The sequence below is a fragment of the Pinus tabuliformis genome, chromosome J, assembly GCF_031772625.1.
Source record: "Pinus tabuliformis cultivar Carrire ecotype Pingquan chromosome J, CPIR1, whole genome shotgun sequence".
Taxonomy (NCBI): domain Eukaryota; kingdom Viridiplantae; phylum Streptophyta; class Pinopsida; order Pinales; family Pinaceae; genus Pinus; species Pinus tabuliformis.
The window spans coordinates 1,218,319,259-1,218,391,347 of record NC_142295.1 but is presented as its reverse complement, the minus strand read 5'-3'; the positions used below and the strand labels follow the sequence as shown (position 1 = coordinate 1,218,391,347).

Sequence of the window (72,089 nt, the reverse complement as noted above, 5' to 3'; positions counted from 1 at the left end):
CTAGAAGGTTTATGGAGTGGTTTGATGTTGTGGAAGGGTCCTAGGAGGCTTTTTTTGAATTCCTAGAGGTTCCCCATCAATTCGGCCTCAAAACAGGCCGTTTCAGGAAAACCTACTAGATGTACTAGAAACCCATAGGATGATCCTATAGGAATTACAGGAAACCTACAAGATGCAACCGAGAGCTAATTTTAAGGTGTTGGAGGTGTTGGGAAGCTTGGAAAAGGTGTGTGATGAGTGGGATAGTGTGTTATAAGGTCTAGGAACACTCATGAGTCAATATCCAAGAGAAGAGATGTCTAGATTCGCTCAATGTGTTTAGGGGTATTTCAATGAAAAGGGAAAAAAAAAATAGTGAGGGTGATGGTGGAACAAGACATGGTTGAAGTGGATCAGGTGGAATATGGATGCTAGTTATGAAGTCTAGACATCCTCCTGAAGTACCTGTAGTTCTTAAAACATGTGTGTCTTCCAAGAACTATGCAACAAGATATATTTTCATCAACTAGACAAGCATGAATCAATTTCCCATGTTATGCATGAAGAAAGTGCTAAAGTAAATGAGAACATGAGTGAGATCTTATTGCAAAAATAGAGTAATGGAAAAAGATGACAATGAAATGGACCAAGTACTGAATCAAGATAACAAACTCCAAAGCGCATGTAGGAACTAGAAATCTGTGTTTTTGGGGATGCTAAAGGGTCTCTTCCTCAAGTCATGGTCCCATAGGGAGGAGGTGAGGCCGAGACACCTGTATAAAACCTTATAGTGATCCTTTTCTCCTTGCTAACCTGCGAATTGAAAGAAGGTACAAATGGAAGAAAACTAAAATACAACCAATCTACGCTACACTGTTGTAATGGAAATGTAGCTACTTAAGCAAATGAACAATTAAACCATGAACCTATGCTAGCATACATGTACAATAAAGATGAGCCTTGGCTGCTATGGTTGGGCCCTAACCCAAGAGTTTCAGCCCTCTGAGTTAACTTAGTGCTAACTCAAAACAAAACTCATTCTTATTATCAAAATAATGGATTACATCAAAAACTGTCACAAGCGTTGCAGCTCGAAAATTAAGAGTAGAGTTTTACAACAAACAATCTGAATCCTACTAAGGTCCTAGGCATATCCACTTATACATCTGAAGTCTCCAATGACTTCCTTAAAATTAGGGAGGCTCGGCTCCCAAACTCGAGATAAAATGGTGCTTTGTCTTTCACTTGCTTGGCTGCCTTCTAGTCTTCATGATTTGGTTGTTTGCACTCCGAACTAATGGAGGAATATTTGAATGGAGGGGTGTTAAATGAGGAGGATTTACCTCCTATAATTCCTCTCCCTTGTCCCGTTCGGGTTTTTCCCAAGGTATTTGCCAAAATTCCTTGCTTTTATCCTTTAATCCTGCATTAAATGCACATTAGGCGACAAAGCAAAATATCCAACTCTAACTCATCTCATAAACGAAAGATAATCAAAAGTATGCACTGAGTTGTGAGAATAGTTGGTTTGACTAAGCTAGGAGGTGAATTAAGGCCTATATAATTACCCAATGATGAGGCTTATCATTACCCCCCCACTGAAATTTTTGCTCATCCTCTGAGCAACTTAATCAATTTCCATGTCCTTCATGGCTTTGGTAGCCTCTCTGACATCCCATGCCTTTGTTGCGGTCTCTTCTTCTTGTTCATAGAAGCTTGCTTTCTTTTCTACTTCATCCAATTGCCTCTTTTCCTCTTCTTCTTTTCTCCCTTCTAGCATCCCTAGGAGTAGTGGTGGATTGAGTTTTAGGCCTATCCAATTGACCTTCAACCTTTGCATTGATTTCTTATACATATGTGTCCTGTTGAGTGCCTCTCTCAACCTTTGAGGAGAGTGATATTCTCTAATCTTCAAGCTGTGTGGCAGTGTGTTCTGTCTCCTTAGGCAGGCACATATACTATCATCTCTTAGCAACCTAAACATATCCTCAAAATGTGAAATTTCTTTCTCTTGGGTAGCAAGATATCTAGGTGCCAACTGAGGATCAATTGCAATCAAATTGTGGATGCTAATTAGGGCCATGGGATTTGATTGTTCAGCTCTAATGATAATAGGTTCATTTTTATCTATGGCCAATATTCTTTTCATCTCTGCAACCCTTGACTCCTCATGGTTCATCCACGATGCCATGCCATTAATTGTAGGTCTCCTAGCTTGGCATTAGGATCCCAAACATTCATGTCTGCGAGGGCCATGTTGTGCAAGTAAAACTTAGCCATTTTGGACCTATCCTCTAATGTACTTTGATCACAAAGATCAATAAACTGTGTGTAGTCCTGAAATGGCATGGTGTCCGTTTGTGCTAGTGTTTTAATCTAAAACTACAGCCATTGTTCTTTGAGGTAAAGAGCATGTTAGCCTCTCTCATAAAAACAATAATAAATCCAAAAATAAATAATTAATTAAATATTCCAAGTTAGGAATTTGTGCCTAACTCTTGGGTTGTTCCTCTAAGATAGGAGTTAGTTTAGGTAACTCCTATATTGGTGTGTGTCTGGTGAGAAATTATCTCAACCAAAGGAGAAATTATCTCAACCAAAAGTATCTAAGATAGCACGCACTATCTTGAGAAAACTATCTCTCATCTATTTATTTGTAACACTATATTCAATTATTTTAATGAATGAATGAGAGATAATACATCACGAAGCATGAGGCTTCAGCCTTTTTCCGCCGATATTTTGTCTGATTTTTATGTTTGTTTTTCTGTAATCCGTTTGAGTTAATTTCATTTTTCAATATGTGGTATCAGAGCCTAGGCTTAGAGAAATTGTGAATCTGTTTCCTGTGCGAGGTTAATGAGAGTTGCATGTTGTTCTCCTTGTTGTACTCTGTCCAACCTTTTAATTGAGCACCGCGCTATCTTTGGTCCAGTTTTCTTTCTTGACTCCATCGATGTTCATATTGACAACACCCGTCACAATCAGATATTTTTAAAGCCTATCTACTGAAGCGAGTTTTCAAGGCCGAGAATGGAACAAATATTCACTTCCAGAAAAGGGATGATTATAGTGATGACGAGAGAGTTGCAGATGCGTTGAGCTGCTTAAGTGAGTACCACCTGCAAGGATTCCTTTGGAATTCTTTCTGTGGCTCCGCTTGGTGGGCCAATGGGAAAGAGGAACTGAGGCTCATCAAAGTTGCCTAAAGCACATACGACCAATTCAACTACATCCATCTATTGTTGCAACATGGGTTGGTAATAGCTATGTGCAGATCTGGGATTTTAATACACATCAATACCATAAACTTAACGGGGAGTAAAGTGGGCTTCAACGTAGTGGCAAACCCGTTAATACTCTCTGCCGCTACGTCAAGGCCATGAGGCTGGAGCCGAGGTTCAAGATTAGCTTGATCGATGTGAAGCTCAAGGAGGTTACGAAGTTGTTACAATTCAGGTTGGATCTCTCTCTTCGGATCTCTCTTTGGGCTTCTAGGAAGACAAAAATTGAAGTGGAGACATCTGTGTGTGAAGTTATTGAACGAGCTGCATAAAATAGAGTTTCACAATGCAATGACTGTGAACTTCTGAGTTATCGACCAATGAAATTTCCAGCATCATGTTACAAGGAGTAACAAAGCAAAAAACCCTTCTTCCAGAAACTTGATTAAAAGGAGCGTCATCAGCTTTAGTATCGGATTGGTCTCTAGCATAAGGGGTAGCTGATTTTCTTTAACACTATATTGTTGAAGAATTCTTCTCTGCCAGCGTGAGAATTTGATATTCAATATATTTTGCACAACATTTATTGCTCGTTGCGCATCAAAAATACACATAGTTTTTTATAAAGTAACTAGTGCATAAATGAGAATTGCAACTTTGATTGTAATCTATTGATTCAGCTTCGGAGATGTGTTTTCGATGTAAAATTTTTGAAGTAGGAAGACGGCCTTCGTATGAATCCGAACTGCAACTGCAGTTGAATTGCATGGAAGGAGAGTGGAATTACACGATATGGTCTTTCCATATTTCTCAGAAATCCAGAAAATGACTACAAACCAATAGCCGTAGGCTATCTTTTAGATTTTTTGAGAGTCATTGGAATTTTTCTCATTAAAAGTTCTCCAAACATATAGCTGTGCTCCGTGTATTTTTTAATGTAATTTTTTTGGGAGTAATAAGGGTGATGTTTTGAAATCTTTGGAGTGATAAATTTTTCAAAGGAGAGTTCATTGATGTAGGAGGTTGAGTCAGGTTTTTGAAAGCATTTGCTTCCAAAATTTGCGAGTCTCAGAATCCCATTGTTTGAGAAAGCATTAATTGCAATGTTGTAAAAGATGAAAGGTTGATGATCTCAATACTCAATAAAGACATATTATCTGTGGTGATTGTGTCCTAGATCTGCCCAAAATTGAATAAGGGGATCTTAGGTACACCATGTGTATTTGTGATGGCGAGTGTTTTTATGGCTTCATGTTGTTACTTATGATTTGTGTCTAGTTGTGACACATAAATGATCGCATTTACCACACACATAAAGTTCAATGCAAGCAAGCACAATACCTGTAATGAAATAGCTGCAAGGAAGGATAATTAAGCTCCACACAGACAACAACTCATCAAAGTTTTCAACATCGACATTCTACCTCAACAAACAAATTCACTCAATACAATCAAGTTCATGAATCTGCAAACTCCAGTATTTCAAAGCAAAGTCTACATCACTACATTCAAGTTAATGAATCTGTAAAGTTCAACGTTTCAGCGCACAGTCTGCATCAACATTGTTGAAATTGTAATCAAACTCAAATCACATTGAATTGTAAGGGTGCATTCTCGATTGAAACCGACACCCAAGCCTTGAATTGAGTCAAATTGCATTCATTGTTGTGAATCATTGAAATCATTGTAAGCTTTTTTGGGTGAATTTTCGACAGTGTTCGACACCCTTCCTTTAAAGCACAATCAAGTGAGTCCATGAGTTTTAACTCCAAATGAAACAAACAACAAGTTCACATCTCCTGCAAGTGAGCATGAGTATTCATTCAAGCAATTTGCATCAAAATAGTACAAAGTTCAGACTTTCAAGCGAGCCAGAGTGAAGATCATTGCAACAACCATCAAAGCCACCAAACAACTTCAACTCTAACACCAATCAAGCAAGTTGAGATCGACATCAAGCGAGCGTGGCTATTCCTTCAAGTGAGCGTGAAGTCATTAAGTAACGCAAGTGAGCATTCATGCAAATACGATCATCATCAAGCGAGCATGAATTCCAGAGTTTAAGCAAGAAAGTTCTACAACTCTAGCAAGTGTTCCCAGCAAGTGCAATAAGCAACAAATAAAGCGAGCATGCCATTCAAGTCCCATATCAAGCGAGCCTGTCATTCAAGTAACAAAATCAAGTGAAACAATTCAAAGCATGACATCTATGACAAGAGAGCCTGATTTCAAGTGAGCAAGTTCAGATGGCGCAACATAGTCAATTGTTACACATTCTTCACAGTTTGATCATCTCCAGTGATAAAGACGTGGTGCACATCAGCAAAGAAACTCTTGCTGATATTTCACGGCATTTACAACAAACACATGAAACCATTGAGTTTCTTCAACTAGAGTTGCAACTACAAAGAGATGAGCTGCAACAAAAGAGTGCTTCTTCCAAGTCATTCAACCATACAGATGAAGATAAAGATGTTGATTCCAAATCACTCATCCAAACAACTTCAAGTGTCGAAGTTGTTCATGATCAAATTCAAATTTCTTCCAACCCCATCATCAAGCCCTAGGAAGAGATTCAAAATAACAAGAATCAACGAGGCTTAGGTGTCGTGGAGGAAAAAGTCATTTGGGCTGACACAACTGACCTCCCTAGGAGTTTACACTCTCTAGCGACAAACAAAACAAAATGGAATGATCTTTCTCTAAATATACCTTTTATGACATGAAAAGTACAAGTGTTTAGGCTTACCTTATTCCAAAACGCTGTTGTTGTAGTTCGTCCTTGCCAATCCGGATGAGCTCCTCCTTCAAGTCAATTCCTGCAACCACAAACAATCAAACAATTACCGAGCACCTGTATTTCATATAATAAAACATACATTCAACATGCAGACCAAGGAACACATGAAATAACTCATTAACACAAGCTATTGAGAAAAATAAACCAGTTTGTATTAATAACGAAACAAAGAAACTCTTACAACTTGGCCTTGGTGTTGTGCAAGTTCCTCCCAGGGTCCATCAAGTGTCTTCCTCTACCTTGACAAAGCTCACCCACTTCCAAGTAGAATCATGTAAAGACAATCTCTCCTCACAAAGGTTCTAATGGAAGTCCTAAATCCTGCAGCATTTACCCAAAGAAAATGTATAGCTCCAACCTCTCCTCCTCTTGGCTCAATGCCTTTATTTATAGTGCTGTAAAGAGGTTATTCAGGTCCACTATCAATGGGATCATTCCCCTCTATGGGTGGGATAGCTCCCTTATTGATGGGATAAGTCCCCTCTTAATAGAGATACATGAACCAACTGGAGGCGTATCCATTCCATCAAACCGACCTCTAGAATGTTCTAGAAGTAACCACAAGTAACTTTCTCAAGATAAAACTTGCGCATTTTGCCTTTTACAGGAGGATGCACCTGTCCTTTAACATACAGAGCGTCCGTGGACGCAGTTTTTGTGAACAAGGCCTGCGTCCCCGCAGGTAAGGCCAGAGAGAACCTGCGACCCCAGAGATAAACATAGTTTTTACAAGACTTTCTCTCTTCTTTGAGTTTGAGATGGATAACAGAGGCATAAGACTTGCCTAAGAGGGTAGCATGACTGTTGATTTTGAGCCATACTAACTGTAAGTAGTCAAGGTGACATTTTTTAGTGTAACAGATTGCCCCCTAAAGTGCGAAGCCTGGAATAGATTGGTGTTTTATAATTCTAGGAAGGGTGAAGCGCTTTATCATTTCAAGGATTGACTTGTGGATGCCCTGGTTGTAACCTGCAATTTTCAACACAAAATACATGTATAAGATTATATCATCACTGAGGTAGGCATTCCCATACTCAGATTCAAAACTTTAACTAATGGACTAACTATTCTGATACAGGAATGATCTTGCAGTACATCATTTTTATAGACTTTTGTAGACACAGTATGGACGCAGCCATCTGTTTATGATTAATCTACATAAATAATGAATACAAAACTCCTCGCAGCCTGGATGGTAGAGACTAGATCCGGGGTCTTCACTTCTACTTCCCGAATTGGTACGATTCTAAACATGTGATTAAATGATTCGATGTCGAACATGCTAGAAACCACTTGATTACCAGTCGATGATGTGAACTATTAACAAGCGTGAGAGAGACCACCAGTAATGTCAATGGTTCTCAAAGTACCAAGCACAACCCGTGAAATGTGAATAGATGTTTTGATGTCGAACACTTCATGGAATCCTTTGATCGAAAGTCAATGATGTAAACTAACGTCAAAGGCGAGAAACCTGCCATTGATGCATGCAGACTTCAAGGTACTGTCGATTCCTAAGCCATCTTTCTAGATAATGTGTCGATGTCGATAGAAAGCGACTCGTCGCAGGCAAACCCGCAACACGAAATCATTGTTCAAGTTGAAGAAATGTTGCTGTAAGGACTGACTCAGGGATGGTCAAATGGATGATAAGTATTTTGCAGATGAAAGTTTTGCTCGCAGACCTCTTGAACACATAACGACACAACAGATGGTTTGGTGACGAATAACTCAAAGTTAATCCCTGAACCCGGTTAAAGATTTTCAAAGTCAACTGTGAGGTAGAAGATTTCCCAACCCAGGTGAAATGCAAAAGTGTCGTGTTCAAGAGTGGTAATAAAGTTTCGTTTGAGACAAAAGGTGACAAATAGGTTCATTCTTCTCTCTTTTCCCCCACCATTTCTGGCAAGTACCTCTTTATTTTTAACAAGCTTGAGGAGGATAACATATGCTTGGTTATAAGCTCATCCTTCGGACGAGTCCAACCTAGTTTAAATGCGAACCCTAGGAAGGAGTGGTTCGTCCCTGTTTGTAATTGAACAGGCCCTTTACTGTAAAAGTTTAACGAGCCCAGTATAGGAGAAACTCGGTGTTTTTCAATTTTAGAGAGTCTGAAAAACTTAAGAAAACTCCACGTTGAACTTTTTCGTAAGTTTGTGTCCCTCAAGCCCGAAAAAGTATAAAATAATACCTGGGGGAACCGCTTGATCTTGCGACCAAGGAGTACTTTCATAATAGTGTCGTTGACCTGAAAAGTAAAAAGCGATCAAAGACACGTCGTTTTAGTTCCTTATCGAGTTTGAAACGACAAAAACCCGGCAATCTTTTCCTGATTTTACGGTCAGAAAAGAGCTAAAAGGGGACCGTCTTTTAATTCCATTTTAACGAGTGAAAAAGAAACACTCGGCGATCTTTTCATGTTTTACGGAGTCAGAAAAGGGCTTAAAAGATGACTCTGATAGTTTAATTTGTGAAAATTACAACTTCCCTTGAAATCCCTTTGTCCTGCACAAAAGCGACACATTACTCATACCTGCTTAAAATAGGCAAAAATTCATCGAAAAACATCTTTTCATGGTAAAAAATGAACTAATTCACCCAAAAAACCTATAAAAAGACCTTTTACCATGTCATTTTTACCGTTTGACTTTGGAGTTTGAAAAAGGAGCTTTTGGCAAGAAAACTTCCCGTGGTTGCTGCGGAAAATCTGACCGTCGGAATCGAACGCCGCTTCACCGAGGTATTTTACACATCCCCCTCTTCATTTCTATCCGTTTAGTTTTTTGTTTTTTGTCCCTGTTTCATTTTTTGGGAGGTTTTTAGGTTAAAAATGCGCCCTTCGGCGGACGCAGGTGCCCTTCGGGTGACCTGCGTCCCCCGACTTTTTCTCACACGGGAAAAAGGTCGGGGGACGCAGCCCGCCTTCAGGCAAGCTGCGTCCGGACGCCCTGTGCTGTAAAGCCGGGGTGCGTCCTCCGCCGAGGGCGGATTTCAAAACCCAAAACCTATCAAAAAACCACCAAAATGAGTCAAATTAATTTCTAATTGTTTCTATTGGTGTGCAGGGCTTCAAACATGCTAGACTGGAGAGAGAGAGAGCACGTAGACGACGATGAGGCTGCGATTAACCACCAGCCCTCATTGGATGCTTTACGAACATGTGGATTGTATAAGTATTGGACCATACCGGGCATGAGGGGCCAGGTAAGATTTTTGGAATGGCTGGTTCAGCGATGGAACGTTCAGGATCAATGTTTCTACATTGGAGGGCACCAGCTCGAGATAGAGCCCGCCGATGTATACTTTCTCACTGGCTTGCCAAACAGAGGTGAGCAACTCAACCTTGCGGGGACCAGGCCGGGTGGCCAATCCCTTGATGATCTCCGCGAGGAGTGGTGCAGACCAGGGACTCGCCATAAAAAAGGCGTGGAGATAAAACACATCGCTCTGGCGGAACTTAGAGTTATTGCATTTACGGTCACCAGGATTTGTGGCGCGGCCGCCTTGCACATTGCCTCCGGATCCCAAATGCGGATGGCAGTTGACTGTTACCAAGGCACCATCTTCAACTGGTGTGAAGCTGTGTCGGCTCATATGAAGAGCCAACTGACCAAGGCAAAGAACGGGCGACTTAAGACTTTTGGATATGGGCCTATAGTCGTGAGTTTTGCCTTGGAGAGAGTTCCTATGCTGATCCCTCAGCAACTCACTGTTGATGACTTGGGTCCTCGGGAGCCAAAGCTTGTTCGATGGGTTGCGGTGATGGCCCGGCATCCTGACGAGGGTGCTGCAGTGGTTCAATTCTCGGACAGTTACTTTGACTGGCTAGAGGGCCAGTTGTTTGTGATACAAGACTTTCCATATGCCGGAATGGATTTCAGAGGTGATCCGGACATGGTTCTTCCACAGGGAGAACAATGGGACGACAGAGGTACTTTCATTTTCACGAGTTTTCTAGTTTATGTATTTTTTATTTTTCATATATATCGTCTCAAACTAATAGTAAAATTTTAAAAATGCAGATGTTGGTCCACAGCGTCCAGCCAACCTCCGGCCTTACGAGAGACGACACCCAGCTGCACCGGCACCGGCTCCACAGGACGCGTCTGCAGAGATACTGGCTGAGTTGGAGCATGACCTAGATCGTCTCACGGTAGACATACCTGAGACTCCTATGGACGACATTCCTATCAGGCTTCAGCGTTTTGTAGTTGCGGTCCCTGGACCGTTTAGGAGGTTTCTGCGCAAGGTAGCCCGCGCAGTGGTGTCATATAGGGAGCATCACCAGTGATTTGACTAGTCACTTTTTGTAGTCACATGTGACATTTTTGACTTTTTGTACTATCATTTTGCCGATCATAAGGTGTGTTAAACCTATGATCGAAGACGATGTATATATTTTTGGACACACTTCTATCTATATCTATATATATCACTATTACCGGCTTATCTTGTTTAACATGTATGATGAAATGTCTTTAAATTTACTTGCATGATTATTATAAATGTCTGTCCAACACTCGAGAAGCAATTGCATCTGCTAATGTATTCAGGGACCTTGGAATATGTTGATATTCAATGTAATCAAATTCACGTTCCAAGAGACGCACTCTCAAAAACAACCTTAACAACACAGGATTTCTAATGGCGTAAATTCTATTAAGCTGTAATACAACAAGTTCAGAATCTAACCTCACGATCAAACGTCGAATTCCAAATGAAATAGATTCGGATAATAATTCAACCACTGCACTGTATTCTGCAATGTTATTCGTCGTTTGACCGAGGCTTACCCCATGCATAGAAACTAACTCGTCAGAGGGTGAATAGATAACCCAAGCTGCGGAAGAGATATTCCGTGTACTACGACAAGCACCATCAGCAAATCCAATGTATGTTTGGAGAGGCGTCGACATCTACAACATCAAGAGTAAAACCAAAATAAGCCAGAATAATGATGAAAACGACACTCGCTATACTAAGCACACTGACTATACTAACACACTTGCTAGCTAGAAAGGAAACCTAACCTATCTAAAAATTTCTCCATCCATCATTTTAAGCATAATACCTCTTTAGGTAAAGTCCATTTCTGGGTTTGCCCAAAGAGTCCCCATCAAAATCAACTAACTCATAAGCCCCTTTTGCTAGCTTTCGCTTTACAATGTAGGGCCCATGCCACATGGGAACGAATTTTCCAGCACCTAGCTTATCGTTTGCTTGATCATATAATAGTACTAGGTCTCCTTCTGAAAAACTTCGAGGAGTTACATTTTTATCGTACTGGGCTTTCATTCGTTTTGCGTGAGTCTCGATAGCTAAAGTAGCGTCACGCCGAGTCTCATCTAATTTAGCCAAGTATAACAACCGTTTCTCCTCTTCGGAAGTAGCTGGAAGTAATTCGACATCCATTTGAAGTGATGGGATTTCGCATTCAATAGGTAACACAGCTTCTAAGCCATAAACTAGCTGAAAAGGGGTGAAACCTATTGAATTTTTCACTGAAGTTCGATATGCCCATAGCGCCGAAAATAACATGTTATGCCAATTCGTTCGATGGATACCAATGATCCGTCGAATCATGACGACTAGAACTTTGTTGATTGACTCAACCAAACCGTTGGCTTGCGGATAATAAGGTGTAGAGCTATCGTGGCGCAAACCAAGCTGGCTTGTAAGCTCAGCCATCATGACGTTCCGAAAATGGCTCCCATGGTCAGTAATGATTGCTTGTGGGATACCAAACCTAGTTATGATATGATTGAATACGAAAAGTGCAGCTGTCTTGCCGCTTGCGTCGAATGTAGGCATCGCCTCGGCCCACTTAGTAAAATAATCAACCGCGAGGATGATATACGCATGCCCCCCGGCCGAGTGAGGGTTACAAGTAATAAAGTCAATGCCCCATTTGGCGAATGGACCAGCGGCAATTATAGGGTGGAGAGGAGCAGGTGGAGCGCGCATCTTGCGATCAAACACTTGACGGCATTTTCTGACGGCAAGGATACAATCTTTGAACATAGACGGCCAAAAATAGCCAGCGCGCAACACCTTCTGAGATGTGGCATACCCAGACATATGACCGCCACATGCTCCAGAGTGACAATCATTCAAAATTCTCTCAGCCTCATCGTGAGTTAAACAACGTCGAAAAACTAAGTCTGCCCCCAGGCGATAAAGTGTATCTCCAATAATTCTGTACTGCTGGGATTGAAACCGAATTTTTCGACGGTCTTCCTTGGAAGCTTCGGGCCGAAAGGTTTGGGTTTGGAGATAGATGATTATATCCCCATACCACGGATCTACAGTGCTAATAAGAAACAAAGATTCATCCGCAATGGACTCCTCTGCCACAGTCTCTGTGTCAACACTTGGGAAATCACACATCAATTCCGCGAAGACTAAAGATTTCTTAGACTTGGATTTTTCAAATTCCAAATCGAACTCTTGCAGGATGACGATCCATTTAGAGTACTTGCCCCCTAACAGTTGTTTTGTCAAGATATAGATCATAGGGTTGCAATCCGAAATAACCGTAGTTTTGCGGAGAAGAATGTAGTGACGAAAACGCTGGACAGCTTGAACGGCTGCCAGGGCCAATTTCTCCACATGTGAATATTTTAACTCAGTTGCATTTAAGGTTCTGCTAAGATAATATATCACATGCTCTGCCTTGAATTCATCTTCTTGAACTAACACCATTCCAATGGTGGAATGCGAAGCGGCGAGGTATAAGAAGTAGTCCTGGTTGTAGTTGGGAGGATGCAATAACGGTGCATGGGTTAACGCGTGTTTCAGTGCATCAAAAGATTGTTGGGCAATCTCGTCCCAAAAGAATTGTACGTTCTGTTTCAACAACCGTGTAAAACCTTTAGTGACCTCGGCGTAGTTAGGGATGAATCGACGTAAAAAGTTCGCTTTCCCTTGCAAACTTTGGAGTTGGCGCAAACTCGAAGGAGGAGGCAATTGGATGATAGCCTCGACTTTCGAGGGATCGACGCGAATGCCGGTTTTGGAAACAACAAATCCCAACAATCGACCTGTTTCAATACAGAAAACACACTTGTGGGGATTCAACCGAATTCGATAATGCCTACACCTCATAAAGATTGCTCGTAAATGGACAAGGTGATCAGCTCGACGTAAAGAATGAGCAGGAAAATCATCGAGATAGGGTTGCACAATGTGCTTGATGTCATGAAACGCATAAGACATGGCCCGTTGAAAAGTAGCGCCAGCATTCTTAAGGCCAAAAGGTAATTTGCAATAAGCAAATGTCCCCCATGGACAAATGAATGCCGTTTTTGGTTGATCGGCAGGTAGAATATTGATTTGATTATAACCGGAGAAACCATCCATGAAGGAAAACATCTCACTTCCGGCACAATCATCAATTATTTGATCGATATAGGGCGTAGGGTAGTTGTCTTTGGGACAAGCTCGATTTATATCCCTATAATCGATACAGATTCTTATTGTTCCTTGTTTTTTATTGACGGGAACAATATTTGATACCCAATCCGTTAACGGGATCGGATAAATGAAACCTGCTTTCAACAGCTTTTCGACTTCTGCTTTGATTGCAGCTGCTTTTCTAGGGTGGATCTGACGCAACCGTTGCCGAATGGGTTTAGCATCCGTGTAGGTTTTGATTTCATGAACAACAATGGCAGGATCGATTCCTGGCATTTCTTCGTAGGACCAGGCAAACACGTCGCGGAATTCTTGGAATAGGGCCTTGTAAATTTGGATTTCTTCTTCAGTACAAGCGGCACTTATATGAATGTTCTCCTCAATTCCGGGTTTCACGGATATATCAAGGGGAACAGTACGAGAAATATTCCCTAAATTCAGCTCTGAATCAGAATGTTTCGTTGGATCCTGAGCGTCTTTGACATAATCAGCGGTAAAGATAGATGAAAAATCATTCTCAAATGCATCGCCCTTAGGTAAAAACGAAGATCTATGATGGAGATCTTCCCATGGTAGATCATCTACACTGAGGATTTCGTGAAGTCGTTCGTCAGATGACACTTCTTCGGGAAACGTTATCCGTTCTAAAGGTGAGGTGAAAAGTGACTCTTCACTGACCACATTCATTTGGTCGGGTTGGGTTGAATGAAAATCAGTAAAAGACATAAGAGCTTCATAAGCAATTTCATACGGACTCAACGGCATAACATCACCGAGTGAATCTAGCTCAGAGTCAGAGGGAACATACCAAGGATCATCGTGAATAATGTTTTCTGACGTGATCATATGAATCGTTGCAAATGAAGGATCTACATTGAGCGGAGGGAGAGGAAAAGTTCCCAGTAAACCAGAATCTTTGACTAAACCTACACCAATGTCCTTGTAAGGGATTGTCATTTTACCAACATGTTGGATAGTTTCTGAAGAGGATGGGTCGGATGAAAAGTATGTCAGCTGGTCAATAGTCACGATCTTATCGTTATGTGGAAACTTAATGATTCTGAAGACCGATGAAACGACCGCTGTCATAGCATATGACCAACTTCGACCCAAAAGAAGGTTGTAATCTAGGGGGGCATCAACCACTTCCACATCCAGATTAACAGTTTTACCTTCGACCCCTATAGGCAATTCTTGCAAAATACCAAACGGACGGAACCCACGGCCATCAAAGGCCTTAAGGATGGTGGGGGATTGATTTAATGAAGGAGAACCAAGTGATCTCCAACATTGAATTGACATAATACACGTAGAAGCTCCCTCATCAATCACAGTCCGATGAATAGGCCTGTTTTTGACTATCACTGGGATTTGGAAAGCCATTTGATGGGGGAGACGGGGTGTACTATTTTCTAGATCAAAGATCATTAGGTTCGGGTCCTGAACATCGACAGCTCCAATAGCCGACAAAAGCAATTTTCGTTGTGTTGGACATGATTGCAGCACTTCGAGTGCCGACATTGCTGAAGGTGAAACAGCTAAGTCTTCAACAATGTTGTAATTCTGGGCCGCTCTCGCATGTGGATTGAAAGCAGACCTTCGAAGTACACCCTTGGCGGGAGGCTTAATCACTAAGTCTGGGTTAGGTTTCTCGATCTGTAGTGGATCGGAACCAGGAGTTGAAGTTGATGGGTTAGAGTGAGAAGATTCTGCTTCTTTACCATCAACAGGAGCCTTACTACCATAATCTTGCGATCGAGTCGCAATCCTGACATGAGACATCATCAAAATGGGTTCTTCACTGGCATTTGAAGAAGAACCTATCATCTTATTCTCCTGCTCGGGAAATGGATTCTTTAACACAGCAGGAGTGGAAGAACCTTTGACAATTTTCACTACCTCGGCCCGATGAGGGCAGTCTCTCGTAAAATGATCTTCTTCACAAATGAGACAAGGATAACGAGGTTTGCGTTTTTCGTCATTGGTTTCCGATTTTTCTACTTTCTCCTTTGGAGCCTTATCTGCTTTGGTCTTCTTCTTTCCTTTCTTCTTTCCACCGTTTTTTGGTTTGGCCGTGGATGACTCTACGGCGTGAATGTCGGCGGTGAGTTCAGGAGAAGACTCTCCTGTCGGAGAATCAGGCAAAGTGATAATTGGAGTAGTTGAAGCCTTGGAAGACTTCTTCTTGCTCTTCGTAGTCACGATACCAATCATACCATCAGCGGCATGAGATCCCGAAGGAGTAGCAGCGATTTGGTTTGATTTGGGAAGATCCGGTATTTTCTCGTGTAACGTACCCGACTGAGTATAAACTAAGTCAAGGTACTGTGCTTGAGCAATGACTTGCTCCTCAGTAACTACTCCGGCCTTAGCTACATCTTCAGTAATTCGTGGTAATAATGATTTTACAAACCATTCAGCTAAGATTTGGTCTGGGATAAAAACTTTCACTAATCTTCTTCGACGTCTCCACTCATGGATGTGATCAGAAATGTACGTGGATGTCGATTGTTTTAGCGAAGTCAATAATTCTGTACCATTATCATATCTGACTGGTAACTGAAAATGAGTTAAGAACGAGGTAGCTAACTGGCTAAAGTTGTAAAAAGAGGCCCGTGGCAACTCAATGTACCACTTGGCCGCGAGACCAATGAGTGTACGCTGGAAAAGACGTAAGCGGATGGAATCATCTGAGATGGAGTTTGATGCACACCAGAGGTGGTAAGTCATCACGTGATTGGATGGATCCTCTCCAGACTTACCTTCGAACTTAGGTATATCGCTGGGCAACTTATTTGGCATTGGCGGCCAGAACTGTTGATATTGAATTGGATCATTTGTTAGGCGCGTCAAGTCGGGTAAATCTAAAGTTGCAATAAACGGTAACTGACGGTTAGGATCTCTAAAATTCTGAGTCACAAGACCAGCCCCAGGAGGAGGATATCCAGGATAACTAGGAACAGGAGTTGCATTTGGGATATTATATCCTCCTGGAAAACCAGGATTAACCGGACCGTACTGGGGTTGTTGAGGTGGATGATAAGTGTACCCAGGATACGGTTGATACTGGTAAGCCGGTTGTTGGGCAGCTTGCCCAGGTTGATACGGTCCCTGGTACGGAGGTTGAACAAATTGAGGTTGAGTAGTAACAACCGTACTTGTACCAGGCGGTCCTACAGGCATCTGGACTGTGGTTTGGACCGTAGATCCAGACAACGGTACAGATGTCTGAGGAGTGGTTACAGGGACTGTAGAAACCGGAGCTGCCGATACTCCAGAAGTAACTATGGTAGATGTAGCGGTAGTTGCTGCAGCCGTGTGAGGTGGAGTACCAGGTGCAATTGGCGGCTGAGTAACTACCGAAGTTACAGGGGTCTGAACACTTGACTGGACAGGTTGCGGTTGCTGGGATGGACCAGGAACTGCAGGTTGTCCTGCTTGAGGTGCCGACTGTATACTTGGCTGCAACATCTGTTGACCCTGTGAAGGATCCCATGTTAACAATCCAGGGTACTGACTCGTAACAGGTTGAGGATACTGAGATCCATAGCCGTATTGAGGATAGGGTTGATAACTGTAAGGTGCAGTCCCATATGATTGCCCTTGAGGTGGTTGATAACTTTGACCAGGGTATTGACCTGTAGGTTGATAACCTTGAGGTAAATACGAATACTGGGGTTGACCTTGACCTTGAGGTTGCCACCCTTGAGGTTGATAATCTTGGGGTTGATACCCTTGGGGTTGATACCCTTGAGGTTGATACCCTTGAGGTTGCCATCCTTGAGGTTGCCATCCTTGAGGTTGATATTGGTACTGAGGTTGACTTTGGGGTACATATTGAGGCTGGGGTTGATACCCTTGGGGTTGATACCCTTGAGGTTGCCCCCCAGACGCGAATGAAGTACCTTGAGGTTGCCCCCCAGGCATTAACGAAGGTTGCCCCCCAGGCGGTAATTGGCCACCTTGAGGTTGGTTAACGGGAGTTGAACCTGACATCATATAAACTTCACCTACACTCAATGGAACGGTACCACTGTTTCCAACGAATAACCCATACTCAACGGGTCTAGGAGATGCTCCTGAAAAAGTACCAGAAAGTGACTGATACCCAGCAGGAACAGAAGGACCACCATGTAAAAATGATTCAGGACTTTGTGAAAACACAGATGACGGACCAGACATATTTACAGGATTATGAATTCCTCCGGGTGGAAAGGGAGTACGAGGTGTAGAAAAACCTACTGAGTTGTCCAAAAAATTGGTTAAAGCAAGGTACCAAGGTTCACTTCTAGGAGGACTGTAAAAGATGGATTCACGCTCCCTCAAATCAAGGGTAATTATATCTTCAGAATCAGAAACGCCTATTTCTTCCTCTGGAACAAGTTCTTCTATAGCAATTAACCCAACAGGAAGATTTTCGGTGATAATTCTTTCTATTTTTGGTGAACCAGGAACACTAGGAGTTGGAGTAACAGGTTCGGAAATTTCAGGTTCTTCGCCTGTTTCACTGGCAGATGAAAAACTACCAGTAAGCTCGGAAACTGTAACAGCTTCGGGATTGTAACCTGTTTCTAAACTTTGGTAATCTGGATGGACTACCAAGGCAGACTCTCCTTCTTCAGGTGAACCTACTTTACTGCCACTAGGAGTTACAAGGACCTTTAAACCTTCTAACTGACCCGGAATATCTTCAGGAGATTCACTCCGCGATTGACGGAGTTTTCTTAACAAATCTAGTCCGGTGACAATCTCAGGAGACTGGCCCCCAATTCGACGGGACCGTCTCGGTAATTCCGCCACAATTAATGATTTTAACTACAACACACGAAAACAAAGTAAAAAATTTCAAATCAAACCACCTAAGTCTTCTAAAGAACCAAACAAATTTGAAGCATACGCCTAAATAATCTAGAGTGTCAAAGCACACACAAACAGTATCTTCCGGACCAAAAGCGCTAGTTGGTGATTAGGTCCAACCTCGCAGGATTCAGTACAGAAATGGCGGGTGGAACAGTTACGCCGACAACCTGCTTAATGAATAGACTGGACCAAGTACCTCCACTTTAACCGTCTCGAAGTGAAGCGTACCCCCCAGAAAATCCAAGTGAGTATAGCCGACGTCTGCTCCAGGTACAGTGGGACCTTCCCTCCACCGTCACCTTGTGTAGAATCCTAGATATTATGGTCACTAAGGTTACCAATCACAACAATTACACCTGGGGGAATAGTCTAAACTCCGACAGCACGCAAGGGCAGAGTAACAAGCTCCAATCCCCTTACCGGCTCCTTGACAGTAATCCAAGGTTTACCGATAAGTGACCCCTGGCTCCTCGACAATGGTTAATCCGAGGTTTACCTTTTTTAATACGTACTGTCTGGCGTCATTCCCAACGAGGGAGGAATGATCCCCTCACTGGTTCGGACACGAGCTCGTGCTTCTCCTTTAAGAGGAGCTTTCCCAGAATGTAACTGAAACAATTGGATTTATTCTACTCAAGATAGACTAACTGTTTGGTTTTGTAGTCTTGGAGAGTTAAGTACTCACCTACTCCAAGACCCTAGCCTAAGCTATGTTGGTGCTTCAGAGCCCTAGAAAATAAAAGTTACTAGATCAATTTTAATTTAAGCGTTACTTTTAAGGTTGTTCTTTAAGTCAAAAGGTGATGGAAGTGAAACTAGTGGTGTGTTGACTCGACTCAAAACCACTACAAAATGCACCTAGGATGATTTATCCACTACTTTTGCTTTTTCGATGAATTGTTTTAACTAAAAAGTTGAGAGAATGCAATCTTTATAAAAGCAACTTCTTAATTGAAGACAATCAAAGAAACAATTCGATTTTCTTTTCCAAGCATAAAAACATAACTTCTCTTTACATGCACGAAAAACTCTTTTCTTCTTTGAAAAACAAAAAGCTACTTGAAACAAGACTCTTGAAGAAGATTTTTTTTTGTATTTTTCTTTTGATAAAGCAAATAAAACTAAAATAACCAAAAAACAATCTTTGACAACTATCAAAATCTATGAAAATCCACTCATAAGCAAACTAAAGATAAATTTATTCTAAGCTATTCTAACAAGGTCAAAACTAACAAGGATTATTCTAAGGTGTTTTACTTGATTATGAACGAATCAAGGACTAGCTTTATCGCAGAACCAAAAACTAGTCAAAACAAAATTCTAATCTTTTTGTCTTTTTTTGAAAATGGAAATCACTACTTTAAAAACAAGCAATGCGAAATTTGACCCAAAACAACTTAAATGACAAGTTGCTCAAACAAGGAGACTTTATGACAGGCCCGACTTCTAAGAAGGTTGACTCACCAGAGATATCTAAGGCTGGACAACTTTCTAAGCTCAAAGTCACTACAGAACCTATTCAAAAATCAAACCCTAGGTCTAAACTCCGTGGAAATCCACTAAAACACTCAAAGCTCACAAAACCAGTTCAGGTGAGAATTCTTAACAGGGTACTAAAGGATCTGGGCAGCAAATACTAAAGAAAAACAAAATCTAAAAGTAATTTAAAACAAAAATGGAATTTTCTTAACTTTTACAGGAAGACGCAGGCCACCCGTTGTAACAGGTGCGGCCCCGCACTGTGCAGTCGACAACAGCGCGTCCAAGGACGCACTGTGCAGCACACAGAGACTGCGTCCGTCTGAAAAAAGGAAGAAAAACTAAAGCCAACTAAATCTACAGCTAAACCACCCAAATACTAATTCCCACAGCCAAAAACCAGAAAATAAAAATGATTTTCACAAAGCAAAGTTCATATAAAGGAAAAGACTTATCCATTAATGGAGTCCCCAGTGGAGTCGCCAATTTGTCGTGGCGGAAAAAGTCATTTGGGCTGACACAACTGACCTCCCTAGGAGTTTACACTCTCTAGCGACAAACAAGACAAAATGGAATGATCTTTCTCTAAATATACCTTTTATGACATGAAAAGTACAAGTGTTTAGGCTTACCTTATTCCAAAACGCTGTTGTTGTAGTTCGTCCTTGCCAATCCGGATGAGCTCCTCCTTCAAGTCAATTCCTGCAACCACAAACAATCAAACAATTACCGAGAACCTGTATTTCATATAATAAAACATACATTCAACATGCAGACCAAGGAACACATGAAATAACTCATTAACACAAGCTATTGAGAAAAATAAACCAGTTTGTATTAATAACGAAACAAAGAAACTCTTACAACCTGGCCTTGGTGTTGTGCAAGTTCCTCCCAGGGTCCATCAAGTGTTTTCCTCTACCTTGACAAAGCTCACCCACTTCCAAGTAGAATCATGTAAAGACAATCTCTCCTCACAAAGGTTCTAATGGAAGTCCTAAATCCTGCAGCATTTACCCAAAGAAAATGTATAGCTCCAACCTCTCCTCCTCTTGGCTCAATGCCTTTATTTATAGTGCTGTAAAGAGGTTATTCAGGTCCACTATCAATGGGATCATTCCCCTCTATGGGTGGGATAGCTCCCTTATTGATGGGATAAGTCCCCTCTTAATAGAGATACATGAACCAACTGGAGGCGTATCCATTCCATCAAACCGACCTCTAGAATGTTCTAGAAGTAACCACAAGTAACTTTCTCAAGATAAAACTTGCGCATTTTGCCTTTTACAGGAGGACGCACCTGTCCTTTAACATACAGAGCGTCCGTGGACACAGTTTTTGTGAACAAGGCCTGCGTCCCCGCAGGTAAGGCCAGAGAGAACCTGCGACCCCAGAGATAAACATAGTTTTTACAAGACTTTCTCTCTTCTTTGAGTTTGAGATGGATAACAGAGGCATAAGACTTGCCTAAGAGGGTAGCATGACTGTTGATTTTGAGCCATACTAACTGTAAGTAGTCAAGGTGACATTTTTTAGTGTAACATTAGGATATGTCACTGATGACACCAACTTACATATCCCAGATTATTCCAAGCCAATTAAGTTTGTGAGTGCAGGATTTCTTGAAAAACTCACCTCAGTAGGTTCTGAGAAAATTGCAGACAAACAGAATTGCACGCAACCTGAAGTTAATGTCCAACCGAAATTCTCTCATTGTCAAAGAGCCGGTCATATGGAAGATCAATGTTTTGATCTCCATCCGTGTTGCCATTGTGGCAAGCCCAATCATTCCTAAAAAAAATGTCGCAACAAACAAAAATCAGCCAGATTGAAGATACATTATGAATGGATCGATCCTTGGGAATGGTCATCCACAGTCAAACGATTGTCTCAGTTCTACAACCGACTACAATCACACATAGTGCAGCCAGCAGTGAACAGATGATGGTACTCTCATGCAGTTGAATGAGGGAGTACAGCAGTGAAACTCTCCTACACCTGAAGTGGGGAGTTCAAATATATTTTGGAGAAGATTGTCTCTCCTTTCAGCTGACAAAGGGGGGACATGTCAATGAAATTGACAAGTGGTTGTCAGACTGAAAGTCTCGACAACATCAGCGAAGTAGCCAGTGGGCATTTATCATCAACAGTGAGCATCAGCAAATTCGCCAGTGGGCGATCGACAGCCAAAGCAGCAGTGAGCGGCTTTCATCATAGCAAAAACAACATTGCGTTGCTTTTCGACATCTTCAGCCAGTGGGCAATTATCATCAGCAAACACGCCAGTGGGTGTTCATTAAATTGTGTCACTGGACACCAGATGCTATTTTCAAACAAAGGACAGTTGGATCCTTTTGCGTCTTGGCACGTGATGGAGTTGTCAAGCAACATTCAGAGATGAATCAGGCATGCAGCTAATTCATGTTCTCTTCAGATTTGAGTTTTTTCCAGCATCCCGTTTTGGCGGTTTTTTCAGGCAATATTTTTGAGAATCAACATGAGAACTTGGAAGATGGTTCCGTGTTCTTATTTTGGATTTACCATTGAGGGGGGGAATGTTAGCCTCTCTCATAAAAACAATAATAAATCCAAAAATAAATAAATAAATTAAATATTCCAAGTTAGGAATTTGTGCCTAACTCTTGGGTTGTTCCTCTAAGATAGGAGTTAGTTTAGGTAACTCCTATATTGGTGTGTGTCTAGTGAGAAATTATCTCAACCAAAGGAGAAATTATCTCAACCAAAAGTGTCTAAGATAGCACGCACTATCTTGAGAACACTATCTCTCATCTATTTATTTGTAACACTATATTCAATTATTTTAATGAATGAATGAGAGATAATACATGAGGAAGCATGAGGATTCAGCCTTTTTCCGCCGATATTTTGTCTGATTTTTATGTTTGTTTTTCTGTAATCTATTTGAGTTAATTTCATTTTTCAATAGAGCATAGGATTTAGCTAGCATCCTAGACTGTATGGCCTCCAAGGAGAGGCTGGCCATACATGCTAGTTGATTCTCCCTTTCCTGTAGATGTCCCCTCAGCCATGCGTTTTCCCTCTCAAGTTGATCTCTCATTATTACTTCTCTGTCCCTTAGGCCACTTAACTCTTTTCCCATTTCCTTGAGCTTCTCTTCCATGTGCCCAATGTCTTCCACCCATTTTGACTTGGAAATTTGCATCCATTGGTGGGTTCTAGCCCTTCTTTTCTCAAGTTTGAAAAACAATGGGATGGAAAATTTTTGAGGTATCACTCTGCCTCCCTCGATAAACCGATAGTAGGAGTCCAGGTTAGGTTGGGGGCTTGGTTCCTTTATTTTAGGGTCTTCTTCTTTTGTTTCTGGTTGTTCCCCTAACTTGCCTTCCAATTTTTGGGCTTCCTGCAGTTTTTGCAGAGTATCTTGTAGGACTGTTTTTGCTTCCTGTAGGTTTTCTTGTGGATCCTGTAGGATGGCCTTACCCTTTGAGGAAGTTGACCTGGTACTAGGCCTCCTTACATAGGTGATTGGTGACTTAGGAGAAGGCATTTTGTCTCTTGGTGTAGGGGAATCTTCAATCTCAATAAGTATTTTTTTTTATAGTTGTGGCTTCCCTTGTTTGATCCTTGTGCTCTTTCTTGTTTTGAAATATAGAGGGGTTTGACTCCTTATTTTCCCTTTTTGCTTGATTGGGGTGCTGAGAGCAGTGAGGGAAGTTGCTACCTCCCTCTCAGGGGCCTATGGAGACACCCTAGGTGACTCCTCCTTGTGTTCGTCCCTTTCTGTTTCAATTTCTTCTCCCTCTATGTTTTTCCTATCTTCTTCCACTTGTTGTTCTTCCTCATCCCCATTAGTTTCTTCCCTAGTTTCCTCCTATGTTTCACCATCATCCTCCTCTTCTCCCTCTTCTTCTTCTGCTTCATCATATTCCTCTGTATCAGTTTCTTATTCATCCATCTCATCCCTATCTAGATATATATCTTCTTCTTCTTGTTTTGCCTCCTCCTCACTAACAGAAGGACTAACATCATAGGTGAGGGTTTTGATGTCATCCTCTGCTAACAAGTCTCTAAAGACTTACAATGTTATAGGGATCCTGAGGTTTTGGAGGGAATCCTCAATGAGGATCCTGATCAACCCATGGTGAGCCAATTGTTGGGAATTCCCTTCTTTTACTTTGTTGCTGGAGTCTATGAGTGATTGCATCAATAAATAGGGTATGTTGAGCCTTTGTGAACTAGTGTCTCTACCCCAAATCTTAATTCTTCAAGGATCCTAAAGTGGTAGCCATAAACAACATTGTATCTACCCTTGCATGAGATATATTTGAACCTTTGACCTCTTATGAGGAAAGAGATGCTATTAACCATTAGGGTCACTAAAGGAATTCATAAATTGTAAGGATAAATATTATAAAACTAAGTGATCAACAAACCTAAGGGATCAATATTAAAAACACAAGAGGTTATTAAACCCTAGGAATTAATTAAACCCAAGATATTAACAAACCCATGAGATTATTAGTATTATAAACCCTAGGGATTAATAAACCCTTGGAATTATAAATAAACTCCAAAATTAAAAATATAAACCCTAGGTTTTATTAATTCTCAAGGTTTATTTATCTTTTATGTTTTAAATATTGATTCCAATGTATTAATAACCCCCAGGTTCCAATGTATTAATAACCCCTATGAATTAGATTGTTAAACTCAATGGATTAATAAAAAAAGGGACTAAATTATAAACTCAGGGAATTAATATTATAAACTCAACAAATTAATATTACCAACCCAAATAACTATAAAACTTAAAGGATTAATATTATAAACCCAATGAATTAATATTATAATATGAAATGATTAACAAAACTTAGGAATTAATAAAACCAATAAAATCGATAAACCCAATATAATATAAATAAATATTAACCATATTAAACTTATAAATAAATACTAACCATATTAAACTTATAAATAAATATTAACAATATTAAATCTTATTAACCTAACTTATTAACAATATTGACAACATTAAACTATTGTTTATAACACTATTAATAGTTTTAGGTTGATAATGTTGACAACATTAAACCTATTCTTTATAACCATATTAATAGCTTTAGGTTGATAATATTAATATTTAGGGTATTGCCTAATAATATAACAATACTAATTTATAATATTAATCTTTAATATTTATTATTTATTCTAGAACGATTTATTTTAGAATGTTAATAATGAGAGACAAAAAATAAAAAATAAAAATATTGTAATTATTGTAAATTTGGCATTATATAAGTTATTTATTAAAAAAGTTTACAAGGAGAGTTTTAATTTACAAGCAGACAGGCCAAATGTCACTAATATTATGTAAGATATATTCAAAATTTATATTTAATTATTTTTTAAATTGGTGACGTTTCATATTTCTTATTTTTAAATATTTTTTGGTAAAATAAATAGTTTTATAACTTGTTAGATCTAAAATTTTTGTGATCCATAATATAGATGAATGTTTTTTGGATTAATCATGTCACTAAGATTTGATCATTAATCGAATATGATCATATCATAATCCTTTTTAGATTTTATTCTATAAATTTGTATTTTATTATTTAATAAAAATTAAAAACTTGGTTTTAAGATCCAATGAAAAAAAATGATAGCATACAAATAATAGAATCTAGATATTAAGATATGAAAATGGAAGATATTACACTTTTTGCAAGAACCTAAAACCTTGGAAATAAGGAACATTGGAATTAAATTTATGCTTATTGATGAAAACCATGAAAGTATATCCTGAGCAGGAAATTCCTAAATAAATTTGTAAAATATGTAAAGGTGAAAAACAGAAATTGGTCAAGTAAAACAAAGGATGACTATATCCAAATTTTTTGTTAATAAACAAGATAAATTTGATGTTTAAAACCATCATCAACCTGAAAAGTTGTGACTTCAACCAACACAACTCTTTAATGAATTAAATTTACACTCATGACTTCAATTAAATTTCTAAAAGTGAAAACTTCCCATCTGCATTTGACAATATTGACATTAACAAAAAAAAGTGTTAAATTTTTATTATTATTAATAATTATATAAATAATAATAATAATATTATTATTTATATTTATATATTTATAAATATAATTATCAATATATTTTATATATTTGTATTGTGTATATTAATAATATTAACTGTATGTAAAATATATATTAAACTAAAATATATTATATTAATTTCTTTGAATTATATATATATATATATATATATTACTACGTCGTAAGGCGTTTCCCTCTAAAAAGAACTTCCTTGGAGGCCCCTTGTCATCACTCTGTGCCAGTAGATTTTATGTTAGACGATTGGAGAATTTATAGCAGTTCGATCAGATGAAAGTAGGTGGAACCGTTCAGGGGAAAGTAGTTGAAACCGTTTAAGATATTTGAAAAAGTTGCAATTGAGACAGCTTCCTACTCCAGGCTTTCGAGCATCATCCGCCAAAGGTTTTCATAGCAGGGGTTGGCTCGCCATGACAAGAGCGGTAGCTCTATTCAACGTTCTGTTGTAGGGTAAGAACCAAGATTTTATCGTAATCCATTTATTTGACCTTCCTGAATAATTGCATTCTGTCTATGAAAGCTTGTTGAGTTTGTAATCCGTTATGTGCCTGTAGGGTTATGAAATATTGAATTCCCTACAACTTTCACTTGGCCTCATCTGTTCACAATTGGGGGTTTGAGCACACGAGCCTATGTGAGAATATAATACCGATCCCCTTGGCTACTTGTTGCTAGACCACACTCTTGCGAGGGATTGGTATGCAATTTGTTTATTTCACACTACAATTAATGACCTTGAAATGCCTTCTATAACGTGTAAGGGTCCATTTGCCACAATTTATTTGCTCCTGCTACTTTTGTGTACACCATGGTATAATTATGAGAAATCGAAAATGAAAGAATTCATTGATGACGGTGAAAGAAAAATAGCAGGGTGAAATAGCGTCACAGGTTGTGTAAAGACTTCACACTTGTAAGTAATTAGGTTGGATTCTTCGTAGCGAACACAAAAGGAAAGTGATTAGTTATATAAATATTCCTAATGGGAATTGGCTAGCAGGGATGTGGCTTAGGCAGATAAGAGAGTGTAGCAAAGAGGATGGGTGTGTAGTCGGTCCAGTAGGTCATACTTGTTTCTTCGGTTGAGTCTTTTATTGACTTATTCAGAGTTGGAACATCCCAGCAGTGGGTAAACTGGATGTAATTTTTCTTGTAAATTTTACAACTCAATTTCCTTCCAAGATCAGGAAGAATTATATAGAAACTCATTGTCTGTTTACCATTTTGGGCAAGCAGGGAGTTTTGGAGAAACTCGGTGAAACTGAATTTTGGCACCAAGATAGATCAAAGGATGATTCACCAATATTTGTTCATTTTTTCCACAAGAAAAACAAGTACTTGGATTATGAAGAATGGATCATGGAGGACAATATTTGTTCATGTTTTGGCATTAATGACGCTGAGGCCAATAATTTAGTTTGACTAGGCCTACGAGACGAATATCTAAAGAAAATGTAAGTTGAAGTAGAATACATTTATTTGAGTATATTTGAATATTTCAACTATTCATATTATATAATAGTAGGCTCTAGCATGCATGGCTTGGTGATGATGCTCTCGCCCTTTTTCACCAAATGCAACTGTGAGGACTGAAGCATTTCAGTTCAAAGAAACTTAAATAATTTTTTTTTTTCAATAATAACACTTTTTTCTTTTGGAGATGAGTTTGTGAAAGTTTTTAGTTAAATATTTTTACAATTCAAAGCGGTATATAGGGATATTCAATACCTAGCAGCTATATCTCATGGGAAAATGTGTAATAATTTTGTACAATAATGATTATTTTGTGTTATTTTTTATAATTGCCATTTTCAAGATGAAAAAAAGAAAAAAAAAATTCACATCAAATAACAAACGCTATTTGCCTAAAAATATGGACTTGTTAGTAGAATATAAATATAAATGCAAAATGAAGCTAAAATAGAATTGTTAATTTCTTTTTTCAATTATCAACAATTATTATTGTACCTCTATTAAATTTTATATTCTTAAATAACTTGTATTGGAAGGTTTAGCTTTAACTTAATCACATCAAATAACAAATGCTATTTGCCTAAAAATATGGACTTGTTAGTAGAATATAAATATAAATGCTATGAGAGGAATGAAGCTAAAATAAAACTGTTAATTTCTTTTTTCAATTATTATTGTACCTCTATTGAATATTTTTCCTTTCCGAGGTCGTTATATTTACAGTGCATTTTGGAGTGGGAAGAGATACGTCCACATTGTGATATTCTCTTGAGATTTGTAGGCATCCTACCTTTAGCATTCTATTATGAGATATGAGATGTTTCACTTCATTCAAAGTTTGTAAATTAATTCCACTCTCATGTAGTTCTATTTTCTCACACACATAAGAATGCGGAGAACAATTCTAGCTGAGTACTATCAGCCAGACACACCGCGTGTTAAGATATAAGACGACCCTATAGGCTAAGGCTATAATTTCTGTCAACCAATATGGCTATAATTTCTGTTCATATAGCGGAATTTAGAAGTTCATATAACAAAATTGAGAAGTTGATATATAACAGAATTAAGATAGTAGAATTGAGAAGTTGATATATATCAGAATAAAGATAGCGGAATTGAGAAGTTGATATATACACTTTATGCACCTTCTATATCCACAAGAGACATTGAATACCTGAGAGCCCTAATTTATCTCTCGTTTATGCGACCATATTCATCCTCAATTGTCATATATCCGTTGTTGATTGGCACAAAAGGGTTAGAGAATATTATAAATGCGGTGCCAAGCTTGACTACATGGGGTTTAATACCCGTTCTCATTTCCAATTGCGATGGGAACCATCATTTCGTAGCATTTCTTTGCTCTCACATCACCAAGGTTACAATATTATTCTATTTCAACTCCCATAATCATAGCAACATTGTACCTAGCCAATAGTAAATATATATAGAGCCAAAGCACTCGTCTTTGAACCATATGGATGCTAAAAGATTGATTACCAAAAATTCGATGTCTAACCAAAACTCATGGGCCATAAACTTCCTTTTCATATTTAGACAATGGCATGACATGACAAATTCAAATGCACTTGCCCTTGGACTATTTGAAGTGGCACTTTATTGAAGCAACATGAGCTACAATTGCAAGGACACCTATGTGCATGTTATCATTTGAAAACACTATTAACAGCATAAGCACTCAGGATATGTTTTCTCATCTTATCACTAACCCCTAGTTTATCCCCACCTATTTTTATTACTACTCTTATTTACAACTCTGTTATATGCAATAGTTTTAGGCATGCTAGCTTTGTCTTTTACAAGTATCAAAGGCTTTTCCATGGAATTTAATATGCACTAAATTTTATCTCTTATAGGGTTCGTTCGAGGTGTAATTGACTAACTTCCACTTTTAACATCTATGATAGCATCAAAGGGATCTATTGGGAATTTGTTTTCTTCATATATTCAAGGATATCCATCATGGCTAAAAACTTTGTTGCAATACTTCTTTTCTTATTGCTTTAATTGTGAGAGATTGTGTTGGTTTCCTTAATGATTTAGTGACATAGAAATTGGACCATTGACACATTGTACTTTCTATGTTGAATTCTTCCTAATGAGATAATATCAATGAAAGGGTCTTCTATAATATTTGAATAGAACCCATATAACCTCTTTATAAGTTACAAACTTAAAAGAAATTTTCCTTATGCATTGCATTATGTATAGCCAACAACTTGTCTTTTTTTTGGTTAAAGAATAAGCCAACATGTTTGCAATTACTTCAAGATTATGTTAATAAATCCTTGTTTGTTTTTGACAACCAAAAAGGTAAACTACAGAAACTTGTCAGTCGTTTCACCTTCATTATCTTCATAAATTAAAACAATTCCCACTATAGTCTTACTTGCACCTTTCTCCTTGGAAGTCCCTCTAGGTATGCCAAAGCCATCAATTTATTTCTCAACAATAGAATAGACTCTCTTTGCCATAAATGAGGATGCACCACTCTTATGATTGTTATAACTTCAAATGTTGACCAAGCCTTTATCTCATATATTACTTTTGGAGATTGGAGTGCTACATAGGTTTCAAAGGCCTCCTTAAGCATTCTCTCTATGGGTATCCATGAAAGTCATGAAGCTTTCCTGAACATAGTGTTGCAACCACTCAGAAAATTGTTAAGGAGGCTTGTGAAACTTATGTAGCACTTGAATATCCAAAATTATTGTCTTACATAAATGCTTGCCCAATACCTTATATTGCAATATCATAAAAGATCGGTGCATCCTAATTTATAGCTCAATAACAAAGGAACTGTAGTCTCTTATCGAGAAATAAATTGATGCTTTTGATAGTTTACTTAGACGAAATTCTATGTCTAATAAGAAGAGTTGGGTAAAGCAAAAAGAAAAATCTTGTCGAGAAATAAATTGATGGTTTTGATAGTTTACTCAGAGGAACTTCTATGTATAATAAGAAGAGTTGGGTAAAGCAAAAAGAAAAATGTGCAAGAGAGCAGTGAGAAAGTGATTTAAATGCTGGAGATAATGAAACTGGAATGAGGTTTAGAGACAACCTTCAGCTTTTCTCTTAGGTTTTTAGGTTTGTTAGAGTGAACCTTCTTTGGCTATGTTTTACTCAATCCTGCACTTAAATCCCTCACAAGTCCTATCTAGATTCGATCACCAATGTAGATAAATTATTTTCTATTTTATTTATTTATTTTGTGTAGTGGCTTTCTAGGCCATAAATGCAAGATGATTGGCTTGGATGTGACCTGCTTGAGATTGAAACCTTCTTCTCATGCCACCTACTAGAAATCACATTTAATGGTGACCAGATCTGGCATTTCTATCAACTAAAATTCCTTCAGTTACATTCTTTTGACAGAGAGGCTTCCCTTCTGTAAGGACCTGATCAAAGGTACTCTCCTTGTTGTGTGGTCCATGAACTCTATAGTTTCTTGAGTTCCCATGATAGTCATTGCATCCCATCCATACATCCCAAGTTCCTGTTCACACAATGATCATAAAACTTCTCTTTAGTGGAGTATTTTTAGGTTTTTGTAACCATTGGTTTGTTCATTGCATCCCATTCATACATCCCAAGTCCTTGTTCACACAATGATCATAAAGCTTCTCTCTAGTGGAGTATTTTTAGGTTTGTGTAACCATTGATTTGTTTTGTTGTTTTATTCGTAGAGCTACAAAGCAACAACTACAAAAAGATAGCAATGAATAGAAATTGTTGAAAATGGATTTCACAAAAATTGACTTGCAAAAAAATCTCTAGAAATAACCGTGGAAATTGACCAGTAGCTTGGATTAGGCCCCTAGATACCATCTCCCGTGTCTGCCTATGCCATTCAAGATCCGACATAAGTATATCTACTTTTCACCATTTCATGTGAATCTACCTCACCCTTTGAATTATTTATTGACACATCTTCGAACCTATACAATGAATGTTGTTCCACCACAAAGCTATGATATTTTTGTCCCTTTTCTTCACCAAGTATCTACATATTGTGAACAAAACCTCTACATGCAGATTTTCCTCTCTAATTTGGTTAACAAAAAATAATTTTCTACTTAGACCAGGAATGTAAAGAATAGTCTTTTAACATAAACTTCTCATTGCTTGTTACTTGTAATTGTACATTCTCATGTTGTTCAACAAAATGGGCCGTACTTTTTCGTTTAGTATATGTTTATGTCATTTACATGTGGCTATTGTTACTCAATTTATACCTTACAACGTTTCCTTTGCAATATCTGATGCAAATACTAATAATATATTATTTAATAATATTAATAATTATAATTCAAATTATAATATAATTCATATATATAATATAATGATAATATTTTATTACTTATAATACATATTTATTTCTCACATTATTTTATTATGGCCGATAATTATTATATATTTATTAATATCCGCAATATATAAATTATACTATTACTTATGTATAATATTATTAAGTAGATGGTCCCGTACCACCGCCCGACTATTAAATATTCGTTGTTGAGGACATGTAACTTTATCGCCTACTTTTCTTTACAGGAGAACACGTGACTTCATCACCTGCTTATCTTTACCGGTGTGCGGCTCTGACCCGATCACCTGCCCGTCTTTACAAGGGAACACGTGAGGGAAAGGAGCAACACCGAACTTTCTCACCTACTTCTCTTTAATAGAAAAGTTATATTATAAAAAAAATAATAATAATATAGACATTAACAATGTGAACACTACATAATGCATTGTGGAATCTAAATAATATGTATTTTGTGTAAAGTTTTTTTTTTTTAATGTTTAAGATTTTAGATTTTGATATAACATCAAAATAATCCTTTTGATTAGATAAATATTTATTTTATGTATTTTTTAAGATAAAAGAAAATATAAATTGTGATCAGAATATTACTAATTATAATTTTATTTTTAAATACAAATTTTAATTAGATAAATATTTTTATATTGTTTTTCTCTAAGATAAAAATAAAAATAAAAATAAAGAAAATAGAGATAGTTGTAGGAATAATATTAAAGTGTGACTAAAGTCAAATATTGTTTTTCTATAAATAAAAAAAAAAAGAAAAAAAAAAGAAAAAAGGGAAGAAAAAAGGTTAATAGAGGTAATTGTTGATAGTACTTGGAATAATACCATATGTAACTAGGATTATTACTTTATTATTATATTTCATATAGTATCATCACTTATGTAGTCCAGCAAACTCTACAAATTCTCTTAAATCAAATTTAAAATTAATATTGCCAATAAATCATCTAAAAGTTGATGATAAAGTAATATGTTTCTAAACATTTCAATTTCTTTTCTTAATGCAAATTAAAAAACACATCTTAAACTGTGGGTGTTGGAGTTGTGGCAAGACAAAGGGAATCCTTTTTAAACTATACATATTAGTTTATGTTATCGCACTCAAGTATTCATAGAAAAGTGAGAGACTGTTGTACTCTTGATGATGTATAGCTTGCAATCAAATATTCATAGAAAATTGAGGAGTAGTGGCAAGCTTGCAGTCAAGTATTCATAGAAAATTGAGGAGTGGTGGCAGATGGAATATTTCCTTTACATTGTACCCCTATTGAGCTACAACTTACAGTCAAATATTCATTGAAAATTGAGAGACTGGTGGTATTGAGATCCACTTTGTAGTCAGAGACTCATAGAAAATTGACAGACCAATGAGAGATTGAATCATTAATCTCGTTGTATTCCTTTTGGGTTCCATCTTGCACCAATTACCATCGTGTGCCTAGCGGTTGGCATCATTACCATTGCCATTGACACGTTGGTCTAGAGACTAAGATGCTATGCTATAAATAAGATTTAGATTTCATTTTATGAGGAGCCAAATACCTTCAATTTCTTAATTTATCAACATGTGCTTCACTTCTATTTTGTATTTCTCTTCAATGGCAGATCGTCTAACTTCCACTAGTTACATCAACCTCCAAGAACCCAAACATCATATGTATTTATCAATCATCATGGTCTTGACATTAAAAAAACTTTGGCTACCAGTCTTTACAAACACCTGCTTTCACATAATTTGCGACCTTTCCTAGAACTGCAAAAACATGTTACCAATTGTACCTAGTGGAGTGTGGCATTGTCTACTGATGTTTAACAAGGCCACAATTTCACCGAAATTCTCTCCAAGTGAAAACAAAAAATCTAGATTTTCTTAAAATCATACTAATATTTCTATTCTTTTCCAATCAAAATTGTAACCTCGTCAAGCTATAATTATACCAAAAATCACAAAATTATAATCTCATTAGAATTCCCAACTTCATTATTATTTCATTACTTCATTTTGTACCCCACACAGAGAAGATTCCTTTTTAGAAGACCTTAACCACTCATAATCTAATGTGTATGTGCTTGGTTGTTTCTCAAAAGAGATGAAATAAAAACAAGTGATGGACTTTAGCTTTCTATATGAAGACTAAGACTCTATCCTCTCATAATTTAATGTGTGTGCTTGGTTGTTTCTCAAAAGAAAATGATTAAAAAACAAGTGTTTGACTTTGGCCTTCTTGGTCCCACTACTCAGAGATTTAATTATTAACTTTCTTATTCATTCACACTACTATGTTAACAACATACTAACCATATTAAAGTTAATTTAATTAAATTGGATTGATTCATCTGGATTGAGGAAATGAATTCCAACATATTAAGGTATTTATATAATTATATATTAAATTAATTATTTTATATATATATATATATATATATATTTATAAATTTTTATTTATTAATAAATATAAGTTATTTATTATAATTTAGAAAGTTATATATATTATTAAAAAATTTATAAAAAAAATTAAAAAGAAAATTTTATATGTATTATAATTTAATATATTATATATTATTATTATTTTTTGTGTGGTTTACAAACATCACTAGGGTTGGAATTTCAAAATGGTCTCACTCTTTCAATTTGACGGTTTTCACACTTGTGAGGCTCATCTTCCCAATTTTAAAGAAGGATCTTGTAGGTTTTGCAATTTTTTAATTGTATTTGACAAGTAAATCACCTCGTGACGAGCAATTTTGTTGTCAAATTCTATTCCTAGTGGTCACTACATAGACATATCCATCTAAAGGGATCACATCTCGTTGCTTCATTAGAAGAGCCTAACTCCAAGAACATCAAGAAGAATTGATGCCATGAACTCCCATTAGCAAGGTGCTTTAACTATGGAAACAAACACTTTTTTTCCTAGAAAAAAACCTATATTTTCATTCATAAATTGGATTTGTAAAAAAAAACAGAAAAAACAAATCAAAACATTTTGTATATGCACTTGTAGTGCATTCTTGGGATTTCCTTCAATCCGACATGAGGTTAGTATGTTCAGTCAATCAAACAAATGACCAACCCACATAACAAAAAAAAGCACGCATGCCTCACAATAAAAAAACCTGAAAGAGGCCATAAAAAATATAGCTGAAAGCGACCCCAAAACGGCCATAAAAAATATAGCCCAAAAGGACCTCAAAGGGGCCATAAAAAATATAGCCCAAAACGATTAGTTGGGCACACGTCACCCAACACGCAAGCCCGAACTAAACAAGCATAGAGGCCTCCATGAGAAAGGTCGCACAACAAAAACCCACAAAAAAATCACTTAGGTAGGAAATAGTACAAAAGATTAACCAACTATCATGGTAACAAAAGCCAAAATATAAAGAGACACAAAACAATGACATTTGTGACATGAGACAACCACAATCCCACTCCTCAACTCTCCACACGCACCCCAACTAGCAAATCGACAAAGTCACAAAAACCAAAATGAACCTCACCACAGGGAAATGTAGAGCAACAACCCACCAATGACATCAACCAGTGAAAAGATGACCACACCTAAGGCAATGCCATCAAATCCAAGCGCTAGATGCAAATAAAAAGTCACTACAACCACCACGAGAAAAAATAGAAAATTACCAAAACCCTAACAAGATCTTCCAAAAACCCTCTCACTAATCTCTTTCATCCAATTAAACCAACCCTTAAAATTACACTCTATATAGTTATTAAATTTTTATATAAAAAATTTAATATTAAATATATCCTATTCACATTTACTTGGTACTACAAATTTGGTATGCATTTAAAGCTGAATTAATTTCCAACGCAAAAATAATGCAAATATGTTTTAATTTAAATTAAATAACAGAAATTTTATGAAAAATATAATATATATGAAATATTTTATAAAATATAAAGTTTATGTAAAATATTTACACGGTTGGTGGAGAATGTTGATCTCGATGTATTTGGTCGGTCATGCCAATGTGTTTGGTCGGTCAGTGGGGAATGCGTTTCCTGGAAGTTTACGGTGACGGAATGATATCGCCACGTATAGATCACTGGTTCTTATGTCCTAAATAATTGCGGTGAAAAGTTGCTTTGTGGCCGTGAAGAGTACTTCATTTGATTTCATGATCAATGATCCAGAAATATTGGGTATTTCTATTAATCGTTTTTGCTTTTTTTTTTTTAGCGCACACTGTTTCTGGGTTCCAGAGAATTGCAGATCTAGAACTCAATATCAACCATTTGAGAGCTGCGGTGATTTCAGAGAGTCTAGCTAGGTTGGGGCGCACACCGTTTGTGGGTTGCAGAGAATTGCAGATCTAGAACTCAATATGAACCATTTGGGAGCTGCAACTCTGGGAGAGCATGTCTATGCAGTGGCTAGGCCTGTGGTCTGTCTAGAATCCAGGTTAGTTTTCAAAATTTTCGCAATCATATAAAAGTTATATTATGTTATAACAAGATAGTCCTTGAAGCCCAAGAAAAACACCCGTCATCGGAGAGATGTGAGCAAAAAGAATGGTAAAATAAGTGCTATGATATTTTACATTCTCTTCAGCATTTGGTTTAGCTAAAGCTTGGTTAATTGGCACAATCTGGTATTCATATAAAAGTTCATAATCACATAAAACCGTTGAACAATTTCATACATATTTTATTCGCGGAAATTAGATGGTCTCAACTAAGACAGGAAAGCCCTACGAATTTATAATAACAGAGGTGTTGAAAGACACAATCTTTTTCAATTAGTTTTGCAAACGACTATATGATCCCTCCAAACAACCAAGCTGGAGTTCTTAGACCATTGTACTGGTGACGTTTGAGTTTTAAATGGATTTTTAAATTAAGATAAAAAAAGTAGACATTTTTTTTTCATTTTTATTTGTTTCTGAAGAATCGTTGAGATCAATGAAAATGTCTAAAAAATTGAACCGACGAGGATTCGTGAGAGTTCAGAGTATGACTTTTTGAACCCATGACTTTTCGGATTCCTGAGCTGGCAGAGTATGACTTTTCGCATTCATAAGTTTTCAAAGTTTTTAATATTAAGCTTTTTCAAATTAAGATAAAAATCCAGATAATTTTTTCTATTTGAGATTGAAAGGCCGTTAAAATCCGGATAATTTTTTCTATTTAAGGTTGAAAGACCGATAAAATCCAGATAATTTTTTCTATTTCAGGTTATTTCAGGTTAAAAGACCGTTAAAATCCGTGAGAATATCGAAATTCCTGAGATTTCAGAGTATGACTTTTTGAACCCATGAATTTTTGGATTCCTGAGCTTTCAGAGTATGACTTCAGAATCATAAGGTTTCAAAGTTTTTAATATTAAGCTTTTTCAAATTAAGATAAAAATCCAGATAATTTTTTCTATTTGAGGTTGAAAGACCATTAAAATCCGGATAATTTTTTCTATTTAAGATTGGAAGACCGTTAAAATCTGGATAATTTTTTCTATTTGAGGTTGAAAGACCGTTAAGATCCGTGAAAATGTCGAAATTACTGAGAGTGTAGAGAAAGTTAAACCCATAAACTCTTCGACTGGTAATGTTTCAGAGTTTTAAAAGTTTAGCTTTTCAAAATTTTCATGAAAATAAAGATATTTTTATTCCCATGCGATTGAAGGACTCTGAGATCTGCGAGAGTGGACCAATTGATGATAATTATAATTATGTAACATAGAAATTTACAGTTTGTATCACTTTTAAATTTTGACTTTATAATTTGGGTTGTTTCACAACTTTTTTACAACTCACATGGTTTCAAAATTCAAAATCTTTTTAGGATATTGTCATAATAAAACCCTACTCAATCGTGAAATTTCAACTAATTTTTTTATCAAATTTCTGAAACAATACATATCCCTTTATTACAAGATGATTAGGTTATTCAATGGGTACTTGGATCCCTTTATTACAGGATTAGGTTATTCCACTATTATTCCGCCCTGGCAGTCTAAGACCAAAAGAAAAAGGTTTAATATATAGTTATACTGGTGTTGCAAATCGAGTCGGCAATGCTGTATGAAATTGGGTGAGTTTCATGACAATGGTTCTTTAAAATTTTTGAAAAAGAAAATCAAATGTGGAATATTTACTTTCAGACGTTTGATTTAAATGAACTTTTACTTTTCCTATTACCAGTTTCAGAATTCAAAAAAATTATACAAAGCCCTGTCGCCTGTGAATTTCTGTAAAGCTTTTATAATCCGGAAAGTCTGAAAATCAATGGTTGGGGAAGGCAAATCAAATCAAGGGCTGGGCTAGGCAATTTTTGCAGTGTTTACGCTATATCTATAGTCACAATTCAATTTTTTTTGAAAAAAAAAATTCTTATGGAAAAGAAAGTAAATATATGAACAAGAGTAAATTTCAATCACTATACATGTGTTGATCGTGTTCAAACTAGTCATTATCTGTCTCCTGACACAAATCTACTTGGAGTTAAAATGTGATAACATCTTTTTTAATGGTAACCATGGTGAGGTCAAAATTTGGGATGGGATGTTATTGGTATTCATTGCAGAGAAAGCATGCAAAGCACCAAAAAGAGAGAACTCTCTTTCATCCAGGCTTGAAAAATCAAATTCTCCACCTAATAGCTCAGAGTTATTAAAATATTTGAGAGAATAACATTTTTTCAAATATGAAAATATTAAATTAACTTTCATTTTCATTTAATTCGAGTAATGTCAAACATAGTAATGTGAAACTCTTGTCACACTTTCTTTAATATTAATTATGATATTTTTAATTGGTTTTAAATTTTAAAACTTCTTAAATTTCAAAAACAATGTGAACCATACATAATAATGCATTATAGACCATAAATAATATGGATTTTGAGTATCATTGTTTTTATATGATATGTGTAAGATTTTAGATTTTGATATAACATTAAAAGAATTATCATTTTATCTTTTCAACACCATTTTTGAGTAAGATAAATATATATTTTTTTATTTAGCTTTTATCTGAAATAAAAGAAAATAGAAATTGTGGTTGAGTGATACCAATAAGGACCATATTTTCAAACACAAATTTTAACTAGATAAATATTTTCCTAGCATTTTTCTCCAAAAAATAAAAGTAAAAAAATAAAGATAGTGATTAGAATAATCCCATAGCCTGATTATGTAAAATATCATTTTCCTGCAAACAAAAATAAAATAAAATAAAAATAAATTAATAAAAATAAAAATGAGTTATAAAGATAATGATTAGAATATAAAATAAAAATAAGTTAATAGAAATAAAAAAAAATTAATAAACATAATAGTTAGAATAATAACATAGTGTAACTAAGATTACTCCTTTATTATTATTCCATATAATATATCACTTATGTACTGGAGCAAATCTTAAGTATTACCTTTACTCACATTTAAAATTAAAAGTTGATAACAAAGTACTATGTTTCGAAACATTTCAATTTCTTTTGTTAATGCAGATTAAAAAGGGCATATTAAACTGTGTGGGTGTTGGTGTTGTGGCAGGAAAAAAGAATCTTTTTAAAGGCTACATATTCCAAAGTCAAGCATCGAGCCGGTGGCAAACGGAATATTATTTGCAGTCAAATATTCATAGAAAAGTGAGGGACGGGTGGCTTTATGTTATGCTCTTAATAATATCCAGCTTGCAATCAAGTATTGATAGAAAATTGAGGTCTTCGCAGATGGAATCTTTCCTTTACTTGACAAATTCCCATTGTGTGCCCACCAACTGGCCGTCGCTGGCATCCTGTTTTGCAGACTAGAAATAGGTTAAATTTTGCTCGGAAGGGCCAAAATACTTTCCTTCACTTAATCCATCCATCTCTGCTTCACCTGTATCTCTGTTTCAATGGCAAACCTGCAAACATCCACGGTTCATCCCACCGAAGACACCCCCTCTACATCCGGTGGCTACTACTACGAGGTGTTTATCAGCCACCGTGGCCCGGACCTTAAAAACACCTTTGCCAGCCACGCTTACCATCGCCTTCTTTCTCATGGAGTGCGACCGTTTTTCGACAGGGAAGAATTGCGGAAGGGAGAGTCTTTATCTCCTCAGATTGAAGCCGCCATCAGAACCGCCCCTGCTCATATCGCCATCTTCTCTCCTCGATATGCCGAGTCGAAGTGGTGTCTTGATGAACTTTCTCTTATATGCAAGTCTGGGGCTACTATAATCCCAGTCTTTTATAATGTGGAACCTTGTGAGCTTAGATGGACAGGGCGGTATGCTGAAGCCCTAAGTGTGCATGAGCAGAAGGGAAGATACGAGCCCAAAAGGCTTGAAGATTGGAGAAAAGCTCTCAAAGACGTCTCGGAGATAAGCGGTTTTGAACTCGAAACCTACAATGGGTTGGAACATGGAACTCTTAGCCCTCTCTGTTCATATTATTAATCTAACTGGTATTGATATACATCTAATGTTTTTTTGGCTGTATTTTGAATTTACAGTGACGAGGGGAAGCTGTTGGATGATCTCGTGAAATGCGTCCTTAAAAAACTCAGAAAAACAGGTTTGACTGTGGCAACATATCCAACCGGTCTTGAAGAGAAAGTAACAGACTTTGAAAAGATCCTGTCATTGCAAGAGGGGCAGAGTGGAAAAGTAAAGGTGATGGGAATTGTGGGCATGGGTGGAATAGGCAAGACAACAGTAGCTAAAGAACTCTTCAATAAGAAGAGCTGCAATTTTGGTGAGTCCTGCTTCTTATTTGATGTTAGGGAGAATGCAAGTAGAGGGTCTTTAAATTCCTTGCAAGCCAAACTAATAAAAGACTTAGTTCGTAGAGATGTGCAGATAAATCACATTGATGAAGGCACAGAGGTGCTCAAAACGTATCTCAAAACTTCTCCCCACGCTATAGTAGTTTTAGATGACGTAGATCATGCAGATCAGTTGAATGCTTTTAGGCCATTAAAGGACGTCCTTCGTTCGGATAGCCTAATTTTGGTTACATCTCGTTACAAGGATGTCCTCACAAGCTCAGGATTAGTAGAATCGTCAATCTATAGAATGACTGGTCTCAATAAACAACACTCTCAAGAGCTCTTTTGCTCTTATGCCTTTTGCAATCCTCATTCGCCTTCAGAATTCAAAGATCTGGTAGATGAATTTTGTAGGGCCTGTGATGGATTGCCCTTGTCTTTGAAAGTCTTTGGCAGTCTTCTGTGTGGAAAGAGGGACATATCTTATTGGGAATTGCAATTGAATAAACTTTCCCAAATAAAAATTCCGAGTAAGATTATGCAAACACTGAAACTCAGTTACGATGCACTGGAGGAAGAGGAAAAGCAAATATTCATAGACGCTGCCTGTTATTTCATTGGAGAGAACAGGGATATGGCGATAAGAATATGGGATGGATCAGGCTGGAACGGTCAGTTGGGCCTTGCAAATCTCCAGGACAGGTGCCTCGTTGAGGTTGACACAGAAAAGAATACCATAAAAATGCACGATCATCTGAGAGACCTGGGAAGACAAATTGTGGATCGGCAGAAGTCATGTGGAGTAATCCCATATCGTGAATGGCGCGTGATGAAGGACATTCCTGAGTTGTGGCGGCAATATCCTGTAAGTGCTTGAATTATTCATACAGCTTTATGGTTTCTTTATTCAGCAAAAGCAGAAAAGAGGAATCTTGTTGCTCTGTTTAATTTGTTTGTTGCTTGTTTTTTAAGAATGAACAGGTAAAAACTGAGGTGCGCGGAATTAGGACGGTTCATCGCCTCGATAAGGACACAAAACTTTACCTCGCCTCAGAAAGTACGCACAACAGTTCATCATGGTGTGAAGAGGTGTCACCGTATCGTTTCAGTAAGTTACAACTTGTTGCAACTGAAGGTGATGATTTAAAAAGCATATTGAGTAGGGTTGAGTCGCCAAATTTGATATGGCTACGCTGGAGGGACTGTCCGTACAACTACCTGCCTCGCTGGCTACTGATTCTGATGAAGAATGTAAGGGTCTTAGAAGTGAGCGGAATGAAATTGCTTACACTATGGCGAACATCTCAGGTGAAAGTTAACGCTGATTCCTTCGTTTGCATGTCTATTATTCTTATTATTTGCCGCTCTATTTAAGGAGATGAAAATATCTTATATTTCACTATTGCGTTGCAGGTACCTCTAGAGTTGCGGGAATTGACTATTCATTCTTCTGATTCTCTTTTTTTCAAGTTTCCAAGGTCCATTGGTCAGCTGAAGCACATAGAAAAGATTGTGGTGTACTCAGGTGTCCATTGGTTACCAGAAGAATTTTGTGATTTGCACTCTCTGAAATACCTCGATCTCTCTGGTTCCCAACGCTTGAAAATGCTTCCAGATTCCTTTGGTTGCTTAACAAATCTCGTGCACCTTGATCTCAGTTCTTCCTCGAGTTTGCAAATGCTTCCAAATTCCTTCGGCAATTTAATTCGCCTTAAATTATCTGAATCTCGACAAGTGCTCAGAGTTGACCATATCGAATGAAACATTTGCAAATGTCCGTTCTCTTGAAGAATTACATCTACGGGGTACAAATTTACAAAAATTGCCTGAGAATATCAGAAACCTCAGGAATCTGGAAGTACTTACTGTGGGAAGCCATTCCTTGGAAGAACTGCCATGTTCGCTGGGTCACCTGAGCAGATTGAAGCACATGGAGCTCGTCTATTGCAGAGAACTGAAATATTTGCCCGATTCGTTGGGACTGCTGACTCAGCTGTCAGAGTTGAAGATAGAGGAATGTGGAATACAGTCCTTACCGCCAGAAATGGAGAAATTGAGCAACCTGGTAAAGTTAACAGTAACATCCTGTCCGATACGCGAGCTGCCATTGAAAAGCGGGGTGGAAGGAGCACTGTCCCGACTGGAATACTTAGAGATCGATGATTGCAATGATCTGGTGGAGGTTGGAGCACTGCCACCAACCCTCATAGAACTGTTTGTGCGTGGTTGTGATAAGGTGAGGAAAATGGAAGGGCTTCATAATCTTACAAACCTTCAAACACTAGTCATCACGGGGTGTAAAGAGTTGGAGGAGCTGCCGTGTCTTGAAAGGTTAATATCTTTGAAGAAGATCTGGGTGTATAATTGTGATAAGGTGAGGAAAATGGAAGGGCTTCATAATCTTACAAACCTTCAAGAACTACACATCAGCCGGTGTAAAGAGTTGGAGGAGCTGCCGTGTCTTGAAAGGTTAATATCGTTGAAGATGATCAGCGTTGATGAGTGTCCTAAGTTAAAAAGAATAGAGGGCCTGGGGCAGCTGACACAGCTTGAAGAGTGTTGGGTGGTTGTATATATAGACGGACAACCACAGAGACAGCAGCAGCAGCTGGATTGAAGTACACCGTGGCTTCTAACAGGTGGCGTGAAGTACACCGTGGCTTTATGCGATGCACCAGCACCAGAAGTTATTGGTGATGAGGGCTGGAAATGTGCAATCCGTGTTGAAGTCTCGATACAGCTAATTATTGTAACTTGTAATTATTGAAAAGCTTTATTACGAATTATTTTAAATTTAAGAAAAATAATAAATAATAAACCGTAGATTGAATGGCATTTTAAATGTCGTATTCTTTTTTGCTTCATTCAGAATATTTTCAATTTAATTTATGAAAAAATGTTAAATTATAAAATATTATCTTATTTTTATTTTTATAAATGATTTCATAGTTCACATTAAATTAATAAATTTATTATTAATTATTATGGTTATTTTTTAAATTCAATAATATATTTGATTTATTATTATTATTATTATTTTAATATATTATATTATGAAAAAATGTTAATTTATAAAAAAAAACTTTATTATCTTTATTTCTGTATATAATTTAATAATTTACATTAAATTTATTATTAATTAATATTATTGTTTTTTAAATTTAATAATATATTTTATTTCTTATTAAAATTTATGTTTTTATTTTTAAATATATTAGATGAAGATGATTAACTTTTACAAACACTAATGTGGTATGTTGGATCTTAAGAAAGTAAGAAATTAATTCATAATCTTTAATATTTTATTTTTATAATAAAAAAGTAGGGGAATAAACATTTTTAAATCACAATAGTTTTGTTTAACAAGTCAAGAAGGTTGGTAGTGTGACAAATGTTTTGGAAATGAGAACCTTGTAATCCAAGATAATGTGCTTTTCATCTTCAACCCTTTTAGTATAAAAAATGCGATATATTATTTCATCCGAAAGGTGTTATGGGAATAGACCAACACTTGGTTTCACTTCGAAGCTCATAAGAATTGATTCTTATCTTCACAACGTTCATTTTCTTATTAGGATTGGTAAAGACAAGCATAATTCTAGTTAGTAAGAGTGGGGTTCATTACCTCTTTATAATATCTCAACTTCCCTTTTCCCTTTAGCTCCTCATCATCCCACAACTTATCCTTAAATTTGGAAGTAATAGTATTTTTAATATTATCCTTATTCTCTAAGATGATGTCCTCTTTTATCTGACAATGGTCGAGCCAAACTTGGACATCCTTGTGCCATGCTCGCTTGAGCCAGAGGTGGGGGTTTTGACTAGAGTTAGAAACACTTTTGGGGAACTTCTTGCAGCTAATTATTACAAAATGATTTAGAGTAAATGTTATTAAGCACTCAAACAATGTCTTGACTACATGTCAATTCGCCCAAAAAATGGTGAAAAAAATACATTTACCGGTAGGGGAGATTTATTAATCATAGGATTAAGCCTTAATTAATTCTTAATATGCATTAATCCATGCCATAGGAGGTTGATTGAGTTTAAGTGACATTTCGTCTAATCATTGCCACAAAATAGGAAAATATGTGTGTCAACTAACGTGAAAATTGACGGTTTACACTTTTTAATTAACCTGAGTTAGCAGTAGCCATTGTGGCAAGCATAGTGTGTAAAGTGATGACATATCACTCCAAAATAAGGAAACATGGTAGTTGCAATATCTGATTTATGCATGTTGATATGGCCAAAATAGGTGACATGTGGCAGTACAAAGCTTGAGGTGTCGGGTGGAGCATAATACCCACATTAAGCTTAGTGATTCATTTCTCGACACGAATTCATAGTGTATCACTTGGAATTGGCAGGGAACATGGCCTAATAGAAGTTGTGAGACAAATATCTTTATGTCATTTAACATAAGTATTAATGCTAGTCCTTTTCCAACTAATACATGTCACTGTGTGGTCTATATCGTTTGTCCATGTTAGCCGCTAGAACAACTCATCATAAAACACTAAGTTCAAGGATTAACAGAAAAAATAAATGTCTTACATTATATAACAAAAGCAAATTCCCATCGTGGCACAAAATGAATGTTAATCCTTGCAATTAAAGAATTAATCTAGGCACTTTAAGTATTAACATCAGTAATTAAGGGTAATCAAATTTATTATGGTTAATGCGTATATTGGAGGCCATTGCACATTTAAATGGAACTAATTGTCACATTTGTTCAACGAAGACTCAGGTGTTAGATGTATTTTCAGGCCTTAATGGAAATTCATAAACTTTTGTACCAGAGTAATGGTGAAATGATCATGTATTTATGGCTTAATAAAATGAAAACCTATTAAATTTTGATAATGATTTTTTTATTCATGTTGCATAGTTGTCACATTATTACATTGTTTAGGCCAAAGATAAAGAAAGATCTAGGCTAAATAAACTCAATTTTTGCAGAAGATACAAAGAACAATAATCCAATGCAATTCATTTTACTGTTACTGTTGTATTAAAAGAAAAAAGCGGCAGTAAGAAGAAATTGTAGTGGGTTCTTCTCATTTAAATGCTCTCCAAGTCAAAATGAATGAGAGAACACAAGCTAATGAAATGTGTACTATTGTTCAAAATCGAAAATTGAAATGGAAAATGAAGCCTAAATATTATTGTTTTAGTGCTACAGGAAGAAGCATTGGACAAAAGGGCATGAAATAAAAATTTCAATTGATCACTGTGAGAAACTCATAGTTTATAGATGTACACTTTATTGCAAGAACATTTAAGGTACCCCATCTTATATGCTCAGTCATCAACTTGTTGTGAATGAGGATGACAAAGAAGTTGAGAAACCTTTGTAATGAAATAGGAAAAGAGGTATGTGACTATGGTTGTAGCTTATCCAATACTCAAAGATAGCAATAATAAAAGGTAACACATTATGGAGTGGGGTGACAATAGCTCCAAAATTTCTTTCAAGAAATATGTATGTATGTCTAAAGTAAAGTTTTAATCTCATATTTTTGTTTACTTAACTCGTATATATAGTAAGTTAATGTTTGGAGAGAAATAAAACAACAAATGCCCATATGAGAAAAAGTTTTAGAAGCAATGGAATAAAGGTGGTCACCTTAGGAAGATTGTCTTAAAACCTACTTGAAAATACTTAATTAAATTCCAAAGCCTTCCATCGACAATTAAGCCAATGTTCAAAAAGTGTCGTCTAACACAAGCCATCCATATAGACATAACAATCAACTTAACCAATAGGATGATGCTAAAATCATTATGTAGTTACATAAAATATTTAATTTACTTTCATTATGTGGAACTATTTAAAGGATAAATGATATGCTAAAAATGATCACATTTTTTTGAGAAGAAGACTTTGCATTGTTATAAAGCAGAATTTTGAAATTTTGAAGACTACACAAGCTAATGGTAAGATTCTCTATCTGGTACACCATCTGTTTACAAAGAATTATATGAGATATAGTAAATGTTGAATAGTGTAGCAAGAAAGTCTCAATTTGACTTTACCTTAGTTAAATTGAAAAAAATCGAATTTCCACACCAGCAGACAATTTGGAGGCAGTTAACTTGGGTGACATGGCTCTTATCATTCAGTTAGCTCAGTAAATTCAAGTTGGAGGGCTTGAGTTCAGTTAAGCATGTGTGATTGATAAATTATAGTAATCCAATTCAGTTATATCTAGTTGAGTTACGTTAAACTAGTTTTAAAAGTTGTAGGAACTAGTGGAAGGTCAGTTGTGCAGTGAGACAATAGTCTAACTCAATGATCATCTAGTTAACTGATCAATTAGGATAAAACAACTAATGCATGCAGAGAATTTGAGTTCTCGACTATGGTGGAGATTCCAGGGCAGTGTAAAAAGAAGTTGTAAACTATTTTGATTGTACATGTGTTGCATGGATTCAGATGATAAAACCTTGGGAATTGCACAATCAATTGGAGGAAAATTCCTAAAACATAGGGACTAATTCTATAGGATTTATGCAAGGAATAGGGGCTCAAGCAGAGGCAACAATTGACTAAGTCTAGATCATAGATTCTCATTGAGTAGAGAGATAGGTTATTCACTCGTAGGTTGAGCTTAGACATAGCCAGAAATTGTAATACATCTCTATTCATATGATTAATGCAAAGAGGCTTGAGGGTTTTTTCCCAGTTGGGTTCCTTCAAGAAAAAAATACTGTGCATGTTACTTATAATTGTATGTTTTTGATTGTTTTTCTAAATTGTGAATTGAATTTCTCAAAGCAGTAGAGTATAATTGTGTTTCTTGATTTAGCTTAAAATATCTTAAGCAGTTGCAATTCTATCACCAAATTTCTACATGGTATCAAAGCATGATTCACATTAGAACATGAATTTCTAAGTGTTTTATCAGGATGTTCAAATTTGCAGCTTCAGTGTAGCAGGATCTCTTCAGAATTGGGAGAATGCCCTTCAGTGGAATGAGACTAAAGTATGCCTTGAAAGGCAGCTTGAGTTTCATTTCATGGAAGGATCGCATGGAGGTAGTTCTTGATGACGACGGCTTACTAGAATACATCAAGACCAATGTTGTAAAACTGACAAAATCTGATGCCTAGAACCTAGCCCAATGAAAGAAATATGTATCCAAGGTGAGGAGAATAATATTGGAGGGAGTGTGAGACTATCTCCATGGGAGAGAAACTTCTTTCACAAAGTGGAAGGCACTTGCAGAGTTTTTCGAGAATAATAGTCATCATAGAAAATTGGCCCTCAAAGACAAACTTCGAAACATCATGATTCAAAAGAATGATACTATTCCGCAGTATCTCACAATATTTATACAAGTTTGGGACGATCTTGAACCGACCGGTGTGAATGTTGCAAAATATGACCTAGTGAGCCTAGCTCTCATAGGCCTTCCCAAAAGCTGGCATAGCTACCAGGATTCGGTGAACGAGAGGAAGAAATTACCGAATTGGGAACTCTTGTGGTCCGATTTGGTACAAGAAGAGTTTAGGCAAAATACCAGAGATGGAAGTTCATCCAAGGGCAAGGATGAAGAAGCTTTTGCATTGGTTGGAAAGGGAAAAAAGGTTGAAGGGAAGAAATCTCAAACCAAACAAGAATCTAACCAAGGGAGCAAGAAGAAATACTTTTCTAACATAAAATGCTTCAATTGTCATGAATTTATGCACCATGCTATGAAGTGTCCAACAAAAATTCTAGCAAGAAGAACTTAGTAGGAGCAGTAGGTGAAGCTTTGACTTCACAGTTCGAGTTTGACTTCACCCTTATCGTATGCATGGTCAGCACTATGATGGGGAGTGTGTGGTAATTGGACTCTGATGCCTCGTTCCACATGACAGGGTGTAGAGATTTTTTCAATGACCTAGAGGAAAAAGATATCCATATGCATATTGAGCTTGGGGACAATAGAGGGTACAATGCTGCTGGGATTGGTATAGTAACCTTTAAGAGGGAGTCAGGATCCCCTCTTCATCTCAAAGATTTCATGTTTTTTCCAAGCCTAAAGAAGAAACTCATATTTGTAGTAGTTTTGGAAGACTATGGTTATGATGTGATCTTCAACAAAGGGAAAGCATTCTGGAGACACATAGCCACTGGAAAGGTGAAGTAGATCAAAGTTCATGTGAAGAACCTATATAAACTTGATGTGGAATATTCTGTTGGATTAAGAAGTAAGAAAGAGAAAGTGAAAAGTTGCAATGTCGGTGAATTTTGGCACAGGAGATTGAACCATTTGCATCATGGCACCTTAAATATTATGCAACAAATAACCACTAGCCTCCCTAAAGGAGCACTTGAGTAGTGGGAAATTTGCAAAGGTTATACCTTAGGGAAGTAAGTAAAATCCACATTCCATGACTGAGACAACAAAGCACATGCACTCTTGGAAAGAGTCCACTTTGATGTTTGTGGAAATTTCTCAACAACCTCCATTGCTAGACATAAATATTTTGTTATTTTATTGATGATTTCTCAAGGAAATGTTCGATCTTCTTCATGTGAAAAAAGGACGAGGCATTCTCAAAGTTTGTAGAATTCAAGGCACTAGTTGAGAAAGAGGTCGATAAGAAGGTGAAGGCTCTCAGGAGCGATAATGAAGGTGAGTATGTTTCGAATGACTTCAAATATTTTTTTGCGAAAGAAGACATTCGAAGAGAGATGACAACACCCCAAAAACCACAATAGAATGTGGTAGTTGAGACAAAGAACCATATAATTGTTGGAGAAATAAGAGTTATGCTACACGACCAAGGCCTACCATTGCATTCATGTGTAGAGACATGTAACACAACAATCTACTTGTAGAACGAGAGTCCTCATTAGATTCTTGGTATGATTACATTGGAGGAGGCTTTATTGGGGAGAAAGTCAGATGTATCTCACTTTAGGATATTTGGAGCCTTTGTTTGCTGCCATGTCTCCAAAGATTGAAGGAAGAAGCTTTAGCTGGCAATAAAGTTAGGAGTTTTTGTGGGTTAGAATGAAACTCTACAAAACTATTGGGTGTAACGACCTTCCCTTAGAATGACAGTTGTGCGAAGGGATGTAAATTTTGATGAGGAGAAAGCGCTGCAGTGCTCACTTGAGAGGGAGCTTTAGATACCACAAGAAGAAGAGATTTTAGCTCCAAAGGAGGAGCCTCAAGAAGTTGCAGAGCAGCCAAAAATAGAGGAGAAGAAGGTGGAGACATCCACTCAAGCAGAACCATCTAGAGAAGGAAAAAAAACCAGGGAAGTTGATAGATTAGCGCAAGACATTGTTAAAAAATTTCAACTATGGTCAAATTCCACTTTAGATAGCTTAATTGATGGAGATAATGATTGCATTTAATTCCTCTTTTCGAGTTGCAATCACTCGCATAGAATCTCATCCATGCAACTAGAGCCTTCCAGTTGCATGGATAACTCTCCATACATGTGATTTGGGGTTTAAGGTTTCTGCAGTCCAGATCTGACCCCAGTCGCTCGCATGCTAGGATTAAGGGAGTGACTGGGAATCTATAGTCGCTCGCATGACACCCTCCTCCATGCAACCAAGACCTTAAATATTGAATCTCAATCTTCCGAAGATTTCACTGAGTGATTGCAGGGTTTGGAAATTGGCTATAGACAATAATAGTTGATTACAGACTTCATAATCATATTTTTGAGTATATGTTTTGTTGGGTTCATTTATGGATGTTTTTTATGGTTAGTTGCATATATGTATATATGGGTCATTTTACTCTCTTTTTCTGAATCATTTGATGATGATCTAATAAGAAGAAGAATTTGAAAGGGTTTTACCCATAGTGGGTTTTTCTCTAGTCTTTGACCAATCGTGGTGTCTCTATGTGTGAATGATTTCCTTCTATTGTTCCTTTATGTTTCGATGCATTGATGATGATGATATTATTGTTTCTACATAGTTGCATATGATAATGAATAATGATGTAATATGAATAATGTTATGATGTTATGGGGGTGAACTTAATGTGTTAATAAGGAAATGCAATTATCAAAACGAAAAACAATATAACCCTATGAAAAGTTAACATGGTATCAATGATGGGATGAAGAAAATTCATGGAGATCACCCCCATTGAGACAACTTTAATGGAAGCAAGAGAATATGGAGGAGACCTACAATAATTCTAGGGTTTGAAGATAACCTTAGGCAATTTGTCTATTAAGGTGTGATGGATATCATGAGGTGAGAGTTTGAGATAAACCATGATTTATGGAAATATTTGAGATATTAAATCTAGAAACCATAGCATGGTCAAAGTAAATATGCTCAAGCACTCGGGACAGATTTTATGAAGCCCTAGATGGGATAGTCTCTAGTAGGCTTGGTTGTTGATAAAGTTAATTGAAATAGTAAATACATCAATTAGACTATGGATAGTGATGGCTCTTAAAGGCTAGTTCAAGAGGGAGAGGATCACCTCTCATTGAAGATAAGTTCTTTTCGATTTATGATGCTTATTTATGTCCTTACTTTTGTTTAGACTTATTGATCTGATTATTGTTTTGATAATTACTTATACTTCCATCATGTATATTTAAGTATATGGATGTTGCTAACCTCCTTAATGAGATGTGATAAGTGTATCCTTATTAAGGATCATTTGAGATGCAAAAAACATGGCTAGAGTTGGAAAATGTAAAGAGGCACTTGATGAAAAGATGACAAAGTGATACAAGCTTCCTATGTCAAATGAAAAGATACACAAGTATTTGAATACTACAAGGTATGCATGGTATATTGTTTCAATGTTATGTTTCAGCTGTAATATTCGATAGAAATGAAAGCCCTAAGGTATGATTAGAATGTCTCCTTCTCAAATGGTTCATCCATGCATATGAAAGAAATTTGGATTCATACTTGATATTGAACAAGTATCTTACCTTCTAGACATGATGAACTTCTTGATTCTATGAGACTATTTAAAAGTTGATCTTTGATATAGCGACATACTTGATGTTTGACTTACATATATCATTTTTTGGTATCTTGATCCCATGAAGAAGGCTAGCATATTGATTCTAATAGATGGTAACTTGATGCTACTAATATTTTTTGTGAAAAGAATGATAGCCGTGATGATAGAAATATAACAATGGTGTTGATATTTAGGATCTTTTGTTGACCATGGTTATGTTTTCATGTGCTTAGTAATTATGGATTATGGTAAAATTGAATGCCCTGAATTGATTGAGCTATGTGACAAAGAAGTAATGCATGTGATCATGATTCTTGAAGTATGATCCTATTAGCTATTTGACAAAAACCCTTGATGAAATATTGATGTCATGATTCCATGATGAAGTAGTTGTTAACATGATAAATATATGTGATATAATATGAATTTATGGTCTAACAGATATGCTAATGCATGATATGATCATAGATAGGTTGATGGCATGAATGAGGATGACAGAAGTGGATTCCCATTCATAGGGAGAACCTCTCCATAAGATCCCTTCTCCTATTTTCATTTGCATTATATACTCTTTACTATTGAAGTATAATTTATGGGCATGAATAGACAAATATATGACAATATTGATTTGCAACAAAGTTCTAATATGAGGTGAGAGAGTTTTCTATTCTCTAAGCCTAAGTCGGATGGAAGAAATCCTACAGGTGCAACTATAGCCTCCCAGCCGCACGAAAGCAATCTAAAGGGTGCGATTGAGGCACTAAGATAGTTCTGGGTAGATTTGACCACATCCGCTCACTTGTAATGCTTCAGAGAACGAATAAAAAGCCATAGTTGCTTGCATAACATCTTGAAGGGTGTGACTGTAGTATCCTGACCACATAAAGGAAGGCCTATGGGTGCGACTATGCTTGTAGGACACAAAATTGAGGTTTTGTGCATGATATTATATGTTCACCTAAAAGATGTCTATCCTACAGATGTGGAGTATACAAAAGAAAGATACGTGAGCTGTAAAGTTTGAATTTTTACTATAATATGAATATTGTAGGTTTTAACCCCGTACAGAAATTACCTACATACGAATTCTTAAACAAAGAAAATAAACAATGCGAGAGCATAACACATAAAACACATATGCACAGAGATTTTCCCCTAGATCCCAAAACTGGGACTACCAGCTTGATTTTTCATTATATTCCTTTCAATGTTACAATACATATTTATGCATGCCGAAGCATCCAATACCATGGACCGAAAACCATCGCGTCCAAAACCATGGACCAAAAGGTAGGTTCACCCAACCTAATATAGGGTCCAAAAAAAAATTTCACGAGGCATTGCCCCGGACCTTGTGGAGGGGGGCTACTCACCCCCCTCAAACCCCCTAGACAGGGGGGGCTACCAACCCCCCGTTGCGCAATCAACGCAATGAAGGGGGGCTCCACCCCCCCGGTTTACTATGTAGGTTAGTCATGGAAAGAATATAACACAACCCAACAATCTCCCACTTGTTGTTTTCTTTCCATAGGGGACCACAGGAGAGCTTAGTCATTTTTCCAACCCTAAGATGCCCATTGTTTCTCTACACCAAGAGAACTTCTCAGAGCTCACAGATTTTGTCAATGCATCAGCAGTGTTCTTCAAAGTGCCCACCTTTACCAGCAACACCCTTTTGTCTTCTATCATATCTCTCACAAAGTGATATTGAACATCAATGTGCTTTGTCTTTGAATGATAAGCAGGGTTCTTTGCCAAGAAAATTGCACTTTGGCTGTCACAGTATATTCTTATAGCCCCCTGTACTAACCCCATACTTGAACACAATCTCTGCAACCAAACTGCTTCCTTGCTTGCATGAGTGGCTGCCATGTATTCTACCTTTGTAGTTGATAATGCCACTATAGATTGTTTCTTACTCATCCAACTGACTGCACCTCCAAATAGGTTAAACACATACCCACTTGTAGATCTTATCTGATCCAGATCTCCAGCCTAGTCTGCATCAAAAAAGCCACGAATATCCAACACTCTATCCAATCCTGGTCTTCCTTGGTAGCACAAACCATAATCACTAGTGCCATGCAAATACCTGAAAACCCGCTTCACTGTTGTCCAGTGCTCCTTCCTAGGTTTTGACATAAACCTACTTGATACTCCCATTGCATGTGCAATGTCTGGTCTAGTACAGACCATTGCATACATTAGGCTACCAACTTCACTTGCATATGGAACACAGGACATGTCCTCTTCCTCTTCTTGTGTCTTGGGACACTGTTCAACAGATAACCTCACACCTACAGGAATAGGAACCTTCACCGGTTTACTATCCTCCATATTAAACCTCTGCAATATTGTCTCGATATACTTCCTCTGGTTTAAACAGAGCTTCCTCTTTGCCCAATCTCTTTTAATTTTCATGCCCAAAATATAGTTTGCAGCACCAAGATCTTTCATGTCGAATTTGGAGGACAATTGGGTCTTCAAATCATGGATAATTTCTTTGTCATTTCCAACCAGCAACATATCATCCACATACAAGACCAGATAAAATAAAACTGTCACCAATTAATTTAAAATACGCACAATGATATGCTTTACTTTTGGTGAAACCAAGTCCCCGTATAAATGTATCAAATTTCTAATGCCCAATAATTGGCAGAATGGAAGAAATGCACGGTGAGAGCGAGGAGGATTCTTCTAAAGGGAGTTCGAGACCATATTGTCTCAAGTCTCCATGGGAAGGAGACTCCGTTTTCAATGTGGAAGACATTGAAGGACCTATATCAGAACAGCAGTGACCAGAGGAAGTTGGCATTGAAGGACAAGCTTTGGAAATTTAATCAAGTGTGAAAAGAGCAACATGATTTCTACATATCTAAGCAAGCTCACCACCTGCAGAAATGAGCTTGGAAGTGTAGGAATCATGACAACCGATGATGATATGGTGAGTCTTTCTCTCCTCGGTCTTCCTAAGAGCTAGCATAGCTACCACGACTTAGTGAATGGAAGAGAGAAACTACTAGATTGGGAATGACTGTGGTCGAACCTGATGCAGGAGGAGATTAGGAGGAGCACCAAAGATGGTTCTTCATCTAAGCATGATGATAAATAAAATCTAGCCTTAGAAAGTATGGTGCGGAAAGGGAAAGGGAACGATTCCCATTCCAAATCGAGTTCTTCCAATGGAGGGAAGAAGGTTCACAAATCTAAAGTGAGATGTTTTAATTGTCATGAGGTGGGCCATTATGCAGCTAATTTTCCATTGAATAAATCCAATAAGGGATCCTCAGAATGATCTGAAGGTGAGGCCCTAGCCTCTCAGTTTAAATTGGATTCCACCCTCATCGCATGCATGGTTTCATCGATGATGGGTTGTGGCTGGTTTCTTGACAATGGAGCCTCATTCCACATGATCGGCGATAAGAGTTTGTTCAGTACATTGGAGGAGAAAGACCTCAAGATACTCATAGAGATGGGTTATGATGAAAATTATAGTGTTTCAAGAGTGGGCACGGTTTCTTTTCAGAGGAAGCATGGAGCTCTTATTACCTTGATAGATGTAAAGTATGTGCCTGGATTGAAGAAGACTTGGTATCGATCGAAACGTGGATGACAAAGGCTGCAGTGTTGTCTTCAGTAAGGGAAAGGTTTTCCTTAGACACATCACCACAGGACAGTTGAAGTAGATCAGTTCACGAGTCAAGAACCTATATGCTCTTGAGGTTCAAGATGCATGCAAAGCCTTGAGGAGCAAGGCCAATGTTGGATACTTGGTGCTTCAGAGGGATAGCACATTACCTCTTAACATGCAGCTCCAGAAGAAGTCTCAGACAATTGTGAAGCAGCCATAATTAGAGAAGCCGAGAGGAGACTGAGTGGAGGCATCCACTCATGCAGAGACCTCTAGTAGGGGGAAATGTCAAGCCAAGTCATCAGAGGGATCACATGCAACCATACCTCCGAATGGGTGGTGGGGCAATGTGAAGTGATAGTCCCAAGAACGCTGAAATAGGGGCAAGATCCTTGAGGTACCCAACCCCTTTGATTAGACGTTGCTATGGGAGCCCCGATGAGGAGTAGCAGGACTGGCTGAGTGGGTAGAGACAGATGCGGATGGAGTGACAGAGGGAGCTTCAACATAAGAGGGTGTTTCTAGCCCAACAAGGAGGTCAGTTGGGAGAACAGTTACTTACTTCTTAGTAACTGAGGTGCAGTGTAGCAGTGGGCAACACGATGCAACATGATGAGAGGAGGTGTAGTGCAGATGCAGTGCTAGGAGAAAGGACCAGCAGTAGCACAGATGCAGGAAGAGGTGTACATAAAGCAGTCAGAAGGATTCGATACCTTCGATCGTGAGTTGCTTGTGTGCCGACTCAAGAGAGCTTTTTACGGGCTGAAGCAAGCACCTCGTGCTTGGAACACCAAGATCAACAACTACTTCACCGGGTTGGGCTTCACAAAAAGTGAAGGAGATGCGAACTTATACCAGATCATGGTTGAAGGTAAGCAATCGATCATTGTTCTTTATGTTTATGATCTGATATTAACAGGTGATGATCAGTTGATCAAGTCTTGTAAGGAGGACCTTGCAAGAGAGTTCGAGAGGAAAGACATGGGTCTCATGCACTACTTTCTAGGCATGGAAGTGTGGCAGAAAGTTGGGTAAGTGTTTGTGTCTCAAGGCAAGTATGCCAATGAGATACTTAGGAGATTCCACATGGAGAAGTGCAAGCCTAGGTAGACTACTCTACCAGCTAAGTGGAGGAAGGAGGATGCTACTTCAAGAGAAGTAGTAGAAGCTATTGTGTATTAGTAGCTTGTGGGTTCACTGATGTACTTAGTGAACACATGACTAGATTTTTGCTTTGTGCTGAACCAGCCAAGTCAAGCCATGGCTCAGCCTACCAAGCTATTTTGGAAGGCGGCGAAGCATGTTTTGAGATACTTCATAGGCACATCTCAGTATGGATTATGGTACAGATAGTCAGAGGGAGTGAAACTATTGGGCTTCACAGATGTAGATTGGGTAGGGAGTCCATCAGATTGGAAGAGCACATTAGGAGGAATTCTCAACCTTGGTTTAGCTGCAGTTTCTTAGTACAATAGGAAACAGAGACCAACTGCACTTAGCTTAGCAAAGGTTGAATACATGGTTGCAAGTCAGGCAGCATATGAGGCCATTTGGATGCGGAAAATTCTAGTTGGTTTGTTTGATCAAAGGATGGATCCAACTATGATCCATTGTGATAATAATAGTTGTATCAAACTCTATGAGAATCCAGTATTTCATGACAGGTCCAAGCACATAGACATTCGGTATCATCATCTTAGAGACTGTGTGGTGAAGAGGATCATGTTGTTGCAGTATATTTCAACCAAGGAGCAAGATGTTGACATTTTGACTAAGGCATTGTCAAAGTGTAAATTTGATTTCCATAGAGACAAGATCCATGTGGCAGATAATCCCTTTCTTGTTGAGAGGGAGTGTTGAAAATAACAACAAGGAATGCTAAAAATAGCATTGTTATAAATAGCATTTCAGGATATATTCCAAATTTGGTTTGCCCTTGAATTAAAATTGAGAATTAAAATTCGAATTTAGTCTCACCAGCTATTTGAGAAATAATTAATTAATTCATCTTAAGTTAATTAGTTGGAGAAATTCAAACATGAAGTCTTTGTGAAGACATGCAACATTTATCACTTTGATTGAGGAAGTTATCCCTTAATTAAGGAGATAAGGATGAATTGTATTTGAGTTGTAATTAGTTAGCTCAGTTAACTGAGTTAAGTCCAATTAAATTAGTTCCAAACAGATGTGGAAATAATTGTGAGTTCAGTCAGTTAATGCATGCATGCATTCAACTAGTGTTCTCCAGATAACTGAATATTCTCTCATAAAGAACTCATGCATTTCAGTTCAGACAGAGAACCAGTTGAGATTAAAGGTAGGGACAATGTACTATCAGTTTCTAGAATATTCCTATGAGAATATCTCTTGCATGTAGAAGGAATTCATTCCTTGAGGATTGCATAATTACTATAGAGGTCAGAGCAGTGTGTAAGGTTAGAATCACACATGTGGCAGCTAGAGGACCTAGGAGAAACTGCACAAGGAAATAGGAGGCTTGGAGGACAGAGGGAAAGGCATATGTGTTGTCTATTCGGTCTATGAGCAACAGTGAGGGATTGTACTAAGAGCTGGATAGCTTGAGAGCTAAAGCTTTGTGTAATCCTGAGATATTTCCACTTGTATGATAATACAGATAGTGGGTTTTTTAGCTGAGGCTTTCCCCAGAGTATTCTTCTGTGTTTCATGTGTGATTGATTCTTCTTCTCTATTATATGTGTTTTGTTTGATCTTGCTCAAAATCGATTAAGCTTCTGCAAGTTTGATTATAGAAGTAGATTAAGTATTTTTCTTTAGTACATTGCATAATCAGATTACTCTACAGTGAGAATTTCTACAAGTTCAAGCCTGCTAAGACATCTTAGTGATTGTACCTGTAGAAATTTTGAATAATTTAACACATATTCAATGGAGATTATCCTGATCATGTACTATTGCGGAAAACATACACAATACATAAGCTCCTCTACATTGATCATCAATATAGCAGCATCAATCACAATAAAACATCAAGAGAATTCACACATTAACACAGTATGTATCCCAGGGAAAGCATCTCGCTAAAAACCCCAACTATTTGTATATTAATGATTGAGTCATGTAACATTACACATCATAATACTTTTCACAAGTATCTCCACCTCTGCTACACACAATACAGCTCAGATCTGATCTCCAAATCTCTTCCACTGCTTGCCTGCCTCCACTGCTCAATACCTGCTCAAGAACTGATGAGAATGGCTCACCAAACTCGTTTTTAACCTGCAAAATAGTCACTCACTCTTTGTTGGACGTGAGCACAAGCTATAATGTGGGCAAATACGTGAGCAAACTCATTGGCATACTCAATCCCTTGATTGTGCAAGATCTGGTGCACAACTATAGTCACAACTGATAGCAATGTGATTCTCTACCACCTGTCCCTGTTGAACTGAACATGCACTGACATGCAACTGAGTTAACTGATGTATTCATTAGTTGTATTATGAGTTAATAACTTGTGAATTAATTAATAACTAATTCATCCAACTCATCTCTAGTCTATTTGCCAGTTAGACTAGATACAACCAGTTTAACAAAGCTAAACTGAACACAACTCCATCAACTCCACAATCAACTCCACCAAACTCAACTGATTGAGTTCTAACTGAAGTCATGCATGAAACAACTCAACTGAATCATAAGAAAAGCGTATTTCCTTCTGACAGCTGCATGTGCCACTTCTGTAGCTCAAACTGAAGTGATCCAAGAGAATAAGATTAAGTTTATAGTCCAAATATTATTGTGAGATAATAATATTTGACTTTTCTATTTTTGACAGCCAGTCTAAAAATAGACTTTGATCACTCACACTGTGATCACTCACACTTTCATCAAAAATAGAATTCCATCTATTTTTTCCCAACTTGATCAATCATCCATAAACAACAACCTGCAATCCATAGACATGATCCCTATGTCTAAAAATAGACATAGTCTAAAAATAGACTTGCGCCAAAAATAGCCTGCGGGCCCACTTAGTGAAGGCGACTCTTTTCACTAAGCTCCATCATCTTGTTGCAATCTCAACACTCCCTCTCGACAAGATATGGATTATCAACAACCCCTATCCTACCTCGGTGGTACTCGAATTTGCTCCTGGTGAGAGCCTTCGTCAGAATATCAGCATCCTGATCCTCCGTTGGAATGTACGAAAGTAACATGATCCTCCGCTGCACACAATCTCTGATATGATGGTACCTGATGTCAATATGTTTAGATCTATCATGAAATACAGGATTAGCCGAGAGTTTAATGCAACTCTGGTTATCACAATAAATCACAGTAGGATCCAAATGAGAACCGAACAAACCAACTAGGATCTTCCTCATCCATATAGCCTCGCATGCAGCCAACATTGCTGCCATATACTCGGCCTCCGCTGAACTGAGTGCCACGGATCTCTGTTTCCTGCTGTACCAAGAAACTGTTGTCGATCCAATACTGAAGACCCCTCCTGATGTGATCTTTCTGTCTGTTGGAATCCCTGCCCAATCTGCATCCGTGAAGCCACATAGCTTCACCTCATCCTCCTGTCTGTACCACAAACCATATCCCGATGTGCCTCTCAAGTAGCGCAATACATGCTTGCCCACCTTCCAGAAGATCTTGGTAGGCTTAACCATAGCTTGTGAAAGCTGGTTAACTGCATAGCATATATCAGGTCGTGTATTCACCAAATCCTTCCTCCAACCTCCAGGAAGAGGAGTATCAACAGGTTTGCAGCCATGAATGTTGAACTTCTCCAGTATCTCCCTAGCATACTTACCCTGAGAAACAAACAGTCCACCACTGCGCTGCCATATTTCCAATCCCAGGAAATAGTGAAGGAGGCCCAACTCCTTCATCTCAAACTCTGTAGCAAGATCCTTCTTGCATGACAGTATCAACAGCTCATCACCCGTTAGAATCAAATCATCAACATACAGTACAATGATAAGAAACTTACCCTCCACCACAATCTGGTATAGGTTCGGATCCGCCTCGCTCTTGGAGAATCCAAGTCCTGTGAAATAGCTGTCTATCCGTGTGTACCAAGCACGTGGTGCTTGCTTCAACCCATACAACGCTCTCTTGAGCCTGCATACATGCGACTCGCTGCTGAAGACTTAAACACCTTTGGGTTGCTCAATGTACACCTCCTCCTCAATGACTCCGTTGAGGAACGTAGTCTTCACATCCATCTGATGAATGTGCCATCCCATTTGCGCTGAGAGAGCAAGAATCGTCCGTATGGAAGAATACCTTGCGACAGGTGCAAAGGTCTCCTCATAATCGATCCCCTCAATCTGTGAAAAGCCTCGGGCAACAAATCTTGCCTTGTACTTCTCCACACTCCCGTCAGCTGCCTGCTTAACTTTGTAGATCCATCTCGAACCCACCACTGATTTCCCTTCCGGTCTAGGAACAATCTCCCATGCACTGTTTCTGACAATAGAATCATACTCTTCCACCATGGCGTCTACCCATGCGGGATCCTCCACAGCTTCCTCAAAAGAGGATGGCTCAGTCACAACACACTTGCTCATAAGAGCCATGTATCCAGTGTACCGATCAGGTGACTGTCTCTGCCTGCGTTGGGCTGTAGGTGGTCCTACAACTTTCTCTGCATCTTGAGCCAGTCGCTCAGCTTCTGTCAAGCGCTTTCACCCTCTGATGGTTGGCGCTGCATGAGCGGTCTCTTCCACTCCATGAACCTCGTCCTGTTATAGCTCCAAATCTCACTCTTATGGTTTGTAATGCTGCACTTATGGCCTAGGGCAACCCCTCCTTCCAGACCTGGTCCAAAAATTTAAAAAACAATGTTTTATTCCCTATACGCGACATTGCCCTGAGTTAAACGCGTGTACACGCGGGTCTATCATACCCAACCCGCATGTATCTATTAAAACACTTAAAAAAATAATAAATTCCTCTTTTTCGAGCGGAGATCGCGGTTTTTACCTGCTGGATCACCTGTTAGTGCCCACGGCCCAACTGTTCCCAACCAACTCCTAACTAAAAAACTACTTTGGAGAGGGTATAAAAAGACATCAAAGGGAAGGCCAAGGGGAGAGAGAGGAGAGCAAGATTATTATGTTGAGATTTTTCCCTTAGACCAGGTCTGAAGTCCTTGGTGTTTTCTGCACCTCCCCCATTTTGCATAGGAAACCCTTGTTTCCATGTGTATTGGTGATCATTCATCCTTGGTATCATCATTGAGTAGGACTTGGAAGGAGCTCTTGTTGGAGGCTTGAGGCTCAAACGAATCCGGGAGGAAGCTTTGCTTGGAGCCTGCTGAAGGTGTTCAAGTGATATCTTTCCGATATATGTACTTTATTTGCCTTTATATATAAAGAAACACGTCTTTGTTCCTGAAACAATCTTTCTATATGCTTATGAGATTCTTGTCTTGAATTCTTATGCAAGTGGTTACTTAAAGATTTTTATAACTAACTTTATAGCATAAAGATGGTTTATACATAAGTATTTGTACATGTACTGTTGTGTTCTTTGATTTGTTTGTCTTGCAGGTCAAAGAAAGAAGAAGGGAACTCCAAGAAGGGTTTGGACCCTAAAGGCCTTCTCGAATGTAGGACCTTAGGTACGTACCCTAAATATTAGAATTTGCTTAAAAGTAAAAATGATGGCTGTGTATGTGTGTTTCTTTGAATAAGCAATTTTCAGTCTGGTAGAGTCTTAGCCCAAAGGACCCTAGGGGTACTTTCCCTTCAACCAGAATTGGCGACTCCGCTGGGGACAACACTCTTGTTGTTCCTAGTTTGGGTAGTCTTCAAGCCAATCAAGGCTCAGCCCCTCTGTTTGTTGGCTCTGACTATCTGATCTTTTCTTGAACTCCAAGCTTTTCCAGTTTTTCAGTCTGTGTTTTTTTTTATTTTTCTTGAAAGACTTCAGATACGCTCTTTTCCTGGATTACAGAAGCGTATATACGCAAGTTGCACTAAGTGAACCCGCGTATATGCAGGTTTCCTTAGCTACAGTCGCGTATACACGCATTCTGCACTTAATTGCAGGCGCGTATATTACATAAATTTCAAGATTTATAAATTTTCTTTTTGTTGAATGATTGTCTGGTGGTTTGGGTCAGTGTCTAGTAGTCACTTTTCCAGTGATAGTTCTCTGTTGACAGGGGGCATCTTGTTCGGAACTCTCTCTAGTCATAAGAAGTATTAATCTTGTTTTCGTTGATTGCAAGCGTCATTGATTTTTGACACACAAGATTTTTGTTTAAGAATCTTGATTGCTCTGTTTCGGCAGAGTAGGAAGATTGGGTTCAATCTTTGTGTCCATTTTTGCTTTGATGACACTTTTGTTTGCTTAACGAAATCATTTTTGTGACCATTTGCTCCTTCGTTTCGGGAAAGTTGTTCGTTACCATTTTCTTGAAACTTGTCTTTTGATCTTTTGGGACTTTCATTGCTGCTTTTGATGGTCAAAAGCGATTTCAAACACATTTATTTTTATTGAGTTTTCATCATTTGAAAGGTGTCGATTCAGAAAAGTGTTTGGTTGCCCATTTATCAATCATTGGTGTCAGTATTTTTGAGAGCTTTCCTTTGAAAAAGACTTTTTTGGTTTGATTGAAAGAAAATCTTTTGAAAGTTTTGAGTTTCGCTTTCTTAAACTTGCTTTTCATTTTATTTCCTTTTTGCGAAGTGAAAGTGCTTTGTTTTTATCTTAAAACTTGTTTTTATTGTTTGGACGAAATGGTTAGTAACACATCATCTTCTATCTAAGCATTTTAGTGGCAAGACAAAATTTGGTAAAGCAGCAACTTTCCTTCTTTGTTTTTAGAGTAGTCTTTGAATCTTGCATCCACATATAGTTCTTGCATTAAGGTAGGATTTACATCTCTTTTTAGGCATATTTAGTTTTGTTAGTTTTTGTGAGTGTGGAGTCTGAAAAGAAAAAGAAAATTTGTTTATATTACAAGTACCTCTGAACCTCATAGAAATTGCTCTTCATCGAAAACAAAAGTGCATGTGCATGTAGCTAAGTTTTATTAATTTCTTTTGTGTCCATAAAAACACCACAAGTTTCATCTCCATTACCCTGTGACTTAAAGAACAGCTTAATAAAATCAAGCGCTTAATTAAAATCCACTAGAACTTTTTGTTTTAGTTATTACACCAACAAGTCTAGGATTTTAGGGCCTTGGATTAGGCGAGTGGAGAGTTAACTCTCCAAGGCCACGTAAAACGTTAAACATAAGAGTCTGATTAACGAGAGTAAATCCAATAGCGTTAGGAAGACCATGAAAGCTCCGGATCTGGGAGTTAAGCATGAGGGTCTGTGAAGAGAGGGAAGAGAGATACCCCCTCTCCTACTTGTCCGAACTTACCTCACGACTGTTCCGCCTGGCTTCTGCGACGAGTTGGTACCCATAGTTGCATCTCCTAGGGATCTGCATAGGTGGCTGCAGAAGGGAATCCCGTGGCACCTAAGGTCGACGTTGTATCACTCTCAACAGTACTACTGGAGGGCACCCTTGCGAAGCTTGGGGGCTTGCACCATCGCAGGCTATTGTTAGGAGGTCAGCGTAACTTCCTCTGATACCTTCGCTGATAGGACTGGGCCCTCATCATCCCAGACTATCTTCGGAAGGCCCTTTGATTCACTTTCTCGTATTTTGGTGTCCGGTCCTAATCACCCAGAGCGGAAATACTTGGAAGTTGTTTGACTGGTTGTATCTTTAGGAACTTTATAGTGTGTGCTCTGTGCTCCTAGTCGGCTTAGCTTTTAATTTTTTGAGTCTTTAGTTATATCATAACAAAAAATTCAAAGTGGCTGACCGGTCTCCAAGACGGTCTCGAAGACTTCGTGGTCTCTCGCCACCTAGTTTAGAGCCTTCTCCTAGAAGGCGCAGAGGGGATACTACCGGTGGGGTCCGTCCCACGCCGGTGGACGCATCGGGGATTGATCCTCCTCTCGGGGATATTAGCGGCCAAGCAAGGCCTGGCACTTCTGAGCAAGAGAGGGACACTCCAGTCCTTTCTCGAGTTCGCTTTCAAGCAGAGAATAACGTAGAGGTAGAAGAACTTTCAGAATCTCTAGTGATTCCAAATTCTCCACTACCATCTGGTTATCCAGACGTATTGCAATACGTTGGGACTCCGTCACATAGACCAACGAGTCCAGGTTACGCTACGCGCTTACCATTTATGATCACTACTGGAAGCATGGCTTCTACGAGTGCTGCGACTATGCAAACCCCAACATCGGTGCAAGGGGGATGAACCATTTCCATCCCCTCTGCTTCCTTGTTCGGATCTTTTGCTAGCACGTCTTTAATTGGGTCTACCTCCATTCCGTCCACGAGTGGAAATGCCCAAACCAATGCTTTTAGTACTGGTTCCTTCCTTTTTGGCACCCAATCACAGGGTATTCCATCGGTTCCGTTCAGTGCCGCTACGTCCATGATGGGCGGATCGGCTTCATTCCAGGGTTTTCCTTTTGGAAGTGGTCATATCCCACATTCCAACCCAACGGTAGGATCCATGCCTTTTTCTTCAATAGGACAAAGCAGCAATCCTTTCCAAGGTTGGAATAACCCTGGGGTTAGTACTGCAGGAACGACGAATCCATTTATCGGCCAACAAGGAAGTAGGCCGTATTCCACGGTTAGCATGCTTCAAAGCATTCCTCCCCTTGCTTCGGCTTGGAACCCATATCAGGGGTTATCAACTCCTTACCATTCTTTAGGAGGAAACTTTGCGGGCTACGGAGGTTATACGACATGAGTTGGTCAAACTCCGAATTTTGCTGGACCACAAGGCTTGCCTTTTGGTTCAGCCGGTTCTACTGGTCACTTCGGGCAGCCTGGTGCGTCCCAAATCCCAGGACAATCTTTTCAGAGCTTTGGGAGTTCTGCCCAGTCTGGGTGGAATCCCCTAGGTCCTCCTAGGCTTTCGTTTCTGGCAACGTTAAACTTGCCAGATCTCACTAAGCTAACGAACGACCCTATCAGATACAATCCGGCCTGGCCTCCGGTCCCAACCAAACTCCCTTCGGACATACCAAAATTCGAAGGGAAGAGTGGTGAAGATCCGGGCGATCATGTAACCACATTCCATTTGTGGTGCTCATCCAACTCCCTCATCGAGGATTCGATTAGGTTGAGACTCTTTCAGCGCACCTTGACTGGTAATGCGGCTAAATGGTATATAGAGTTGCCAGGGGGCAGCTTTACATCGTTCGCTGACTTAGCCAATATCTTCTTGAATCACTTCCAGTTGCCTGTCCGCTATGATGCCGAAACTGAACTTCTGGCTACCTTTCGTCAGGATAAGGCAAACCACATTTCTAATCACATTCAGGAATGGAGACGGAGAAAAAGGCTCATTAAAGCCGAAATCCCTCCGGAGTATCATCTAGAGTGGTTTTTGAAGTCTTTGCAACCCGAGATCTCCAAGGATGTCTCCATGTTTGGGGTCTATTCTGAGGAGCAAGCCATTTTCAGGGCCCAGAAGTTAGAACTGATTTACTCTCAGTCTGGGATCCTCCAAAAGTACTTGCCAGATGCTCCTGGATCTAAGGTTGATTTAGCTAAGCCAAAGCCAGGTCCGCACGCGGATGGTATCGTAGGGTTAGTAGACTCGACTACAGTGAACTTTTTGAATCAATTGCAGCAGTTGTCATTACAAACTGCTCCTAACAACCAAGTCACAATGTCTAATCCTCAAGCCTCCCAAAATTCTTCCATTAATGCCGTCCAATCCGATAACCCCAAAGGAAATCAAAATTCCAATGGGAAAAAGAAAGGACGTGGTAAGAAGAAGAACTCGGATGGGAAGCCCGATGCAAATAAATCCGGCAACAACACTGGTGGTGGTAAAGGTGAGTCGAGAAAGAAAGTTAAGTTCCCTTGCAAGTTATGCAGTGGGGACCATCTAACTCATCTTTGCCCTAGAATTGAAGACGCTCAGCGCTTGTTAGGACAACAAGGGACTTCTAGTTCGCAAGCTGTGTTAACTAACCCGTTTCCCCAAGGGCAACAACTTCTTGCTGGCGCGAATTCGAATCCTGGGACCTCCTCAGGGGGCAACCAGGAAGGGGAAAAAGCATCAAATGTTTTTATGATGGGTTCAAACGTTAACGTGACTACTCGGTCACGTGATTATGGTGAAGCTGAAACATCTAAGGATAAAACGGTTCCCGGAAGTAATGACCTTCATATTGAGCGACCTCTTGTTGAGACTATACCTAGGATACCGAAAGGTTCCGCCAAACGCGTGACAATTAACCCTAATGCTAGGGCCCCCCAAAATTACTCCATTGTGGAGGATTTGGCTCAAAGCCCGTGTGCTATGTCCGCTTTGGAAGTTCTCCAATCGTGTCCGTCTCAGAGAAGTGCTTTACTCTCCGCCATTGGAGCAGTCGATCCAGCTAACTCTTTAGTGCTCTCTTTTGACATGTCAAATGTCAAAAAGAGACTCCCTCATCATATGGCTTTTCAGGTAAAGTCAACATACCGGAAAATCAATATTTTTCGCACCGTTATAGATGAAGGAGCTTCCACATGCGTCATGTCCATGTCATGTTGGAAGGCTATTGGTTCACCTTCAGCTGTTCCTTCACCAACCGTCTTAACTGCATTTGATGGCCATTCTCACAAGCCGCATGGGATTATCCCGGCCTTTCCTATATGTGTTGGAGGGAAGGTCGTTAATATCGAAGTTGAAGTCGTAGATGCTAACCTAGACTATAATCTCCTATTAGGAAGGAACTGGGTGTACGAGATGGAAGCCGTAGTATCAACTCTGTTTCGTGTCATTTGCTTTCCTCATGAGGGGAAAATTGTTAAGGTTGATCAATTGGACTATTCTCCAATCGATCCTCAAGAAACCTCCGACTCTACTATTCCTTTGGTGGATAACCCTCGCCCGCCGACTGAGAATTTAGGAGTAGGGATGTATTCCTCATTGATGGGTACGTTTGATCTTCCCTCTCCTTTTGCAAGAATCAATGCTATTTCATCATCCAAGGAGTTTTCTCGAGAAGAGTTCTTTCGAACTCATTATTTTTCCGACCCTTGGACCTTGCCTTCACCTACCACCACATTAGTTGAAGGACAAGTGAATGGAATGGCATTTCCTATATCTGCAGCTGAGCTTAGATATCAGTCTATCGTAGACTCTGCAGATAACCATTCTACTCCTTTTTCTGAAGAGGAATTAGATGGTCATGTGGCCCCCGCTTGGAGCTTTGATTCTAACTCTGCCTTGGACTGCTTAGATTCGGTTCTACCTTCTGAAGAAGCAATCCTCGAAGTAATGATGGGTATAGATCGACCTTGGCAAGACTTACACCATCGTTCATATTTTCTTCCTCCATTGCAGGAAGTGGAATCTAAATTCTCCGAGCTCGTTGATAGTGATGTTTGTACGGTGTCGAACCCTTTGGCTCCAACACACGTACGTGCCGAAGGTAATATGTCGGTAATCTCAAAAACGATACCTATAAACATCTCTAAGGATCCTAACATCGTCGAGAATATCTTCATCGGAATTGAGTGTTCCCCTGAAGAAATTCAAATTTATATCGACCTATTCAAGGAATATCGGGATGTATTTGCTTGGTCTTATGAGGAAATGCCCGGCATTGACCCTTCTATAGTCCAACATGAGATCAAGACGTACGAAAATGCAAAACCGATTCGTCAAAGGCTTCGGCCGGTTAACCCAAGGAAAGCAGCGGCTATCAAAGCTGAGGTTGAGAAGCTGCTAAGGGCGGGTTTTATATACCCTGTTCCTCTTATGGATTGGGTTTCGAATCCAGTCCCTGTGGACAAAAAGCAAGGAACAATCCACGTATGCATTGATTTGAGGGACTTAAACAAGCCTTGTCCAAAAGACAATTACCCCACGCCATTCATTGATCAGATTATCGACGAGTGTGCGGGTAATGAGATTTTCTCCTTTATGGATGGTTTCTCAGGTTATAATCAAATCTCTATTCGTCCTGAGGATCAGCATAAGACTGCCTTCATATGTCCCAGGGGCACCTTTGCATATAGAAAGATGCCCTTTGGTCTTAAAAATGCTGGAGCCACGTTTCAGTGGGCCATGTCCTACGCTTTGCACGACATCAAACATGTCATCGAAGCATACTTAGATGATCTCGCTACTCGTTCTCGAAAGAGAACATATCACCCTAGTCATCTTCGATTAGTCTTTGAGCGATGTCGTTTCTATAAAATCCGATTGAATCCCAATAAGTGCGTTTTCGCGGTTACATTCGGTCGGTTGTTAGGGTTTATAGTGTCCAATGAAGGGATTCGGGTTGATCCCTTCAAGGTAGAGGCAATAGTTCAGTTGCCTCCCCCATCCTCAATCCGTCAACTTCAAAGTCTTCAAGGGAAGGCCAATTTCTTGAGACGGTTTATAGCAAACTACGCCGAGATCACTAAAGGGTTCATGCGTTTGCTACGGAAAGGAGTTCCATTTGTGTGGGATGACTTTGCGCAGCGGTCATTTGATGCTTTGAAAAAGGCATTAGTCTCTGCCCCGCTTTTGAGTCCACCGGATTATGGTAGAGACTTCCTTTTATATCTCGCTGCAGCAGAATCTACCATTGGTATGGTTCTAGTTGAGGAAGACGATGCTCTTGTCGAGCACGTGATTTATTATTTGAGCCGAGGCTTAATAGGCCCTGAACTCCGCTATTCTCCGGTTGAGAAGTTGGCCTTGGCAGCTGTCCATGCTGTCCAGAGGCTCTGTCATTATATTTTGCTACGCAAAAATTTTGTCCTAGCAGCGGTCAATCCATTCCAATTTGTCCTCAATAGGCGAGTGATTGGGGGAAAATATAATAGATGGATAGTCATTTTATAAGAATTCGACCTCAAGTTCTTGTTCGCCAAGTCTAAGAAATATATGGTCTTCGCGGAGCTAATTTCTGAGCTTCCTTGTGGAGAGGATATTGTTTATGAGGAAAGTTTACCCGACGAACATATATTCCTCATCTCTTCACAAGACCCTTGGTATGGAGATATCATTGTTTATCTCCAGACTTCGAAGTTTCCCTCTACTTTCTCCAAGGATGAACGTCGCAAGTTACGTCACCTAGCTAAAAACTATGTTATCATTGGTGACACATTATATCGTCGAGGGGTTGATTCAATTCTTCGACGTTGTTTAACCTTAGAGGAAGCAGAGTCTGTTCTTAATGATTGCCACAGTGGAGCTTGTGGTGGTCATCTATCCGGGCTTGCTACAGCCCAGCGCATCTTACGTGCCGGCTACTTTTGGCCTTCACTCTTTAAGGACTGTGTGGAAGCGGTCAAATGCTGTCACCCGTGTCAAATTTTTACTCGCAAGATGCGCGCGCATCCAGCTCCCCTTTTTCCCATTGTCACCGTCGGTCCCTTCACTAAGTGGGGTATTGATTTTACGACTTGTAATCTGCCTTCAACGGCGAATCAAAAGTACATTATCGTGGCTGTAGACTACTTCACGAAGTGGGCTGAGGCCATGCCTACTTATAAGAACGACAGTGACACGGCAGCTTTGTTTCTTTTCAATCAGGTTATCTCAAGATTCGGTATCCCAAGAGAGATTGTCATTGACCATGGCAGTCATTTCCAAAATCAACTAATGTCCGAATTGGCTCTTAAATTAGGTTTCCGTCAGGAGCATTCGTCTCCTTACTATCCTCAGGCCAATGGATAGGTCGAGGCAGTCAATAAAACTCTTAAGACGATACTCCAACGGACAATCGATAAAAATCGGTCCAATTGGCACATTATGTTGTATCCGGCTCTTTGGGCATACCGAACCTCCGTCAAAACGGCTACTGGTTTTACTCCTTTTCAGTTGGTTTACGGGATGGAATCTATCTTTCCGGTTGAATGTGAAATTCCATCTCTGAAATTGGCTGTCGAGCTTCTTCCTGAAACTTCGAGTCTCGAGGAGTGCCTAGTTCACCTGGAACATCTCGATGAGCAGCGTCGAGATGCCGCCACGATGAATCAGGCCCATAAGAAAAGGGTCAAAACTCAGTATGATAAGTCTGTCCGTCCTCGTGTCTTTTCTTAAGGTGACCTTGTCTTGGTCTATGACCAAGATAAGGACGCCTTGGGGGCAGGAAAGTTCAAGCCTATGTGGTACGGTCCTTTCATTATCAAACGAGTCTTAGAAAAAGGATCGTATGAGTTAATTGATTTCGAAGGAAACAAGCTGGTGGAGCCCCGAAATGGGTTCTATTTAAAGAAGTATTTTGCTTAGTTTTACCAGGAAATGGCTTCTTTGTATTTTATGTGTATTTGTACATATATTATCGAGCGTTTTCTGATATCAGCACTTTTTGGTCTGCCTTGGCAGGTGCTGATGGATGATTTGGTTTATTTTGGATTCGCCGATGGTGCTAGTCAGCACACTCGGAATCTTGCTTCCGCAGCTTGGGTACTTTATTACCCAACTGGTCAGTTGATGATATCGAGAGGCGTGTGTATCGGTCCTGCTTCAAATAATATGGCCGAGTATACAACTGTTATCAATATATTATCCGAGGCAATCTCTTATGGGATCGACTCGTTGATAGTATATCTTGATTCTCAATTGATAGTGTCTCAGTTAAATAACATTTATCGGGTTAGAGATCCATTATTATATCGCCAATATTTAAGGGTGAGGTTGTTGCAAAGATCATTTATTTACATTAATTATTTCACATTCCAAGATCTCAAAATTAGTTAGCTGATTCTATCGCTAATCAAGCATTGGACTGGCATATCAATCATTCATCATCATAAAATCATGCATCAAAAAGTCAAACTGTATATATATATATATATATATATATATATATATATATATATATATATATATATATATATATATATATATATATATATATATATATATATATATATATCGCAAAGCGTCTCGAGTGTACATATGTGTGTCCAAAAATATACAAAATTGGGACTCAAATGCCCATAATCATGTCAGGCATATCTAATGCCTCGGCTCTGGATGAGCAGCTAAATAAGTAACTATAGCATTGGCCACGCGCCGAAAGACGCGAACCCAGTCACGTGGCATCCCAACCATGTGACGCTGCATATCTGGAGGAAGGTCCTCTATCTCAGCCATCGGTACTTGACATCTCAGTCTCGCCAAGTGTCGCTGAACGTTGTTGAGGGTCCTTTCCGCATTCGCAGCCGCCTCTTCGGCTCCTTGGCCACGCCGTCCATGCCGCGGGAATCCATCTGGTCGCACGGGCCCAATTTCTAGAACATGATCATCATATTAGTCATTTGAATCTCATCAAAAAATATTTTTCAAAATTTATCATTATATTTGAAAAATCCAAAAAAATCATATAAATCAAAAATCTTACCAATCTCGCCCCATGCTGCATCCGGTGGTAACACTAGATCAGGATCTCCTCGGAAATCCAGCCCAGCATAGGGGTAGTCATCTATGGCGATGATCTGTTGCTCCCACCAAGCAAAAAGTAATCATCGAATGCATTCCTAGGTACTTCCCCACCCCCCAGATGTTTCATCAAGTCAGCCCACCGGCCCATGCGTGGATCACGTGGACTACTGATGAGAACTGCTAACCTGGGGCAGAGTGCGGGAACCTTCTCGAAGAAGAAAGTGCATAAAATGGTTCCGTACCCAAAGTTCTTGGTCCGTCCCCTCCTGATAGAAGCAAGTTGTTCCTTCATGTTGGCAAGTAGAGGAGTACACCAGTCAAACACCGTGGTGAGACAGTCCACTGCTACGCTCATGTTTACCCGTGATGCCTGATGTAGTGAGGATGATCCGTTCACTCGAGCTATGGTGAACAAGATTATCCGCAGTGACAAACTCGCCACGTCTGGGATAGAGATCTGGCTCCCGACCTTCCGATGACCTGGGCAGTAAATTTGAACATAGTCGTCGACACTGAGACTATTCCGGGTCCTGCCCCGGGAGTGCACTACCTCTCCCCTTCGGGAAAGGCCTGTGATGAAATATATATCTTCCACTTCTATCCTGAGCGGCATCTGATCAATCACAAAAGCTTCCTCCTCGACATCCCAATAATCAATGAGTCTCTCGAGCAGA

At 38.6% G+C, this 72,089-nt stretch overlaps 1 protein-coding gene across 2 annotated transcripts; it reads left to right on the top strand.

Annotated features, from left to right (window-relative positions):
- Positions 1-35,762: 35,762 nt before the first annotated feature.
- LOC149231518 (disease resistance protein RPV1-like) lies at positions 35,763-42,167 on the top strand. 2 transcript variants are annotated; one of them, XM_089379214.1, is made up of 5 exons: positions 35,763-36,115; positions 39,203-40,051; positions 40,151-41,270; positions 41,387-41,713; positions 41,819-42,167. In XM_089379214.1, exons 2-5 carry the CDS (start codon positions 39,549-39,551, stop codon positions 42,164-42,166), a joined length of 2,298 nt encoding a protein of 765 aa, XP_089235340.1. In that variant the 5' UTR covers positions 35,763-36,115; positions 39,203-39,548; the 3' UTR covers position 42,167. The 2 variants fall into 2 exon arrangements, with proteins under 2 accessions (XP_089235340.1, XP_089235339.1); XM_089379213.1 differs by having other exon boundaries at positions 41,378-41,713.
- Positions 42,168-72,089: the final 29,922 nt, after the last annotated feature.

Coding starts and splice junctions, on each gene's coding strand:
- LOC149231518 (XM_089379213.1), top strand. CDS start 39,549: ATGGCAAACCTGCAAACATCCACGGTTCATCCCACCGAAGACACCCCC. Junction 40,052..40,150: donor GAACTCGAAACCTACAATGG/GTTGGAACATGG, acceptor TTGAATTTACAG/TGACGAGGGGAAGCTGTTGG. Junction 41,714..41,818: donor CACTATGGCGAACATCTCAG/GTGAAAGTTAAC, acceptor ATTGCGTTGCAG/GTACCTCTAGAGTTGCGGGA.